Below are 72,089 nucleotides of genomic sequence, written 5' to 3' on the forward strand. Positions count from 1 at the left end.
TCAGTGGGTTCCCAGTCAGTGCATGATCAATAATCAGTGTGGGCCACTGGGCAAGGCCCTTAACTCCCAGAACACCTGTCTACCTGTCAGATGTACGTTGCTTTGGATAAAAGCATCTGCCAAATAATATTCTAACATTGTAAAAACTTACACAGTTGTGGCAGTGGACCCATCCACCCACTTCCAGGTCCCCTCTGTAACGCTGTCAGTCAGACCAATCCAGGCTTCCACTCCTGATTTCAGCAACCCGTTGACAAATGTCTGTTAATATGAACATAATGATAAAACTGAAACATGCAAAACTATCCTTGTCAAACTGATAATACATAACACTTATAAATCATAAATATGCTTCATATAGTTTCTTTTAAGTTAATTTGTATATAAGGGACTTTGTTTAACTTTGTTTTTTGAAAAGTACAATAAAATGATTGATTGATTATTTCATTTAGCAAAACCAGATTTAAGCACAAAAACCTTTGAATTTGTGATGTTTATGTGAATGTGGGTCTGTGCTTACCTGCTCCACCATTCATTTATAAATCACTCTGAAACTCTACTTAAAACTGCATATCAGACTCATCAGACCTGCTGTTTTGCACACTTAAATTAGTAACAGGCCTTTCATGCTCAGCTAAATAGTCACACATTGAGGACTCTTATGCTAAAGGTATTGCCCCAAAAATTGCAAATCATTTGTTCACTGCCTGCACCATCTCAAGGTCTAATTCACAAAGCCTCTAGTGCTGATGATATTCAGTCACATACACGCCCTGTTTTCTGTTTCTTGCATCTGAATGGGGAGGGAAGCTGTCTTCAGAGTTTTTGTGCAGAAATGAGCTCATATACTCATATGTCCATGGAAACATGAGCTATCAGGGTAGGAGAAGCTTTTCAAATTCATTCTGGTGCCAGATTTAAGAAATGTGAGTTTTGCTGTCTAAAACAGTGGTGTCCAAACTTTTTCCACTGACGGCACATTCAGAAAAATAAAAGGATGAATCTGCCACTTTGATATACCTCATCTTCACAGTTAGTAAAGCCAGTCTGGTGTATGTTAAGATATACTTAGTGAAAATGTTTACAGGTGTGTTAATGACAAGATAAATGGCCAACTATTTTAAAGATTTTTGGGTTACCAGATTTCACACAGGCCCTGGCACCCACTAACTCAGCTGGTGCAACACCTCAAGGCTCATTTATACTCCACATGTAAAACGCATATGTACAGACATTTCTGTCCATACTCTGCATTTATTTAGTCTGTTTTACCCCCTGTTCTTTACCTATATTTCTCTCTCTCTTGCTATACCACCAGCAATCCTGGAGGCTGTGCAAACAGCCAGCAGTTATTATACTTGGCACAAAAAGTATGGAAATTAGTGTTTGGGAGATTATTTCTTTTTTTTAAACAATCCACCCTCCATCCATTTTCTTCCACTTATCCAGGTACAGGTTGTGGTGGCAGTAGGATAAGCAAATCCATCCAGACATCCCATGCACAAGGAAACAAGCTTCCTCGTCAGATACCCAAACCACTTCAACTGGCTCCTTTCGTCTCTACTTTGAGATCTCTCCAAATGTGCGAGTTCTTCACCCTATCTCTAAGGCTGAGCCAGGCCACCCTCCTGATGAATCTCATGTCGACCACTTGAATCTGTGGTGTCTTTCTTTCAGTCATTACCCAAAGCTCTTGGCCATAGGTGAGGGTTCGAACGAAGATCGACTGGTAAATTGAGAGTTTTGTCTTGTAGCTCGGCTCCCTCTTCTACCCTCATTTGTGAACAAGACGCCGAGATACTTGAACTTCTTCACTTGGGCCACTTGTTTTAACAATTCTTACCTTGTTTACTTCCCTCTTAGTTGGTGCCACATTTGTAAGGAACATGCATTTGTGGGATGAGCAGCAGAGCTTAGTGTGTGGGTTGCGCTCATGAAAATGTTGCTCGATCTTCTCTGCCACTATATTAAGATTTACTGCCAAGATGCATTGTTACAACAGAGAAATAATCTACAAAACATACATTTTCTTTCCTTTTGTGACAAGTTTTTTTTTCTTCGTATTCTGGGAGCAGATAAAAAATGGACCAAATGTCACAGTAAGCTTTCGGACCAGTTTGGAAATCCCTGGTCTAAAGAAAACTCCCATTACAAAAAATAGCCAATTTGTCTAGATATAAAAGCATTCACAAATAACTGATTAAATGTATGACCTCAAGCATAAACATTTAACTTAGGAGAGGTTGTTTAAAATAAAAGAATTTTAAGCACAAAAGTTCAACATAATTACTCTATTCTCAGATGCATTTTTACTCTGTCTTGCTTTCTTTCTTACCATTTTGTCGTTGTTGTTTAAGATTGCCAGGTGACCTCCTTGTGATATACAGAAGTCTCTGCTTGAGGACCAGCTTCTTGATAGAGATGAAACATAGATACAGGTGCAGGTACCAAACTTGTTCCAGCCTGCCGGACAGGGCTTGTCTATAAATCAAGAAAACAAAGAGTCACAAACAGGCTATAAACACAAACCCACTATAAACTGAAATAATTAAATATTATTATGTGAAGCTATGACATAACTTACCTAGTGCATTGACTCTCTGCTGTAACTGATCTCTAACTTGAGTCAAACTGTTGTAGTTGGTCCTCAGCTGATCTTTCTCCCTCTGCAGAGTATTAAATTGGCTTTGCAAGCTGTCTTTGCTTCTTTGCAACTGGTCCTTTTCACTCTTAAGTGCAGCATTACTCCTCTGTAACTCGTCTCTGTTTGTTCTCATGGTGTTAAACTGAGTCTGTAAGTCATTCTTTTCTCTCTGCAGGTTGTTGAGATTGTTCTGAATGCTGTTAAAGTTTGTTTGTAGCTGATCTTTCTCCCTCTGCAGAGTATTGTACTGGCTTTGCAACTGGTCCTTTCCACTCTTCAGTGCAGCATTACTCCTCTGTAACTCGTCTCTGTTTGTTCTCATGGTGTTAAACTGAGTCTGTAAGTCATTCTTTTCTCTCTGAAGGTTGTTGAGATTGTTCTGAACGCTGTTAAAGTTTGTTTGTAGCTGATCTTTCTCTTGTTTTACGGCGTTGTAGCTTTGCTGCAGTTGGTCTTTCTCTTTAGTCAGGTCACCTCTTACTTTTTCAACCTTCTTCTCTAGCTGATCTTTCACTGTCGTTAAACTAGTGTAATCACTCCTGAGCTGATCTTTCTCCCTCTGCAGAGTATTAAATTGGCTTTGCAAGCTGTCTTTGCTTCTTTGCAACTGGTCCTTTTCACTCTTAAGTGCAGCATTACTCCTCTGTAACTCGTCTCTGTTTGTTCTCATGGTGTTAAACTGAGTCTGTAAGTCATTCTTTTCTCTCTGAAGGTTGTTCAGATTGCTATGAACGCTGTTATAGTTTGTTTGTAGCTGATCTTTCTCTTGATTAAGGGTGTTGTAGCTTTGCTGTAGTTGGTCTTTCTCTTTACTCAGGTCATCTCTCACTGTTTCTAAATCATTGTAGTTTGTCTGTAGCTGATCTTTCTCTTGTTTTACGGTGTTGTAGCTTTGCTGCAGTTGCTCTTTGTCTTTTGTCACGTTACGCAATGCGGCCTGGAACTGTTCTCCAGAGCTGTGAGCAGTCTGAATCAGGTCTTCTGACATGGGATTGATGAACATGTAATCTGTGAAAGAAAAAAAAAAACGTTCTTGAGATGACTGGATTTTAGAGTATTTCCCCTTTTTTGATTGAGTTTCCTCTCCTCTGCATGTTTTTTCATCTACACCTTTTTTCCACTGAGCCCCCTTCACATATCTAAGAAGAGCTGTGGCCCGCCATGGCACACACACAAAAAAGTGACATATTGCTGTCAAAAATACACATCAGTTTGAATTTTTTTCAGAATTTAAAGCCAAACAAAATTGCCAAAAACTCAAGTGTTATTACCAAAAGACTTTAGTAGGAACCATCCATGTGTTTTGTCATGATTTTAGATAGTCTGAATGACTGAATTTTAACAACCTCCGAGCAGACAGACCCCTAAAATCTCTGTTGTAGTACAGTTGTAGTTTTTCATGATGTTAAACATGAGCTTTATATGGAGTTTCTAATCCAAGGACATGGTGGGAATAGCTGCATTTAGAAGTGTAGTTTTCTAATTGACAACAGAAATACTTACAGTAGAGGAACTGTCCTATGTTTGCAGCAAAAAGGAGAGTGCACATTAATCCGAGACACACAGAGGCACATCTGGAGAGGGGCTTTCTTCCTTGAAGATCAACTGGAGGATAAGTAATTTGGTCATCACATTGAGACTGAGGTCAGAAATGAACACAAAAGATTTTTTTCAATGACATTAAATGGATGTTGTTTTGGCCTTATAGGTGACCCGTAGTTTTGCTATTGTTGTGGGCAGCTGCTGGATTCTACTCATGATAACATGTTTGCATATTCACATGTTGCTACCATCATTATTGATGTTATAGCCTTATTCTGCAATATGGCCGATATGTTTATGCTCATCGCAGCCATAAATTTTCCTTCTATTTTGTTGTTGCTCTTGTCCCGCTCTCTGGATCCCCCTTTTTGTGTCTCCTGCTTCTCCCCTACCCCCCTTACCCTTTTCAATCCCAGGGTGGTTTTGGCAGATTGCTGTCAACATGAGTCTGGTTCTGCTTGAGGTTCCAGCCTGTTAAAGGGGAGTTTTTCCTCACCACTGTAACAGGACTGAATACAGTTGGTGTTGAGCTCATGGTGATCAGTGTTGGTTTTTATAACAATAGGCTACATAAGAGAGTACGGTCTAGACCTGCCCTCTTTGTAAAGTGTCTTAAAATGTCTAACTTCAGTTATGAAATGGTAATATACAAAGAACCATTGATTGGTTTATAACATCTTCCTGCACTCACAGCATTGGAAATATCTTTCACAACCCACAGACAAACCTCTCAGTGGACAAGTCAAAAGTAATCTGAACCTTGTAACTCAAACATTTACCTTTTTTATTGTTGCCTTAGGCTTTTTTCATTTATTCTCTATTTGGTAAACTCTTTTTGTTCTTGGTATCACTGATGTATCTCTGTACATTAGAAGTTTCCTATTTTCTTTCAAAATAACATTTTTTTTTCCCAAAAAAAAAAAGGAAGCAAATTACCCTGTGCTGTAATGCACAGGGTACATAATAAAACACCCTTTAAAACCTAAGTACTGTTTTAACAACTTCCCTAACCCTGAGGGTTCTCTGAAAAAAAAAAACAGCATATAGTTTTAATATTAACTAAAATATTTTTCTCCAGCCTCTAAAATAGAAAACACTGCCTTTGCCTATAAGGCCACACTCAGCTGGTCAGCCATCATCGGTAACACTGCACAACTTAAAAAAAAACTTTTTAATTTCATTTCATTTTCATTTCATTTCCTCTTTGAGACGAGGCTAAAACAAGACTTTTAAAATCCTGTACAACTTCTATGGATAAGAGCAACAGCAAACAATGCCAGCTCGGCCCCTTCTGGGGGAAAACAGTCCATAAAAAATGAACGACAAAAATTGGGTCACAAGGGGTGTAAAAGCTTAAAATATGAAAACTGTACAGTTAAGAGGTTATTGGCAGCCAAAATCCAATGGCCAGTGAAATAAACATATAATTTAAGACATTTCTAAAAAAAAAAAAAAAAAGTACTTGCTTTGTAACAATATGAAATGAACAAAATTACATGAGGGTGTGTTCAGGCTTCCTCAAACTGGAAACCAGTCCTATTTTGTAACTGGAGATGTCATCAACCAACATCACATACCTTATGTGTGTTGGATTTTAACACTTAAAAATGGTTAACAAGTTAGTTAATGTGTGAAAAAGCTGTTAACAGGTAGACAAACTGCAGCCCCTGCTGTCACAGAGTGATCTCTAGCTTAAAGTCATAAAGAACACAGCACAGGTCCAACATTAGCCCACTTTAGTCCTCTCTAGTTTCAGCTGGAAGAGACAGAACCCTCTCTGACACTCTTTCTCATTCAAGAACAACAAAACATGCCTTAAATTATGTATTTTAATTGTTTAAGGCAAAAAAAACCTAAAATAAAATAAATCCAACCCCAACAAATTATACATCTACATACTGTCAGGAGCACTCATTATACATTCAACCATTTTACTGCAAAATGGATCTACAGTTCTACTTGGCAGAGAAGGCTCTGCTCTAAAGATGCTCCCTGGGTTAGTCAAGCAGAATGCTTTGACTTTCCAGGGAGTGCATAGCTAGACACCCCCATATGAATAGATACATTAATGACAAATGGAATTAGTGAGAAGTACATTATGTTTAAATACGCCACTGTGCTGAGAGAAAGAGCTGTGATTGGCTGAGGGAACTGGCAATAATTGGTATCAGCTGGCTATCAGCTGATCGTGGCTGGGGGTATGACTTCCATAAAGTAATGCTAAGCTTCATCAGTATTAGATAGAATGAACTAGGGCAGAATGATTGAAAAAATACATCTAATTGCAATTATTTTTGCTCATATTTCAAATTTGTTATCAATTGCTTTATTTGAAGGGGATTATCATTTTATGCCGTGTTTTCATTTAGAAAAACATGCAAAAACAAGAAAAGAAAGATTTTTTTGAACCATGCTAAAAAAATTGACATTTAAATGTACATAAAATCTCTGCTGCTGCAGAAAATGAGTTTATTAAGCTGGTATTTCGACATATTTCAAGTAGCAGAAATATTGAAACTTCTGCAATTTGTGAACTGCAGGAGTCTTTATTGTGATTTAATCTAATTTGGATTAATTTCCCAGGCCTAGTTTATAAACTTAGATCTCTAGACTTGAATTTAATAATTTCATTTTCACATATGAATTAAATCCCCTGTTTTTTAATGGTTTTAAATATTAATATTTTGGTAGCACAGATTTATATTTTATCTAGAATTTTGAAAAATTTGAAGATTTTTCTTAAGTTTATCCGTAGGTTTTTTTTATAGACATAACTGATACTTCAAAAGAAATTCTCACTCAATATTCTTATTTTTCCGTCTTGTTCTCAGATTCATACCTTTTGTGACAAGGAGGAGGTTCTTCCTCCTATGTATGCTGTCATCGATCTCCATCAGATCCATTCTGGTAATGGTCCTACTGAGAACAAAATGATGAAAACTTACTAACAAAGTAAAAAAAAATAGCTTTGAAATGATTCATTTTAATATTGAAAACACAAGAATTAGAACACTTTGGTTTTAAAGACATCTGTATTTGAATGTTTGATTAAAAGTCTTTTGTATGCCTCAGTTGTAACTTGAAAACATGGTCTTAATTAAGATTTAACTTTATACAAAAAAAAATCCAGAAAAATTAACAAATTTTACTGGTCAGTTAGCATGGTGCAGCCATAAAAATCAAGACAAAGTAAAAGTAAAAAAATGTGATTGGACACTGCAAAAAACCCCAGATAGTATTCTATCTAAAACTGGAATGAAACGAAACAAAGTTCTCGTTGAATATCTACGTTTCTAACTGTGCACTTACCTCGGAGTTGAAAGGATAGAAGGATAGAAAGAAATGAGTATCACTTTGACTGTGTTAAAATCACTGGTTACAATCTGCAGAGATATTTATTGTGCAGATAACAGGACACTCCTTTTGTCCATGTCATCAGATGTTTGTCTTAAACTGAACCCTGGCAGATCAAAACAAAAGTCCTTACAGATGTACTTTATTCACATGCTTAGTTTCAGATTTTCAAGTAATGTTTGGCCAAAGTTTATTTGAAGAACTGGGCGTTCACCAGTTATTACCAGACTTTCTGTCTGTACAGCTCCAGTCCTCCATCTTCTGCAGTTTCTCTTCCTTTTTTTCAGACAAATTACCCTCCTACTGAGGTCAAACAAAACTGTGACCAAATTATGGAAAAAAAAGAATAAGGTGTTAGTCAAGCTTAAACTATAAAAATGTATGTAGAAGTCATCGAGCATGTACTCAAACCATCCAACCCAGACTTTCTTCTAAGCTGTCTGCAAAATTAATGGTGATTTTCAATTTGTGCTACCTATCCTAATGTGCTACTTTGCATTTTGGCACATGCATTAATGGTAAAGCCGGTTACACACTGCCCCCCGATATCTCACCGCCTCTAGTCATTTTAATGAGGGAAGGGCGGCAGACAGCAAGCAGTTTTAACCGTGGCTGTGGGACCAGAAGCATTTGCTGTCCACGTGAACATGCACAGATTTTGCCCTGCCGCTCAGAGTTCAGCATGTTGAACTTTCTGGAGAAGGAGGGAGAGAACCCGGAAATAGCAGGCTTCGCAGGTCAAAGCAAACAATGGAGGAGCTCATAATGTTGGTGTCGGAATATCCTGAGCTCTACAATACGGCTCTACCTTCGTACAAAGACAACCAGAAGAAAAACTGGGCATGGGACAACATTTATATATATATATATATATATATATATATATATATATATATATATGTATATGTATATTCAATTCAACTTTAATGAAAAATTGTGGAACCAACCATTGAAACATATTTTCTAGGCGGAATTATTTTGATGACGGAACCGTATTTTTCCCTCCGTTTTAAAGTACATTATACATGTTAATATGCAGAGATTGTGAGGTATTCTATGTGTTTTTGGGGAAGGGGTGGTTGTGATGCACTTGTGGGCGAGCTGTGCTGTGACGTTCACCGAAGCACCTCTACGTCATTGCCACCTCGTACTGCAGTGGCAGCCGCTGCCTTAAAAAACGCTCGGCATTTCCGGGGACTCCTCCAGCAGGGAGGCGGTTTTCAGGGTAGTTATATTGCAGCGGTGTGTAACCGGCTTTAGGGTTAAGGTTAGACTCTGTTTTTGTTTAATGCAGCGGTAGAAATTTTATGGACAAAGCAGCAGATGTCGTCTGAACATCGTTAGTCTTCAAGAATTGCGACCCTTTAGAACACCGACGGACATTTGCTTTAGATAACCATATGTGACCTATAACCTGTTACCCTGTTATTACAGCCTGATTGATACTTATACCTGACAGGACCTTGGAAATGACTGTGGGCAAACATTCTTTTATTTGACTTTGTGAAAGTTGTCTAAACAAACATGATAAATGGACTTAAGCTTGTATAGCCCTTGTCTAATCATCATCAAAGTCATTTTTACACCGCAGGTCACACCTACCCATTTACACCCACTCACTCACTGATGACAGGGGTTGCTATGGAGAAATGGCCATTTAGCTAATCCCCTTTGTATGCTTCCATACCCATTTTCATGCCACTGATGCAGCAGTGGGAGCAAGCTGGGGTTAAGTATCTTCCCCAACGACACATCGACATGTGACTGCTGGAGACGGCTGGAATCAAACACACCTTATGATTTGTGAGACAAAGACCTACTGAGCTATAATCACCATTATAAAAACTGAGCTTTTCCCTACAACTGTGTATTACACCTACGTTTAACACATTAACAGTAACAGCACTTAGCTTCACATTAGCACCATTTATAAATAAGGCCATTAGCTTAGCAGCCTACAACAGCCAAATACCATCCTCCACTGAAAACACCAACGAATCATCCAAACAAAAAAATAACCAGTGCTAATTAGACATGATCTTAAAACTCCACATTTCAAATGAAAACTAAGCCTTACCATCACTGTCCCATATTAGTCCTCATTAACTGATGATCTCAACTGTAACCTCCACTAAAACAGTAAAATCCAAATATCTAGGTGTCTTTGGAGTACTTTTGATGAAAGACAAAAGCGTCCACTGTAGATAGTTCAGTACAGTCCTTCTCCTGATTCTTGCCTGCAGCTGAAAGCTTCTGCTGCTTCTTGGATTAGCCAGGAGGCGAGACTGAGACTTTCACCTGTCCTCATCCCAGCCACTGCATCTGTGTTTACTGCTCAGCTAACTACAGTTCCATTTGTTTCAGCATCTTTATTACCTGCAGTGAAGACAAACTGAAAACCCTTCCATACTGTCTATTTTGCTGCATAGTTTCAGTATCTCTAAAGTTCCCCAGAGATAGGCTTTGTTTGATGTTATCCATGCTGATCACATCATTATTCACCACATAAATTAGCCATCTGCTGTCTATGTATGTTAGTCATAGTAAAATGACTTCGAGTTTATATTAAAGGATTTGTGAAAACACATTCTCTTGGTAACACAATATTTAATCTGTAATTATTCACTATTTGGTGGCTGGCATATTTTTAAGCGGGACGGGTTGGCCGGCCAAAGACCAGTAAATACTGGCTAAGGAGGTACGACAGCTGACCAAGGCTTGACTATGACCTGACAACTTGCTCCCGACTGGTCAGGAGGATTTCTGGCATGTTTGATATTTTGGTCGCCGACTGCAGACACTTCACAGTGAAAGCAGAAAAGCGAGCAGAATAAACAACAAACAAGGATTGTTTTCCTTTGTAAACGGTCAGACAACGTCTTAAATTACCATGACTACAGCTGGAATGACTTTCTGATGCATCTTGCTTTGATAAAGGATATCAATGAGCAGGAAATATTCCTATCCGCGGACCTGCAGCTGACACAGAGCTGTTGCTGTTTGTGTGTGTGAGACAGAGAGAGATAGTGGGAGAGAGTGAGAGAGAGACAGGGTGGGAGAGAGAGAGAATGTGACTGGAGACAATTCACCCTGAGTGTGTGAGCCTTTTAAAAAGGAAACTCAGCAGGTTTCTGTCACTGTTCTGTTCCGTCCCAACTTCAGTCACAGAGTGTGAGCAATCAGGTCTTACACGTTGGTCGGATCATACAGTGTGAGCACACAACTTGTGCGCAACGGTTGTGTGTCGTGATTCAGTCGTACAGTATGAGATGACATTCTGCCATGACTGTCGTATGGTTGGCTTGAAATCACACCGTGTATACCCAGCTTGAACGAAGTCATTGTTTAAAACCTGCATTCTGTATTTACTCACAGCACTTTATGACTACAGTGAGCCAGTTTACAGCAACAACTACTGCTTTGTGACAGCTATGGTAACTCTCAAAGGTCAAATGTAAAATCCCTGTTAGCAGTTAACAAGCATTGTTTGCATTAATACCAGAGCAGAGAAGATCAGCCTGTTGATAAAGAAATTGGTGACTGGAGACATGCTCACATTGAATTTTGTAGATGGAGAAGGCTTCAGCTTGCTGATGGTGTTTGTCAAGCTGGAGTTACATCTAACTAAAGCTATGATAGTGGAACAGATGCATGAGGAAAGGGCAGCATGTTGATAAAAACTTCTGACGCATGGACTGTCTTGTTCATTCTATTCATGTTTCTTCATATTTATAAGGTCAATAAACCACAGTGACACTTTCATCTCTTATTTCATTCACAACTGGAATTTGAACTGAGCAGCACACCACAGAAAACATAGTGGGCCACCAACAGATCCATGAGTAATGGAATAGTTGTTTTTTATAAGAACATATTCAGAATGTTTTGTTAATACTTCAGTGCTGAAACTAGTATAAAACCCCATCTCTAATTTGAAGCATAAGTAACTCCTCATACCTTTTTTCTGTAGCCCTGTCAGCGTTTCTTTTGACCTCAGTAGAGAGGTGATTTGTGGAAAAGAGGAAGACAAACCACAGAGGATGGAGGACTGGAGCCGTATACAAAGAAACCTCTTTGTGATAACGGGTGAACTCCCCCCGTTCCTTTTTGAGAAGCGCTGTGGCCAAACCTTACCTGGAAATCTGACAGTAAGCATGTCAGTAAAGTACATCTATAAGGACTTTTGTTTTGACCAACCAGAGCTCAATTTAAGAGAAACATCTGATGACATAGGCAAAAGGAGCTTCCTGTTATCTGTACAATAAATATCTGCAGATTGTGATCAACCATTGCAGCACCATTATATGAATGCAGTCCAAGTGGCACTCACTTCTTCTTGACTCTGGGGTAAGTGCACATTTAGAGACTTTTTCAGACATTAATAACTAAATATTCAACCAAAGCTTTAGCTCATTTCAACTTAGTTTTAGCCATAATACTATCTGCAATATCACTGCTTCTTTTATACTTGGATGACTGTGAGAAAGCTTCTTTTCTGTGGTGTGCAAATCACCTGTGTGACTGTTGCAGTGGTCTTAATTTATGCAAATATCACTATTTTACCGGCATAGAAAGGTTAATTTTTCAGGACTTCTGAGTGAATGTTACAACTTACTTGACACAATGTTAAACTGAAGTATACAAAGGAAAGGTTGGATAAAACATCAAAATATATTAAAATTTCTGTTCTCACCTGTATAACAGAGGTACCATTATCAGAATGGATCTGATGGAGATCGATGACAGTGTACATATGAAGAAGAGCCTCACCAAGGATGGCCTTGTCACCAAAGGTAAAGTATGAGCCTGTAACACACTACAAGATAAAAGAATAAATATAATGATCATGGGTTTGAAAGGGTTTGGTGGGTAGGGGAAGCAGGAAGAGATAAGAGGGGGATGCAGAAAGAGGGACAAGAGAAACAACAAAACAACAAATGGAAGACAGATTTATGACAATCATGGCCAGAAACATGTCTCCCATACTGTAGAATAAGGCTATAACATCAATAATAATGGTAGCCACATGTGAATACGCTAATGTATTATGATGAGTAGAATCCAGCTGCTGCCCACAACTTTAGTAAAACTATGGTTCACCTATCAGGCCAAAACAGCATCCATTTAATGTGACTGAAAATATCTTTTGTGTTCATTTCTGACCTCAGTCACAATGTGATGACCACATTATTTTTTATCCTCCAGTTGATCTTCAAGGAAGAAAGCCCCCCTCTAGACGTGCCTTTGTGTGTCTCGGATTAATGTGCACGCTCCTTTTTGCTGCAAACGTAGGACAGTTCCTCTACTGTAAGTATTTCAGTTTTCACTTAAAAATACATTTCCAAAGCTAGCACTTCCCACCATGTCCTTTTATTAAAAAGTCCATATAGAGCTCATGTTTAAGATCATGAAAAACTACAACTATGCCTGGCAGTCACATGCTTTTGTGAGGTATGACATTTAAAGTTTATTGAAAGTACTGAGTTCACCAGTAAAGTGACGTTACGGTGGTGGTTAATGAGGAGGGCTGGGCTGGCTTTTCACCGTGAACTTGTACCTCAGTTTAACCTTGAATCAGAGTGGACATTTGTGAGAAGAAAATTCTTGAAAGCCTTCTTGAGACATCACATTCATACAGACAAGGATTAGGGACACTAGTGAATGAGTAAAAAAAAACTATGGGCAAGTGGAGAATAAAGTCGAAATTTTGAGAAAAAAGTTGAAACACAATTTCAAGACTGAAGTTGAAATGATGACATAAAAGTCAAAACTTGCTATTATAAACAGCAGCTCTTAGACACAGTGTGTTTATGTGCTAAAGAGAAAAAATCTCTTGGTTATTAAATCCAACAATGAGGTATAGTTTCATATAATCATTGTAAAGCATAAAGAAAACTTTTTCTTGTCATTTCAACTTTAAACTCGATTTGTCCAAAATTATTTTCTCCTTTGAAGGTGTCACTAATCCTCTTCTGTAACTTCACAACAGCCCAGATATACAGATGAAAAGACAGACATCCCCTAAACACAGTGTTTCCACTCCTCCTCTGCCTGGGGTGTGTGGATGCAAAAACATGAAGACAAGAGGAAACCCAATCAAAGACGAGGAAAACTCTAAAACCCAATCATCTCAAGAACATTTTTTTCTTTCACAGATTACATGTTCATCGGTCCCATGTCAGAAGACCTGATTCAGACTGCTAACAGCACTGCAGAACAGTTAAAGGCCACATTGAGTAACTTGACAAAAAACAAAGAGCAGCTTCAGAAAAGCTACAACATCTTAAAACAAGAGAAAGATCAGCTACAGACAAACTACAAGAATTTGACTCAGAGTAAAAATCAACTTGAGAACAGATACCAATCAATGTCCACTGACAACGATGCTTTGCAACTCTGTTGTAATACTCTGCAGAGAGACAAAGATCAGCTCAGGAGTGATTACACTAGTTTGGAAACAGTTAAAGATCAGCTAGAGAAGAGGGTTGAAAAAGTAAGAGGTGACCTGACAAGAGAGAAAGACCAACTGCAGCAGAGATACAACACCATGAAACAAGAGAAAGATCAGCTTCAAACAAACTATAACAGCATTCAGAACAATCTCAACAACGTGCAGAGAGAAAACAATGACTTGCAGACTCAGTTTAACACCATGAGAACAAACAGAGATGAGTTACAGAGGAGTAATGCTGCACTGAAGAATGAAAAGGACCAGTTACAAAGTCAGTACAATACTTTGCAGAGGGACAAAGATCAGCTCAGGAGTGATTACACTAGTTTGGAAACAGTTAAAGATCAGCTAGAGAAGAGGGTTGACAAAGTAAGAGGTGACCTGACAAGAGAGAAAGACCAACTGCAACAGAGATACAACACCATGAAACAAGAGAAAGATCAGCTTCAAACAAACTATAACAGCATTCAGAACAATCTCAACAACCTGCAGAGAGAAAAGAATGACTTGCAGACTCAGTTTAACACCATGAGAACAAACAGAGATGAGTTACAGAGGAGTAATGCTGCACTGAAGAATGAAAAGGACCAGTTGCAAAGAAACAAAGACAGCTTGCAAAGCCAATTTAATACTCTGCAGAGGGAGAAAGACCAGCTGAGGACCGACTACAACAGTTTGACTCAAGTTAGAGATCAGTTACAGCAGAAGGTCAATACACTAGGTAAGATGTACTGATAAAAAGTCTGTATATAGTAGGGTGGTGTTTATAAGCAGACAGTGATGATTGAGTCTCTCTTTTCTCTCATTATATAGTCAACCCTTGTCCAGGAGGCTGGAGCAAGTTTGGTTGCAGCAGTTGTTTCTATGTTTCAACTGAAAGACGTTCCTGGTCTTCAAGCAGAGACTACTGCGTCTCCCAAGGAGGTCGTCTGGCAATCTTAAACAATGAGGATAAAATGGTAAGGAGGAAGAAAATGTGTTGGATTGTAGAATTAATAAAGCAAAGATGGTTTTTCAGGATCCTTACAAAGCATCAATCAATCAAATTAATCAATCAAATATACTTTAATGTCCCACTCAGGGAAATTTGTCCTGGACTCAGGAGCTGCTCCATAGATGCCCCCACAGCCACAACGACACAACAACACATCATCAGGCACAACAACACATCATCAGGCACAACAATACCAGCAAACAAATAACAATATTATACAAAATTAATGCATTCAAAAAATTCATTATAATAAAAACACTATACATATTGCACAGTCTTCAGCCTCAAGAAGCATTGTTTAGAAGTTTGATGGAGGTTGGAACAAATGAATTCTTGAAACGGTTAAGTTTGCAGTGAGGGACTCTGTATCGTCTTCCTGAGGGCAGGAGGTCATCTTCTGAGTGGAGAACGTGGGATGAATCGGTCACTATCCTCTGAGCTTGCCTAAGAACGGTTTGTTCATAAATAGACTGCAGGGTCAGATACTCACTCTTCCCCATCACCCTCATGGCCGTGTGCACCAGACGAGCCAGTTTAGTTTTTAGTTTTGTAGTGAGGTTGCCATACCAAGATGACATCCAATATCTGACTAAGCTCTCTAGTACTGCCTGGTAAAAGCATGTACAGACTAGACTGTATGTGCAAATAAAACAACATACATTCAGGTTGTTTAACAGATTTCAAAGATCTTTTGCTTAATGAACCCATCAGTCAAACTTTATTAATATAGCATAATTAACACATAATTAATGCAGCACAAAGTCCCTTACACACAAAAAATGACACTATTTGTAATGTATGTGTGAATTTTCAAGGTTGCGTATTGGAGGTGGGAGAAAAAACTGATTCTTAGATGCATCGTGATGCAGAGGTGGAAGATTCTGAATCGATTTATAAATGTCCCACAATTGATAATTGATAATAATTAGACCTGTTGGTATAAATGCGTTAACGCTCATGATTAATCTGGAAAGCTTTACATGTTAAAAAAATAATAACACAATTTAATCATATAACTAAGTTTGACCACAACTCCCTCCTGTAGTCCTCCTGCCCAGATGTTTACGTTCCTGGGGTGAAAAGGTTTAAGGCGGGTCAAAAGCAGTCAGCAGTGATGAGTGAGGAGACAGACCCAGGTCTGCTTCATGGCAAATTTCGACTAAAAAGCTGCCTAATGGAAGTCTGGAGGAAACAAAAGTTGTGTGTACATACTGCGGTGATGAACTGTCTTCACACCGGGTCTGAAGTACCACCTCCGGGCAAAAGACATCTTTACTAGTGTTTTGCAAAGATGCTATCAACAGCACGGGTAAGCCATGATAGCTAACGTTGCTAATGTTAGCAAAGACATGGGATTAAGCCATACCATCAAGCCACACTGGCGCAGTCCAGCAGACCCAGATTTGTCCCTAAACAACAACATCTAAGCTGATTAATGTGACCGCTAGTGGGTCACCAGAGACTGCAGAACATCAACGTCATTTATGACAAGGGCTTCAAGACATCATCTGGGTCGCCTCGGATGACCCGTACCACAGAACACCTACGAGAACTACTGTCACAAGAATCTGTGAACTGTACGACAGCTAAAAAGCAACTAAAGTGGAGCAGCTGGCCCGAGCTACATTTATTACACTGACGAGAGACCACTGGACATCAGTCAGCAAATTCAGTTACCTCGGGGTAACAGAACACCTGATCATTCACTTTATGATGTGTTTGTCTGCTGGGCTCGTTTGCACTTTATAAATATTATTGCTCAGTGAATCAAGACACTCTGATTTACAGACCACAAATGAGTTAAATAAAACTCTGGTTTGCTTAATATTTCTTCACTTAAACACCATACTTGTGCTAATTTATCTCAACCAAAAATGCGAGCAATGGTAGTATTTGAAATAAAAAATGTATATAATAATAATAATAATAATAATAATAATATTAATAATTAAAATAGATTTTTTAGTAAAAAGCACTTTGAAAGGGCTGTACATAAAGTTAAAATAATGAAAAGCACTTGATAATAAGAATGTTTAAAAATCTAAAAATTACTAAAACTAAAGAAATGCTGTGATCAATCATGATTAATCACAGCATAGTGATGTGATTAACTTGATTAATTTTTTAACTCAATTTACAGCACTACTAATAATTTAAATATTTAGTACTGTGGAATCGCAGAAACAAAAATGTGGAACTCAGACATACAGCATGTAAAAGCAAGATTTCGATTACCAGTTATTCATCTGTGAAAAATGACATTTTAATGTCTGTAATTTCAGATATGTTACAAGGAAAGGATGCTGCTACCTTTGGTTTAGAGCAATTGTAAATTTCCAGTAAACACACATCTTCTTGTAGAGGATAGTGGAAATTTAATTTACCCCTTTTTCTAAACACAAATGTAATGTTTTATTGTTAAAAACAGTGAGAACAACTGAAATGTAAATAAAGTGCATCAAAATGCATCAATAATTGATTAAGAATCGAATCTTAGCCCTATGAATCTTAATGGAATCGAATTGCGAGGTGCCTAAAGATTCCCACATCTATTGTTTATATTTCAAACAGCAAAGATTTGACTCAAATCATTTTGCATGTTTTAGTTTTGTCATTCTTGTTAAATTAACAGGTGTTTGTCAAAGAGTTGATGGGATCAGTCGCTTATGCCTGGATCGGTCTGACTGACAGTGTTCGTGAGGGGACCTGGAAGTGGGTGGATGGGTCCACTGTCACAACTACGTAAGTTTTTACAGCCAAACCACACAAACTTACATCTTGTCAGATCAGGACACTTAGCAGAACATCTCAAGAGATTCCTGAACTCTTCATCATTAGATGTATATTGAAATGAATCATGTTACCTTGTAATTTCTTGTCTCTTCAGCTTCATTACATAGAAAAAGCACAGGAAGTAAAGATCGAATTCTATTTAAATCATAAAAATCTTATCAAATCTATGTTTATGGGCAAAGTAATATTTATCTACGTATATAAAATGATTTTAACATTTTTTATTGACAGGGCCACATGGCTGCACAGTTGTTTTCTACTATATTTTGTGCTGTGCACATGCTTTCATTGTACAGTACAGTTGTAGCAACATTTTAAACTGTGGTTCAGCATGACTATTTCAATTTGAACTAATCAACCAGGTCTGTTTAATCAGGAGGTGATGCACTTACAGACTCATTTTGTGCAGAGGCCAAGGATGTTATAGCTGACTAAAACTAACGTAGTTACTAAAAGTAAAATGTAAAAATCAATCCAATTAAGCGAAAATAAATAGGAACTAAGTTTTTATAAGGAGGAAGTAAATCTAACTCAAACTGTATTGTGTGCTTACAAACTAACCAAAATAAAATAAAAATAGAGGAGACATGTCCTTAGTTTTAGTCTTTGGCAGCAGCTGACTGAGTAACATGAACACCCATCATAGGGAGGATAAAATGCTCTGATTTAATTAGAAACACAGTGGTAGTTTTAGGTTTTGAGTTGTATTCAAACACCAGATTTGAATGCAACTGAAAAGTGTAGAGTGGCTTAATTAATGTGTTTTTAATACATACTGTTTACCTTTCCAGGCCCTTTGGGGTCTCGCCCTCGACAAGGATCTAAAAAAACTAAAACTAATGAAAATAAAACTACAATGAAGCCTTTTTGCAAAATAACAACTAAACATTAACTAACCACCGGTCTATAAACACAAAAAAGAAACTAAACTGAAATTGAAAACAAACAGTAAAAATAAAATGAATGAAAACCCCAAACTATCATGACCCTGGCAGAGAGGAGAGTCCTTATTTGTCAAACTTGTGTAGAAGCTGCACAGATTTGGATGTAGAAATAATCTTACAAAAAGGTACGTATGTGATTTATGAAGTAGGCCTGTCTGGCCAATCACGGTGTACACGGTGTTTATAAATATGGCGGCTGAATAGAATCATTTAAATAACACACTGCTAGATATTCACAGTTAAGCCGGCCTTTCCTCCAGAGTTAACAACATGGAGATATGAAATACAGCAAAAATACCTGCTCCTTTTTTATGGACTCAGGCTCCATGTCGGAGAAGGGAAATTAAATATTTGTTGTTTTCAGCCTCAAAAGTGACATCAAAGTCAGTTAAAAACATCTCCTGTGGAAGGAAATCACTGCTGTTGTTAACAGTGTTGTTGAGTATACCAAAGTCCAGCTAATATTTGAGAATTTGATTTAGACATCCATGATATCTAACTTGTGTATCATATTATTATAGGTCTTTACAGTTAACAGTGTAATGTGTGTAAAATGTATGTACACGGGCTCAGACCTGGTGTGGGATCTAAGCATATCGCTCACATACAGATTGATAAATGCAGATCTGCGACTGGAAATGACCGTACACCCAAATTCTGTGTTTGATAAATACAGACCATGGACGTTACCATTAGTGTTGTCCTGTTTGAAAATGGTTCATGGGGTTTTGAAAGCTTATAAAAGTAGCCTGAGGTCTCCACATAGCATTACTGTATTTGTATGCACATGATACTCTTGCACTTACCAGGGCTTCTGGTCACACTTGAAGTCAGGAACGTGTCTCACATAGGACTAGTTAATTTCTCTGATATCTTACTCATCAGATTCTGGGAGGCCGGGCAGCCCGACAGCCAGGGAGGAGACCAGGACTGTGGATCAATTTGGAAGGATGGCTGGCATGATGAAGAATGTCCTCATGCACAAATGTTTGTGTGTGAAAAAGCCCTGTAGTACTCAGTTAAGCTATTCTGCACTGACACATCTCTGTATATAAACATCACATTCTAGATTACAGATGGGTGAAAAAAACAAAAAAACAAAACATATGTTTACTTTCCTAATTCAAGACAAGGAAACCTTGATGCAGTGATCTGTTAAAAATTTAAATATTGTACATTTGGTTGATGAGTGGTGCTTGATGATTTAAAAAAAATCAGATTTTGCATTCATTAGCTGCGGTTACATGAGCATTTTTTCACAATCAGATTAAATTCATTTGGATCAGAGAGTAAAATGTCTGTGTTCACATGCATGCTGGAAGATACGATCTGATTCAGATTCAGTGTGCTCATGCATCTCAATGATTTGAATACAAATTTTATGACATGCGCCGTTGCGTTAACCTGACACGCCAGATGGATGTACATCCATCTGGCCAGATGGACATTAAAGTCAATTAAAAAACCTTCAATACTAAACGTTTGGGAAAAGGCAGAGGATTTGAAAAAAACTCAGAGTGTGATTGGATGAACATTCTGTCCGTCACATCTTTACGGGCCAATCAGAGCAACAAAACAAGTGATGTAGCTGCGATCGAGGTACACTCACTCAGCTACTGGCAGCTACCAAGGAATACGCGAACTACGGTGACTACAGACATGTCAGTATATGACTTTTGTCATTTTTGAAATGAATACTAACTGCTGTTTTTTGTTCTTCTGTTGACGAAGAAATGCCATCAAGTTCTGATAAAACTAACGCTATTGCAGCATCCATGATAATCTCTTCCACCTTGACTGCCCCGGCCTCTTGTCGCTGCTTGCCGATGTCAGGACTCCGCCGCGCCCGAAAGTACTGCCCCTGACAGTGATTGGTTCTGTCACTTTCTAACCAAATGACGGCCTGTGGGCCAGGTCCTGTGCCAGCATTTGAAATGTAGAGTTCTAACGCAGTGTCCAGTTAAGAGAGCACTTTTGTTATGTGTTTGGATGCTTTGTTGTTGTAGGTGGAGGATGGTATTTGGCTGTTGGAAGCTGCTAAGTTATAGTAGTGGCCAATGTGCTAACAGGCTAACAGTGCTAATTTGAAGCTAGCTGTTGTTGTTGATGAGTTTAACGTGGGCGTATATTGTGTAACTGACTGCGTGTGAAAGGAAAAATGCGCAGCTTTCATTTTGATACTTTAAACCACTTAAACAAAAAAATAAGAGAGAGATTTATGTGTTTTGCTGCTGTTAATGTAACAAAATAATGTTAAAGCAAATGTCCGGTAGTTGTTCTAAATGGCCGGAATTCTTGAGGACTGCCGGTCCGGGGACAACAAAGTCTAGCAGAAACACTGTTCGACTATTAGTCCACTAAAAGCAAAATCTGCCGAATCTGATTTGACTGTGAAAAAACTTCGTCGTTGACACCCCTAATTTCTACTTTATTGTACTTAGAGATAGACCTTCTGCTGCAGACAGTTTTGATGTTTCTGGTGCTTCCCCCTGTTAAAGCAGCAAGCTCAATGGTACAGTGCTTAATAAATTTGTTAAACCACCAAAAAAATAGTAAAGCACATTAATACTTCTTGATTAATATGTCAAGTTATAGTTATTTACTTGCATTCCTGAACAGAAAAATGAGTTTTAGTGGTTGAATGTTATGCTGGATTAATTTCTGACTTCTCAGAGAAGCCCAGTGAGCCAGCTCAAATTTGGGTGTATTCAGTTTGAAATTCCTCATTCCTGTTCATAATGGTAAAACATGGAGAGCTCACTGAAAATGAAAGAGTCCGCATTAAAGCAATTCATGATGCTGGTGGTGTTTTAGACAAATATGACAGGTGGTTTAATAAATTTGTTAAGCACTGTACATGCAGCTGCAGTCCATTCAGAGGGGGAGAATAAGGAAGCATGTCATCAGATCAAGTGTTTCCATGGACGCGGATCCAAATGAGGATTGTCATTAACCACCCCTCTCCTGAACGTGCTGGATTGGAAGATTTCATATCCAATGGAGTGTGTTTATGAAGCATTTTCATTCTGATCAGGCATTTATTCCGATTACAAGTGGTGCATGTAAACATACCTATTGACTGATACAGGACTACGCTGTGGCCTTTAGTGAAGCTTTATTTGACAAATTGCCTTCTTTTTTAATGAAACTGAATACATGTCAATGAGTGTGTATTAAAGATTAATCCTGATGATGTACACTATTAGGTATAAATGATTAAAATGTGCATATGTAAGTGCTTACTGTACGAACCTGTGATAACTGTCAAAGTGGTTTCAATAAAGATGTCTAATCTTTCATTGGGTGCAAAAGACTTTGTCTGTGTTAACATTTCACCACATTTACAATAAATCAATTAACAATACATGAATAATCTGAAACAAACCCTAAACCCTGTATTTTAGGTTAAAAAAAAGACATGGGGTCTTCAGTTATGTGTTAACTTCACAACTGATTTTTGTATCTTTTTTATAACATATAATGTACTACATGGACAAAAGTATTTAGCCACAGCCACTAACTTGAATTCAGGTGTTTCAATCAGCCACAGGTGTATAAAAATTAAGCACCTAGCCATGCAGTCCCCATTTATAAACATTTGTGATCCTAAATGGGTTGTTGTGAAGATCTCAGTGACTTCAAGCTGTGATGGATGCCACCTTTGCTGAAAGACAGTTTGTAAAATCTTCTCCCTGTTGGATATTCTATTGTCAACTTTTAGTGATTTTACCACAAAGTAGAAGCATTTAGGAACAACAGCAGCTCAGCCAAGAAGCAGAAGACTGGGTCAGCAACTGTTAAGGCACATGGTGTATGAAGGTCGCCAGTGCTCTGCTGATCCCATACCTAAGAGTTCTGTACCCCATAGAGTTCAGCACTTCCACTGGCATTAATTTAAGCACAAAAACTGTCCGGTGAGAGCTTCTGGGAATGGGTTTCCATGGCTGAGTAGCCGGAGTGCTGTAAAACACACTGACTCCAGACTGTGGAGCAGTGGAAACATGTTCTGTGGAGTGACAAATCACACTTCTTTTCTATTTCAACATGGCTGTCGAAGCCAACTCCATATTAAAGTGCACGTGTTTGAATACAATGTTACTACAGTCCTTGTTGGTGCAATGGTCAGAAATCTGAATACTTTTGTCCATAGCCTCCTGAATACCAAGAAAAAACATATTCTGCAATCACAATTTTTTGAAATTCCACAATCACTGTAAGGTACTTAGAAAACTGAAAACGCCATACATGTGAAACTGAACCTTGATGGTAATTAGTTAGTCCCAAAGAAAATACCAAAAAGTCAACATAAGAGTGAGTTTGACATCCACATAGCTGTCCATCATCGCTTTTATTTCGTTTTGTTTTGCTTTGTTGTGCTTATTTGGAATGATACTTCAAAAAGCAATTCCCCTTCTTGGAAACACAAAGGAATACCTTGCACTTCATGCACATCACATACTCTTGCAGGCAGATCTGCTACACCTTGGTGCATGAGTTTTATCCACCTGGCTCAAACACTGCATCTTGATCTTCTTCATTAGACAACTCAATATCTGAGATTCCATCAACAATTTGCAGTAAAATTTCATCTGCTTCTGAGAATGACTCCCTTTCTTGTCATCTGAAAAAACAGAACAAAATGGAGGAAATAACTACAAATGTCCACTACGGAGGACATTTTTTAAACACAATACTATGCTAAAACACAGTTAAAATAATTCAGACAATGTTTTGATGTGTTGTTAAGAGACTTATATAAAATATGCCAACATTTCAAGCCAAAATTTGCTAAAAAAAAAACAAAACAAAAACAAAAACAAAAAAAAAGTATTATGCACTAACTTTTCCTCTTCCCATAAAATGCGCTTGCACTGATGGACACCATTTTCCTTAATGAGAAAGAGAAAGGTACCAAAGCCCCACCCCTTTACATCTGGCATCATTGAAAAGCCCTAAATGTCCTCTGTAGATGGCAAAAGGAGTTAATTCAGTAGTATGCAGTGGGTGGGAGATATTCAGGTTTACATATGTCCTCCACAGAGGACAAATTTGAACTACTGGTAGTCAGGAGGATAGTGTACCAGGCAACTTCCTAAAGGGAAATGCAATTAAAATCTGTTCTCTAAGTAGCATGGATCACAACAGAAATAGGACTGTCCACCTTAGTCCTGGCCCCCATGAAACTTTGCATGAAATGTGGGCGCAACCTCCAGACCCTCCTGTTACTCTGGGACTTGGCAGTGCAACAAAACAAAGATCAAATTATTTGAGCGATTTGGAGATTAAAAAATGTCAACATCATTGTTACACCTAATACAGGATAATATTATTCCTCCACCTTATGCTGGAGAGGACAAAATAAACAAATTGCATCCAGTAAGGTAAATTTAGCTAACTTTTTTAGCTTCATATTGGTGATGCATAGTAATAAGAATGATCAGGTTTTGTTTAAGTAGCTGGGATGTAACCCTGTATATACTACACAGCGGATGTAGAGTCCAGTAAGAGCTTGTGGGTTTTCTGAAATCCTTGTTTCCAACTAGTCCCCTGTTTTGCACCATTAATGAAGTTTTTCACTCAATTAGTGTCTTCCTGTCTATGGAAATGACTGAGGTGGATTTGTTAATGAAGCAGTGATCCTCATCAAAGAGGATTTCTATAGTTTAGTTTGTCTTTCTGCCTCATCCTGGCATGAGGATTGACATGCTTGCCAAATTAGCTTTTCTTCTTAAAGAGGACCTGAGGCTTTCAGGGTACGGGTTGCCAAGGGGCTTGAGGTGCAGCCCATGTGTGCGGTCAGCCCAGGTTGAGTCCAGCCTGAGGCACTTCGCCATATGTCTTTACCAGTTCTCTCATCTCTGTTTCTAAATCTATCCACTGTCCTCCTCTGTAAAGGAGTGTAAATGCATGATGGGTATGAAAGTGTATGAGGGTCAGCGACAAAAAAGGGTTGGCAAGATGAAAAAAATTAAATTTCCCAAAACTTTTTCAACCATGCATTTGGTTTGTTAGAATGTAAATTTTGTATTTGTTGGATTCAGGTTCTTTAAAATACAATTTTTACATTTTTGTCAAAAAGTTAGACTAAAATTAGCTTAAAATATCAAATTGTGCAACCATTAAAAGAATTGCAATTATTTCATATTTTATATACCTAAGTTATATTCAGATGTACTCATGTAAACTCAAGTAACTGACCTTTAAATATCACATGAAAATAGATTTTATTCAAGAATCTTTCATTTAAATTAAATGCATTTTCATAATACTGAGCTGGGGACACATGCTTAAAAACTCAATATTTTCTAAACAACTGGTGGCAAATTTTGCCAAAAAAAAAAAAAAAAGGTTAAAACCATTTGATCTCCTTGTGATAGAATAGTTCTTTCTATGCCATGTTCATTTTTCTGTATACTTTAATATTTTGATGAAAAATAATGGTTACACTAATTGACACAGAAGGGTTACACAACTTGACCATGTTGTTCTTATATGGTTAAAGACCATGTTTTACTTAAATTGAACCCTGGTTGGTCAAAACAAACTCCATATGGATGTACTATATTCACATGCTTAGTTTCAGATTTTCAGGTAATGTTTGGCCAAAGTTTTTTCCAAGAACTGGACGTTCACCAGTTATTACTGGACTTTCTGTCTATACAGCTCCAGTCTTCCAATCTTCTGCAGTTTCTCTTCCCTTTTTTACACAAATTACCCTCCTACTGAGGTCAAAGAAAACAGTTACCAAATTATGGAAAAAAAAGAATAAGGTGTTAGTCAAGCTCAAATTATGAAAATGTATGTAGAAGTCATCAAGCATGTACTCAGAACAAGCAACCCAGAGTTTCTTCTAGGCTGTCTCCAAAAATTAATGATTTTTGTTGATTTATGCTACCTATCCCAATGTCCTAATTTGAGTTTTGGCACATACATTCATGGTTAGGGTTGATGCTGGACTGCTATTGTTTAATGCAGCGGTAGAAATTTTATAGACAAAGTGGCAGAAATCGTCAGAACACCGTCAATCTTCAAGAATTGCGGCCCTTTAGAACACCAACCGGACATTTGCTTCAGACAACCATATGTGACCTATAACCTGTTTCCCTGTTATTACAGCCTGATTGATACATTTTACACTTGACAACACCTTGGAAATGAATGCAGGCAGACACTCTGTTATTTGACTTTGTGAAAGTTGTCTAAACAAACATGGTAAATGGACTTGAGCTTGTGTAGCGCCTGTCTAGCCATCATTCAAGTCATTTTTTTTGGGCAGGTCACACCTACCCATTCACACCCATTCACTCACTGATGACAGAGGTTGCAGAGAAATGGCCATTTAGCCAATCCCATTCATATGTTTCCATACCCATTTTCACGTCACTGATGCAGCAGTGGGAGCAAGCTGGGGTTAAATATCTTGCCCAAGGGCACATCGACATGTGACTGCTGGAATCGACCACACAACCTTCCGATTTGTGAGATAAAGACTCTACCTACTGTGCCACAGTCACCATAATAAAAACCATGAGCTTTTCCTTACACATGTGTATAATGCCTAAGTTTATCACATTGACAGTAACAGCACTTAGCTTCACATTAGCACCATTTATGAATTAGCTTAGCAGCTTACAACAGCCAAATACTATCATCCACTAAAAACACCAACGCATCATCCAAACAAGAAACTAACCAGTGCTAATTAGACATGACCTTAAAACTCCACATTTCAAATGAAAACTCATAAACTGATGATCTCAACAGTCCTTCTCCTGATTCTTGCCTGCAGCTGAAGACTTCTTCTGCTTCTTGGATTAGCCAGGAGGCGAGACTGAGACTTTCACCTGTCCTAATCCCAGCCACTGCATCTGTGTTTACTGCTCAGCTAACTACAGTTCCATTTGTTTCAGCATCTTTATTACCTGCAGTAAAGACAAACTGAAAACCCTTCTGTACTGTCTATTTTGCTACATAGTTTCAGTATCTCTAGTCCCCCAGAGATAGGCTTTGTTTGATGTTATCCATGCTGATCACATCATTATTCACCACCTAAATTAGCCATGTGTTGTCTATGTATGTAGGTCATAGTTAAATGACTGAGTTTATATTAAAGGATTGTGAAAACATATTTTCTTGGTAACACAATATGTAATCTGTAAATATTCTCTATTTACATTTTTGGTAGCTGGAATGTTTTTAAGCCGGGCAGGTTGGCTGGCCAAAGACCAGTAAATACTGGCTAACAGAAACTCTGCTCCAGTCCTTATCTACAATGCTGATTCTGTTTGGAGTTGTGGGAGGTTGGAGACAATAGCAGCTGCCATTTGACGATAGGCAAAGTACACTGTAGACTGGATCAAACAATGGCATATAGAGACAGACAAGAAGCCACACTCACAGCTATGGGCAATTTAGAGAAACACCTGTTTACAGTTGTTGCTGCCAAGAGTGGCACAACCAGTCAGTAGGTTGAAGGGCTATTACTTATTAACATAGAGCCAGGTAGGTTTGGATGACTTTTTCCTCCTTCTTTTTATGAAGTCATCATTTAAAACCTGCATTCTGTCTTTACTTACAACACTTGATTACTACAGTGAGCCAGTTTACAGCAATAACTACTGCTTTGTGACAGCTATGGTAACTCTCAAAGGTCAAATGTAAAATCCCTGTTAGCAGTTAGCAAACATTGTTTGCATTAAAACCCGAGCAGAGAAGATGAGCCTGTTAATAAAGAAACTGGTGACTGGAGACATGCTCACGTTGAATTTTTTAGATGGAGAAGGCTTCAGCAAGCTGATGGTTTTTGTCAAGCTGGAGTTAAAGCAGAGCAGTTAGCCAGTTAACTAGAGCCATGATAGAGGAACAGATGTATGAAGAAAGAGCAGCTTGTGCATAAAAACTGCACTCATGGACTGTCTTGTTCATACTATTCATGTTTCTTCATATTTATAAGGTCAATAAACCTCAGTTACACTTTCATCTCTTATTTCATTCACAACTAGAATTTGAACTGAGCAGCACACCACAGAAAACATAGTGGGCCACCAACAGATCCATGAGAAATGAAATAGTTGTTTTTCATGGTAAATAGGATTCACAAGGACATGTTCAGAAGGTTGTGTTAATACTTGAGTGCTGAAACTAGTATAAAATCCCATCTCTAATTTAAAGCATAAGTAACACCTCTCTTTTGACCTCAGTAGAGAGGTGATTTGTGGAAAAGAAGAAGAGAAACCACAGAGGATGGAGGACTGGAGCTGTACACATAGAAACCTCTTTTTGATAACTGGTGAACTCCCAGTTCGAATAGTTTTGGCCAAACATTGCCTGAAAATCTCTGAGTAAGCATGTGAATAAAGTTCATCTGTAAGGACTTCTGTTTAGACCAACCAGAGTTCAGTTTAAGAGAAACATCTGATGACATGGGCTAAAGGAGCTTCCTGTTATCTGTACAATAAAAATCTGCAGATTGTGATCAATCATTGTAGCACCATTATATGAACACAGTCAAAGTGATACTCATTTCTTCTCGACTCTGAGGTAAGTGCACATTAAGAGACTTTTTCCTTCATAGATAACTAAGTATTCAACCAAAGCTTTAGCTCATTACAATCCAGTATTAGTCAGAATACTATCTGCAGTTTTCATCAATATCACTGGTTCTTTTATACTTGGATGACTCTGAGAAAGCTTTTTTGTTTGTTTGTTTGTTTTTTACAAATGTGTAAGGGATAATGCCTGACAAGGGGTCCAATTTTCAGGGATTAATGGATGACGTGGAAGCCTAAACTGTCCGGCCCACAGCGGAAGATGGTTGCCTCCAGAAAGAGGAGGCAACTTGTCAAAGAAATGAATTATTAAAACTACTAATTTATCATTTTCTATGTTTTGTGATCAAAATAGACTGTTCTACGAAAGCAACGATTTCTTTCCCTTGCAACACCTGAAGGCTTGATTAAAAACTGGAATAGTCATTCCAATCCTATATCGTTCTTAGGGAATTTAACCTTAGTTCAGTACTCCAGTAAATAGGATGGGCCATAGATAGGAATCACCAAACAACTAGTGCAATTTCTGAAGAGAATTATCACTGAAAAGGGATAAAGACCAGAGAGAAACCTGTAAGTTATCATGGACAGTCATCTGATAGATAGCTTGGTTGTAGCAGACCAGCTGTTTGAAGAAACATAATAATATCATCATCTGCACTACGAGGTCCCAGAGGAGAGATGGAGCTGTCCACGCCTTGCAGGTTCTGATTCTCTGTTAGAGACACGTCAATATTTATCAGATATTATCAGAAGTGTTTCCTTCGGCTCTACAAAAAAACAATGTCTTCTATTCTTTTGTTTTATGCTATTTAAATCTTCTGACCATAGTTTATAGCAGTTAGAACAGGAAGGAAGTGACTTTTTTGCGACACTCACCGCTCAGTGTTCAAGTGAGCCTGGAAATAAGTCGTATGTCGGATATAGGAGGTAAGGCCATGTTGCATCACTGGAGTCTGTCATTATATTGATGTCAGTTAAGTGACGGCTGATGCCAGTCTGCAGGCTCCTTAGGCTGGTAATGCTGTACTCCCTGCTCAGAAAGTATGACCGCCTCAGGTTGCTATAGTTACTCCTGTCATCTAACTGCATTAATTTGGAACTGTGTAAAACATTTTTGAACTGAAATACTTGAGAAGTTCCATAGGTGTCCATATACAAGAAGGTAATGAACACCAAGAGAACTTCTAAAGCCAATCAGAATCGAGTATTCACCAAGACTATGGTATAAGCCTCATTAAAACATGGTCTTGGTGAATACTGGAGGTCTGAACCGTCCAATGGCATTTACTTTTGCAGGACTTCTGAGTAACTGTTCCACACTGTTTTCAAGTTCAAACTGAAGTATACAAAAGAAAGGCTGGATCAAACATCAAAATACTTTAAAGTTAAAGCATCTGTTCTCACCTGTAAAACAGAGGGACTATTATCAGAATGGATCTGATGGAGATCGATGAGAGTGTACATATGAAGAGGAGCCTCACCAAGGATGGCCTTGTCACCAAAGGTAAAGTATGTGCTTTTAAACACACTTCAAGATAGAAGAGTGAAAATAATGATCATGGGTTGGAAAGGGTCTGGGGAGTAGGAGTTGGGGAGAAGCAGGAAGAGAGAAGAGGGGGATGCAGAAAGAGAGACATGAGAAATAACAAAAGGAAGACAACTTTATGACAATCATGGCCAGAAATGTATCTCTCATATTGTAGGATAAGACTGCGTATAGCATCAATAACCTATAAGCCCAAAATAGCATCAGTTCCATGTGATTGAAAAAATCTTCCGTGTTAATTTCTGACCTTCATCTCAATGTGATTAAAGGTCACATATTATTGTGCAAAATACACTTTTTCAGGCTTTTCTAGCAAAAATATGTGCCCCTGATCCCCCCAAGAATCAGAACAGCCCCCTTGCCTCCACATTGTGGAAACAAGCCATCTGAAATTTTCCCCATATGATATCATGTGGGGAGTTAGCACCGCCCCCAGGTTCGGTTGGCCCTCCCTGCTTGGAAGAAAGTTCTGCCCTCCTCTCTTGATCCTCCTCTCAGCTGCCAGCTGGATCAGGAGAGCCACATCCATTAAGCCACATCCATTTCCTGAGAGAGGTGAAGTCAGACAGCTTCTTAAAATTTAAAGAGACAGCTACAGAAACAGCTCGGTCTGAGCAAGGCTGAAACAGAGTGTTTTTTAGACATGCAGAAATCAAACACTGGAGTGTTTTTTCAACACTCTGAGACCAGTGTAAACTTGTTGTAAAAGGATAAAATATGTTACCTTTAACATGTTATTATTATTTATCCTCCAGTTGATCTTCAAGAGAGAAAGCCCCCCTCCAGATGTTCCCCTGTGTGTCTCGGATTAATGTGCATGCTCTTTTTTGCTGCAAACTTAGGACAGTTTCTCTACTGTAAGTATTTCAGTTGTCACTTAACACAATGGCCCAGACATACGGATGAAAGACAGACAACCTCAAAACGTAATGCTTCTGTTCTGTAGCTACTGCCTGGGATGTACAGATGAAAAACATGTAGAGGACAGGAAACTCTTAAATCCAATCATCTCAACAACACTTTTGGCTGACTGCTGGGGGCAGCCCTACAGATGGCTCTGTCCGTATACTGACTGAGTAACTGAGTGAGTGACGCTTTTGTATGAGCCATATACTACAGAGTTGTGTTTGCTTGTATTGAATGCTGGCAGTGATGGCTGCCTCCACTGTGAACTAGGCTGTCTTTAACATCATGTATGTATGGCTCATTCAGACAGAGTTGCTCTATGGGCGGGGTTTACTCATGCTGAAAGCCCTCTAATGGCTGAGCTGCTTTGGCATGACTATGTGATAGTTGAGGGGGAAAAGGGAACTTGTTGTGTGTTTGTGGACTAGCGGAACGTTAGCTCGGCCTTAGCCAGAACAACAAATTTTCTTCATCATAGTTAGCACTGAGAGCCACACGGAAAACTTTCTGTGATAGAAAATGAAGATGCTGCTCTTCTGCCCCCCGCTTTGGCATGATTATGTGATAGTTACAGGGAAAGAATTAGTTGTTGTATACAGATACTGAGTTGTTGTGTCCCAGCTAGTGACTCTAGCAGGCCTGTCATTAGTAGGGCTGAGCCGCAGCAGAGCTTCTGTCTCAATGTTCTGTCTCAATGTGTCTAAATCCAAAAAAGCACAGAGAGCAACACTAAAAGCTTTCTGTGACAGAAAAAAAATTCTCTCTCCACTCCTGGTCTGTTTCGGCATGTTTTTCCGATCATGGCAGTGAGCTTGTCCCGTTTTACTCCAGCGTTAGCTGTTAGCTTGTACGTCGCAGTAGGACCTCTGCTGTTTACTCTGACCTAGGCGCAGTTCTTGTTGAAATCAAGACACAAAGCCACACCGACAGCATGTCTTGTGCAGAGGAGGGCTTTTTGCTCTGTTCCTGTAGCATTGTCTTTCATTCATGCAGTAAAAGCAAAGAATACAGAGAATGTCTTTTCTCTTCTGTTCTCTACCTGCAGCTAAATCGATGTGTATCTGTGTTTGTGTTTAACCAATCAGATGCGGTAGAAGAAAGCAGGATGGGGGGGGGGGGGGGGGCTGCTCAGGTTTCATCTCCACCCACACAGAAGGAGCCAGACAGAGAGGGCAACCTGTAGCTTTTTACATTGTAGGGACCACTAACTATACCTCTGGCTGAAAATAATAATAAACTACGAACAATCATGACAACATCACTCTGCCAGAACACGCATTTCAGTCAGGCATTTCAACAGGCATCCCAGATAGTTGCGGTCAGCCATATACTAGGTTTTACCTATTCTTGTTTTTCTTTCACAGATTACATGGCCATCAATCCCTTGTCAGAGGACCTTATTCGTACTGCTTACAGCACTAGAGGACACTTAGAGGCCACATTGAGTAGCGTGACAGACGAGAAAGAGCCGCTGCAGAAAAGCTGCAACACCTTAAAACAAGAGAGAGATCAGCTAGCGACAAACTACAGTAGTTTGGAAACAGTGAGAGATGACCTGACTAGAGAGAGAGACCAACTGCAGCAAAGCTACAACAGCCTAAATCAAGAGAGAGATCAGCTACAAACAAACTATACCAGCATTCAGAACAATCTCAACAACCTGCAGAGAGAAAACAATGACTTACAGACTCAGTTTAATACCATGAGAACAAACAGAGATGAGTTACAGAGGAGTAATGCTGCACTGATGAGTGAAAAGGACCAGTTGCAAAGAAGCAAAAACAGCTTGCAAAGCCAATTTAATACTCTGCAGAGGGAGAAAGATCAGCTGAGGACCGACTACAACAGTTTGACTCATGTTAGAGATCAGTTACAGCAGAAGGTCAACAAAACAGGTAAGATGTACTGATAATAATGTCTCTTTTGAGTAGGCTGATGTTTATAAGCAGACATTGATGATTTGAGTCTCTCTTTTCTCTCATTATATAGACAAACCTTGTCCAGTGGGCTGGAGAAAGTTTGGTTGCAACAAGTGTTTCTATGTTTCAACTCAAGCACGTTCCTGGTCTTCAAGCAGAGACTTCTGCATTTACCAAGGAGGTCATCTGGCAATCTTAAACAACAGGGATAAAATGGTATGGAGGGGGGACCAGGTGACCTCGTGGTTAAAAGTGCCCCCCATGTACGCGGGCGGCCCGGGCTCGAGTCCGGCCCGAGGCCCTCTGCCGCATGTCTCTCCCCCACTTTTGACCCTGTTTCTGACTCTATCCACTGTCCTCCTCTATCTAATAAAGGCACAAAAATGCCCAAAAATAAATCTTAAAAAAAAAATGTTAAGGAGGAAGAAAATGTTTTGTATCGTAGAATTAATAAAGCAAAGATGGTTTTGCAGGATGCTTACCACAGACTACACTGTATTTGCAAGAAAAGTAATAGACTTTAAGGTTTTTAAGCAGATTTTAACAATCTTTTGCTTAATTAACCAATCATTCAAACTTTATGAATATAGTATGACACATAATTTATCTGGCACAGAGTGCCTTACACACAAAAAATATTATAATATATAATATATTTGCAATGTGTGTGTGAATTTTCAAGGTTGCACAATTTTCAAACAGAGAAGATATGACTCAGATAACTTTGCATTTTTCAGTTTTGTCATTATTGTTACATTTACAGATGTTTGTCAACGGGTTGCTGAGACCACGTGTTAATGCCTGGATCGGTCTGACTGACATTGCTAGTGAGGGGACCTGGAAGTGGGTGGATGGGACCAACGCCACAACTACGTAAGTTAGGGTGACCGTATTTTCAATCTTCCAAATAGGGACACTTAAATTTTACCCCAAACCCACATGTATGAGCTCATGGTACAATGGGATTTTTTTGTCAGCACACTTTCTGGAACTAAAGAAAGTGCCTCAGCAGATAAAATAGCATCTCTCATGATCAACCAAAGTGAAAATTCCAAAACTAACATCAGTAGACAATACAAAAGGATTGCATTGGAGAGGTTGGTGACCTGTATTGTGACACATTTTTCAGGCACATTAGCTTTTCAAATTTGTTATCATTACTACAACTAATAATTTTTTATTATTATTATTATCATTATTGTTATTATTATTATTATAAACATTAATGATAAATATTATTATTGTTGTTGTTTTACAAAAGCAAGGTAGCCTAAGAACAGACTGTGGCCATAACGACTTAAATTGAAATATAAAAACACAAAATATATGTATATATATGTTTTTCATTACCTGAAGAAAGTTTTGAGAGATTGATTGACACATGTGCCGATGAATCAAGAGTGAGCTTAGACGTGCAGTTTGTTAGTTATGTTTTTCTGTTGGTTGAATAGCTGCTGTCTTGGCAAAGACAATGATTGACATATACACACTAATACAGAGAAAGTGTTGCAGGCATGGTGCATGTTGCAATGTTATGGTATTTCCCTATTTCCGTTGGCTAAAATCGGGATAGGGTTGTTCAAAGAGGGGACATACTGGCTGTTTATTGATTTCTGTTGGGACATGGCACACAAAGCCTGAAAATGGGATTGTCCCGTGTAAATCAGGATGACTACAGAAAATAACATCTTTTTAGATCAGGGCACTTAATATCAGAATATTTCAACAGATTCCTGAACTCCTCATCATCAGATGTGTATTCAAATGAACTGTATAACCTAATCTTGTCTTTGTAGCTGCATTATATGGTAAAGACACACAAAGGTAAGCATTAAATTCTATAGAAATAATCAAAATCTTATAAATCCATGTTTATGGGCTAAGTAATGTTTATCTATATGAAGTGATTTTAACATTTTTATTGACAGGGCCGCATGGCTGTACAGTACATTTGGTTCTGTGCACGTGCTTTCATTGTACATTTCATTGGTAGCAAAATTTTACTGTGTGGTTTCACCATGAGTATTTCACACTAAACTATTCAACCTGAAAATAAAATACAAACTAAAATGTAAAAATCATTCCAATTAAGTGAAACTATATTTTTAAAAGACTGAAAGAAACCTAACTAAAACTATATTGTCTGCTTAGAAAGCTGACTAAAATAAAGTAAAATTAGCAGAAACATGTCCTTAGTTTTAGTCTTTGGCAGCAGCTGACTGAGCAATTTGAACACCAAAGCCTGGGGAGGATAAAATGCTCTGATTTGATTGGAGACACAGTGGTAGTTTTAGGTCTTGAGTTGTATTCAGACACCATCTCTGAATGCATCTATAAGGGTAGAGTGGCCTAATTAATGTGCTTTTAATAATATGTTGTCTATATTTTCAGGTCCTTTTGGGTATCGCCCCCAACAAGTATCTAAAAAAACCTAAAACTAATAAAACGAAACTTAAATGAAGCATTTTTTGCAAAATAACAACTAAACTACACTAACAACCAAGAAAAAAACAAGAAAAGACTAAACTGAAATTGAAAACAAAAGGTAAAAATGAGAACTAATGAAAAATCCAAAACTATTGTCACCCTGGCAGAGAGGAGAGTCCTTATTTATCAAACTTGTGTAGCAACTGGCACAGATTTGTGTGTAGAATTAATATATCTAAAAGGTATGTATGTGATTCATGAAATGTGCGTATCCGGCAAATCACGGTGTACAATTTAACAGTTGTTCATAAATACGGTGGCTGAATAGAATCATTTAAATAACACACCGCTAGATCCTCACGGATAAGCCGGCCTTTCCTCCAGAGTTAACAACATGGAGATACGGAATACAGCAAAAATACCTGCTCCTTTTTTATGGATTCAGGCTCCATGTCAGAGAAGTAAGGGAAATTAAATATTTGTTGTTATCAGCCTCAAAAGGCTGAAACATCTCGTGTGGAAGGAAATCACTGCTGTTGTTAACAGTGTTGTTGAGTATACCAAAGTTCAGCTGATAGTTGAATATTTAATTTAGATATCCACAATATCTAACTTGTATATCATATTATTATAGTTTTTAACTGTCTACAGTGTAATATGTGTTAAACGTATGTACATGGGCTCAGACCTGGCGTGAGATTTAAGCGTTCCTCACATACAGATTGATGAATGCAGATCTGTGCCTGAAAATGATGGTACACCCAAATTCTGTGTTTGATAAATGCGAGCCATGGACGTTACCATTAGTTTTGTCCTGTTTGAACACGGTTCATGGGGTTTTTAGAGTTTATTAAAGTCACCTGAGGTCTCCACAGAGCATTACTGTATTTGTATGCACATGACACTCTTACACTAACCAGGGCTTCTGGTCACACTTGAAGTCAGGAACAACATGTCTCACATAAGACTAGTTAATTTCTCTGATATCTTACTCATCAGATTCTGGAAGCCTGGGCAGCCCGACAGCTACGGAGGAGACCAGGACTGTGTACAAATTGTGCAGGGTGGAGAAGCTGGAGACTGGAATGACAAAGGGTGTCATTTTCCAAATGTGTGTGTGTGTGAAAAAGCCCTGTAATACACAGATAAGCTATTCTGTAAATTATGAGATAAAAAGTCTTGTTTATGAGATAAAAAGTCTTAATAATGAGATAAAAAGTCTTGATTATGAGATAAAAAGTCTTAATTATGAGATAAAAAGTCAAAGTTATGAGATAATGAAGTCATTGTAACTAACTTATCTCATAATTTTGACTTTTTATCTCATAATTAAGACTTTTTATCTCATAATTTTGACTTTTTATCTCATTATTAAGACTTTTTATCTCATAAACAAGACTTTTTATCTCATAAACAAGACTTTTTATCTCATCATTATGACTACATTATTTCATAATTATGACTTTTTATCTCATAATTTCGACTTTTTATCTGATAATTATAACTTTATTATCTCATAATTATGACTTAGGATTGTTCTTTTTTTTAATTCCCTAACTTTATTTTTTATTTTTTTATTTTTTTAAATGGTGGAAATGGGCTTCCATAGGTTGACGAGTGGTGCTCAGTAAGAAAGAATTAGATTTTGCATTCATTGACTGATACTGGACTATGCTGTGGCTTTTGGTAAAGCTTTATTTGACAAATTGCCTTCATTATTATAAAACTGAATACATGTCAATGAGTGTGTGTTAAAGATGAATCCTGATGATGTACGCTATTAGGTATAAATGATTAAAAATTGCATATGTGTGAATGCTTACTGTACAAACCTGTGATAACTGTGTCAAAGTGGTACAACAAAATGTCTGTTGTGTTTCAATAAAGATGTCTAATCTCTCATTGTGTGACTTTGTCTGTGTTCACATTTTACCACATTTACAATTAATCAGTTAACAATACATGAATACAAATCTGAAACAAACTCTAAACCCTGTATCTTAGGTTAAAAAAAAAGACATGGGGTCTTCAGTTATGTGTTTACTTCACAACTGATTTTTAGATCTTTTTTATAGCATTATATAATGCACTATATGGACAAAAGTATTTGGCCACACCTGTTAATTTTTTAACTCAGGTGTTTCAATCAGACCTGTTGCCACAGGTGTATAAAATTAAGCACCTAGCCATGCAGTCTCCATTTGTAAACATCTGTGATCCTAAATGAGTCGTTCTGAAGATCTCAGTGACTTTAAGCTGTGATGGATGCCACTTTTGCTGAAAGACAGTTTGTAAAATTTCCTCCCATTCAGTCAACAGTCAACTTTTAGTGATTTTACCACAAAGTGGAAGCATTTAGGAACAACAACAACTCGGCCAAGAAGCAGAAGACCGGGTCAGCAACTGCTAAGGAGCATGGTGTATAAAGGTCACCAATGCTCCGCTGACCCCATAGTTAAGAGTTCTGTACTAATCTGTAACCTACAAAATTAGAATAATATGTAATGTATAAGCCAGGACACCTTACCACCTCACAAATTATTCAACACCAATGCCATTATATTGCCTGTTCTTGTTTTTATTTACTCATTTCTTCTTTTTCCGTTTGTTTATTTGTTTGTTTGTTGGTTGGTTTGTATATTTGTTTTGTTGATTTGATTGATTTTTGGTTGTCTGTTTTTGTTCTGTTTTCTTGTTACTGTATGTAAATATTATATATTACTGTATGTACATATTATGACATATTATGCAACAATCACTTTTTCAGGCTTTTCCAACAAAAATTTGTGCTCCTGGCCTGTCCACAATCCCCTCAAGTACCAGAAACCCCCCCCCACCACCTTTCAGAAAATGTGTGCTATAAGCTGTTCTCGGATTTTGCCCTCATGACCTCAAGTGGGGAGTTAGCCCCAGGTTTGGTTGCCCCTCCTCTCCTGATCTTCCTCTCAGCTGCCAGCTGAGATGCTGGATGGGTCAGTGGGTTACCCTGCTGACTTTGGTTAAGAAGATTTATGGTTCAAATCCCAGTCAGGTCCTCAACTTTGGATAAAAACATCTGTAACACTAGAACATCAGGAGTGCCACATCCTTTTCCTGGGGGGGGGGAAAGTCATACAGATTAGTGGCATTTAAAGTCACAGACACAGAAACAGTTCGTTCTGAGCAGGGCTGAAACAGAGGGCTTTTTAGACATGCAAAAAATCTATACTAGAGTATTTTTCAGCAACAAACTTGACAGACATGTTTTGGGGACCTCTGAGAAAAATATAAACTTGTCTTGGGTAAGATATGTCCCCTCTAAGCACAAAACAAAAGCCAGTGCTGTAAAACACACTGACACTGGGCTGTGGAGCAGTAGAAACATTTTTCTGTGGAGTGACAAATCACACTTCTTTTCTATTTCAACATGACTGTCGAGGCCAACTCCATATTAAAGTGCATGTATTTGAATACAACATTATTAAAAGTCCTTGTTGGTGTAATGGTCAGAAATCTGAATACTTTGTCCACAGTGTACCAGGCAAATTCCTAAAGGGAATTCAATTAAAATCTTTTCTCTAAATAGCATGTATCCCAACAGAAATAGGACTATCCACCTTATTCCTGGCCCCCATGAAACTTTGCATGAAATAAGGGTGCAACCTCCAGACCCTCCTGTTACACTGGGACTTGGCAATGCAACAAAACAAAGATCAAATTATTTGAGTGATTTGGAGATTAAAAAATATCAACATCATTGTTACACCTAAAACAGGATAATATTACTATTCCTCCACCTTATGCTGGAGAGGACAAAATAAACAAATTGCATCCAGTAAGGTAAATTTAGCTAACTTTTTTAGCTTCATATTGGTGATGCATAGTAATAAGAATGATCAGGTTTTGTTTAAGTACCTGGGATGTAACCCTGTATATGCTACACAAGTGTAGAGTCCAGTAAGAGCTTGTAGGTTTTCTGAAATCCTTGTTTCCAACTAGTCCCCTGTTTTGCTCCATTAATGAAGTTTTCCACTCAATTAGTGTCTTCCTGTCTATGGAAATGTCTGAGGTTAATGCAGCAGTGATCCTCATCAAAGAGGATTTCTATAGTTTAGTTTGTCTTTCTGCTGCATCTTGGCATGAGGATTGACATGCTTGCCAAATTAGCTTTTCTTCTTAAAGAGTAACTGAGGCTTTCAGGGCACGGGTTGCCAAGGGGTTTGAGGCGCACACCATGTGTGCGGTCAGCCCAGGTTGAGTCCAGCCGATTCTACTGTTCTCCTCTGTGGAGAATTGGCATGTAAATGCATAATGGGTATGAAAGTGTATGAGAGTCAGTGACAAACAAGGGTTGGCATGATGAAAAAAAATATAATTTCCCAAAACTTGTTCTAAGATAAGATAAGATATTCGTTTATTAGTCCCACAAAGGGAAATTCCAATTTACAGCAGCGACAAAGTGTCTTAGACAAAGCAGGCCAATGGCAACAAAAATACAATGGAAATAGAGGACAAATAAAAGTAGTTTTCAAGAGCACTTATAAATACAAAATATGTAATGTAAAAAACATCAACTTACAAAATATAAATAGTATTTCCAAACAGTTATGTACAGGTTGGATATATTACAACCAGCTCCTTGGTTTTTCCAGCATTAATCTGGAGGTGGTTCCACTAGCACCAGTCCACAAAGTCCTGGATGCATCCTCTGTACGACCAGTCGTCCCTATCTGTGATGAGGCCGACGATGGCAGAGAAAAGTCAGCAGTGTAGTGGGTGAAGAGCAAGGGTGCCAGCACCATTCCAAGGGGGGCCCTACACTGCAAAGCATGCATTTGGTTTGTTAGAATGTGAATTTTGTATTTTGGTTAGTTTCAGGTACTTTAACATATAGTTTTTATATTTTTTGTAAAAAAAAAAATGAGCTGAAAATGTCAAATGTCATAACCATAGAAACAATTGCAATTATTTCACATTTTACATATTAGTATCTTCTAAGGTACTAAAGTAAACAAATAACTCACCCTCAAATATCAGATGAAAACAGATTTTATCCAAGAACCTTTCATTTAAATTAAATGCATTTTCGTAAAACTGAGCTGGGGACACATGCCTAAAAGATCTCCATTTTCTAAATAACAGATGGCACATTTTTTAAGAAAAGGTTAAAACTATTTGATTTCCTTGTGATGGTATAGGTCTTTCCATGCAATGTCTTTTTTTTTTTTTTTTTTTTTTTTTTTTGATGAAAAATAGTGGTTACACCAATTGACACAGAAGGGTTACACAATTAGACCATGTTGTTCTTATATGGCTAAAAGGCCATGTTTGTCTTAAATTAAACCCTGGTCGGTCAAAACAAACTCTTTATGGATGTACTATATTCACATGCTTAGTTTCAGATTTTTAGGGAATGTTTGGCCAGTGTTTTTTTAAAGAACTTGACGTTCACCAGTTATTACTGGACTTTCTGTCTATACAGCTCCAGTCCTCCATCTTCTGCGGTTTCTCTTCCTCTTTTCAGACAAATTACCCTCCTACTGAGGTCAAAGAAAACTGTGACCAAAATATGAGCAAAAAAGTATAAGGTGTTAGTCAAGATAAAATTATGAAAACGTATGTAGAAGTCATGAAACATGTACTAAGACCAAGCAACCCAGAGTTTCTTCTAGGCTGTCTCCAAAATGTATGTTTTTTGTTGATTTATGCTACCTATCCCAATGTGCTACTTTGAGTTTTAGCACACGTGTTCATGGTTAGGGTTAAGGTTGGACTCTGCTATTGTTTAACAAAGCAATAGAAATTTTGTGGACAAAGCAGCAGAAATCGTCAGAACACCATCAGTCTTCAAAAATTCTGGCCCTTTAAAAACACCAGCCAGACATTTGCTTTAGACAACCATATGTGACCTATAACCTGTTTCTCTGTTATTACAGCCTGATTGATACATTTTACACTTGACAAGAAATTACTGGAAATGACATGACTGCGGGCAGACATTATGTTATTTAACACTGTGAAAGTTGTTTAAACAAACATGGTAAATGGACTTGAGCTTGTATAGAGCGTGTCATCATCAAAGTCGTTTTTACACCGCAGGTCACACCTACCCATTCACACCCATTCACTCACTGATGACAGAGGTTGCTATGGTGAAATGGCCATGTAGCTAATCCTATTCATATGCTTCCATACCCATTTTCACACCACTGATGCAGCAGGTGGAGCAAATTGGAGTAAAGTATCTTGCCCAAGGACAGATTGACATGTGACTGCTGGAGACGGCTGGAATCAAACACACAACCTTCCGATTTGTGAGACAAAGACTCTCCCTACTGAGCCACAGTCACCATTATGACTGTGGCTATGACCACTCAGACAAAACTCTGAGCTTTTCCTTATAACACCTAAGTTAAACACATTAACAGTAACAGCACTTAGCTTCACATTAGCACCATTTATAAATTAGGCCATTGGCTTAGCAGCCTACAACAGCCAAATACCATCCTCCACTGAAAACACCAACGAATCATCCAAACAAAAAACTAAACTAACTAGACATGACCTTAAAACTCCACATTTCAAATGAAAATCGAGACTTACCATTACTGTCCCATATTAGTCCTCATTAACTGATGATCTCAACTGTAACCTCCACTAAAACAGTAAAATCCAACTATCTAGGAGTCTTTGGAGTAGTTTTGACGAAAGACAAAAGTGTCCACAGAGGATAGTTCAGCACAGTCCTTCTCCTGGTTCTTGCCTGCAGCTGAAGACTTCTGCTGCTTCTTGGATTAGCCAGGAGGCGAGACTGAGACTCTAGCCTGTCCTCATCCCAGCCACTGCATCTGTGTTTACTGCTCAGCTAACTACAGTTCTATTTGTTTCAGCATTTTCATTACCTGCAGTGAAGACAAACTGAAAACCCTCCCATCCTGTCCATTTTGCTGCATAGTTTCAGTATCTCTAAAGTCCTCCAGAGATAGGCTTTGTTTGATGTTATCCATGCTGATCACATCATTATTCACCACCTAAATTAACCATGTGCTGTCTATGTATGTAGGTCCCAGTAAAATGACTTTGAGTTTATATTAAAGGATTGTGAAAACATATTTACTTGGTAACACAATATGTAATCTGTAATTACTCACTATTTACATTTTTGGTGGCTGGCAAATTTTTAAGCCGGACAGGTTGGCCGGCCAAGGACCAATACTGGCTAATGGAAACTCTGATCCAGTCCTTATCTACAATACTGATTCTGTTTGGTGTTGCAGGAGGTTGGAGACAATAGCAGCTGCCATTTGACGATAGGCAAAGTACACTGTAGACCAGATCAAACAATGACATATAGAGACAGACAAGAAGCCATACTCACAACTACGGGCAATTTAGAGAAACACCTGATTACAGCTGTTGCTGCCAAGAGTAGCACAACCAGTCATTAGATTTAGGGGCTATTATGTATTCACATAGGGCCAGGTAGGTTTGGATGACTTTTTTCTCCTCCTATTCATGAAGTCATCATTTAAAACCTGCATTCTGTATTTACTCACGGCACTTTATTACTACAGTGAGCCAGTTTACAGCAACAAATACTGCTTTGTGTCAGCTATGGTAACTCTCAAAGGTCAAATGTAAAATCCCTGTTAGCAGTTGGCAAACATTGTTTGCATTAAAACCCGAGCAGAGAAGATGAGCCTGTTAATAAAGAAACTGGTGACTGGAGACATGCTCACGTTGAATTTTGTAGATGGAGAAGGCTTCAGCGAGCTGATGGTGTTTGTCAAGCTGGAGTCACATCTAACTAGAGCTATGATAGTGAAACAGATGCATGAGGAAAGAGCAGCATGGTGATAAAAACTACTGACTCATGGATCGTTTTATGCACACTTTTGATGTTTCTTCATATTTATAAGGTCAATAAACCTCAGTTACACTTTCATCTCTTATTTAATTTACAACTTAAATTGGAAATGTGCAGCACATCACAGAAAACATAGTGGGCCACCAACAGATCCATGAGTAATGGAATAGTTGTTTTTCATGGTAAATAGGATTCACAAGGACATATTCAGAAGATTCTGTTAATACTTGAGTGTTGAAACTAGTATAAAATCCTGTCTCTAACTTAAAGCACAAGTTTCACTTCATACCTTTTTTCTGTAGCCCTGTCAGTGTTTCTTTTGACCTTAGTAGGGAGGTGATTTGTGGACAAGAAGAGAAACCCCAGAGGATGGAGGATTGGAGGCGTACACACAGAAACATCTTTTTGATAACTGGTGAACTCCTAGTTCCTCTTTTAGAATAGTTTTGGCCAAACATTGCCTGAAAATCTCTGAGTGAGCATGTGAATAAAGTACATCTGTAAGGACTTCTGTTTTGACCAACCAGAGTTCAGTTTAAGAGAAACACCTGATGACATGTAGAAAAAGGAGCTTCCTGTTATCTGTACGATAAATATCTGCAGATTGTGATCAATCATTGCAGCACCATTATATGAACACAGTCAAAGTGACACTCACTTCTTCTTGACTCTGGGGTAAGTGCACATTTAGAGACTTTTTCAGTCATTAATAACTAAATATTCAACCAAAGCTTTAGCTCATTTTAACTCAGTTTTAGCCATAATACTATCTGCAATATCACTGCTTCTTTTAAACTTGGATGACTGTGAGAAAGCTTCTTTTCTGTGGTGTGCAAATCACCTGTGTGACTGTTGCAGTGGTCTTAATTTTTGCAAATATGCCTCACTATTTTACTGGCATAGAAGAGTTAATTTTGCAGGACTTCTGAGTGAATGATACAACTTACTTGACACAATGTTAAACTGAAGTATACAAAAGAAAGACTGGATCAAACATCAAAATACTTTAAAGTTAAAGTTTCTGTTCTCACCTGTAAAATAGAGGGACCATTATCAGAATGGATCCAATGGAGATCGATGACAGTGTACATATGGAGAGGAGCCTCATCAAGGATGGCCTTGATACCAAAGGTAAAGTATGAGCCTGTAACACACTATAAGATAAAAGAATAAATATAATGATCATGGGTTTGAAAGGGTTTGGTGGGTAGGGGAAGCAGGAAGAGATAAGAGGGGGATGCAGAAAGAGGGACAAGAGAAACAACAAAACAACAAATGGAATACAAATTTATGTCAATCATGGACAGAAACATATCTCCCATACTGTAGAATAAGGCTATAACATCAATAATGATGGTAGCCACATGTAAATATGCTAATGTATTATGATGAGTAGAATCCAGCTGCTGCCAACAACAGTAGTAAAACTATGGTTCACCTATCAAGCCAAAATAGCATCCATTTAATGTGACTGAAAATATCTTATGTGTTACTTTCTGACCTCAGTCTCAATGTGATGACCACATTATTATTTATCCTCCAGTTGATCTTCAAGGAAGAAAGCCCCCCTCTAGACGTGCCTTTGTGTGTCTTGGATTAATGTGCACGTTCCTTTTTGCTGCAATTGTAGGACAGTTCCTCTACTGTAAGTAATTCAGTTGTCATTTAAAAAATACATTTCTAAAGCTAGCACTTCCCACCATGTCCTTGTATTAAAAGTCCATATAGAGCTCATGTTTAAGATCATGAAAAACCACAACTATGCCTGGCAGTCACATGCTTTTGTGAGATATGACATATAAATTTTATTGGAAGTACTGAGTTCACCAGTAAAATGATGTTTCAATTGTGGCTAATGAGGAGGGCTGGGCTGGCTTTACAACGTGAACTTGTACGTGAGTTTAACCTTGGTTGTTAAATCCAATAATGAGGTATAGTTTCACATAATCAATATAAAGCATAAGGTATTTTGTAGGAACAGTCACGATCTGTTGTTTGCTATTGTCTTAAATACTCATACATCAACAGGCAGGGACGTAACAGCTCTAGGGTCTCTCTTCCTCTTCCTTCCCGTCTGATCACCTGTAGAGACGCACAGGTGATAGAGTCAACCCTGATACGTAATTGGAGAGTGAAAGGATATTGGTCACTTGTTTATTGATCATGGACAGTTTGCTGCAAATGATAAAATGTTTAGAAAAAAAGCGAAAAAGGAACACTCTGACACATGTTGTCCATTGGAAACTCTAGTTAACAGTATTGTGTATGGTACATAAAGAAAATGAACCTGCAAAACACTATGTACACGATGTACATTACATTTTTGTATGGAATTCAGAAATAAAAATCACTGTATGTTTTCATTGCTGCTTCCTTTCAGAAATGTCAGTGTCAAATGTAAATTTGTCAACACTGACGTTGTTTATCCTACCATAATAATAACTGATCAATAAACAAGTGATCAATCTCCCTTCGATCTCCCGTTAGCGAGGTTGAGCGTGTCACCTGTTTGTCTCTACAGGTGATCAGAGAGAGAGGAAGAGGACAATGTATGAGTATTTAAGACAACAACAGAGAATCATGACTGTCTCTACTAAATGCCTTATTAGGCGGCTGCAGATATGAAAAAAAAAAAAACACCTAACCCTAAAAAAAGATTTCTCAGCTGTTTTTTTGCAGTATTAGGTGTCCTTAATAACATACTAAACATTAACCAAAGTTTGACCACTAGAAGGATTTAATTTTCAAGATGGCGTCCAAGATGGGCAGGAAACCTTTAAAATTGCTTAATGCAGGAGCCCTTAAAATATCCTAACTCCTTCATTATTTGACCTAGCCAATCTTGGTGTCTAACCCCATGTTTTCTGGGTCTATGAATCCATTGGACTTGTTTTAATTGCACTGACATGATTGCATACTTATAGAATACATGATTTTGTGAGATTTCTGTAAGGTTTTATCTTTGTTTGGGGTAACCCAGAGATGTAAATGATTTAGCCATGTCATGTAATACTCAGTACGTGTTTTTGGACACATACCCTTTTTTTGCTGAAACACAGACTTGACATTTAATGTAAAAGTTATTGCACCCAAAAGTAACTTAAATTGGAGTTGTATAACTTTTGCTCTTAAACAACTCTGAATTAGCCCGAACAGAGGCCTGTTTGTGAACCCTCTAAAATGGTCACTAATTTCAATTTGAATAAGGTGATACATATGTAATGCATCCTCTACAGATGTTTTTGAGTATAAAGGTGGCATTATACTAAACCCAGCAAAACTAAATTCACAATTTTCAGCAATTCAGAAGATGGTGGAAGAGAATACTGACATTTGAAATTGCTTGCCTCATTGAAATGTTGTTGGCAGCACAGTGTATACCACTTTGCTCAAACAAAATTCATCCTTGACTACTGAAACCCCCCCCCCAATCCACCCTTCCTCCCTGGGAACAGTTATTTTCCCACCTTCTGGCAACATGAGGGGCCTGTCTCCATGGTAACTCCCTAACTGTCAGAACTCCTATATTACAGCACAAATGTCTTATTCTTGGACAAATGCTTAGTTTCATTTTATGGGGGTGTCAGAAGAACATTAGACACATGAAAAAGGTCAACAGAGTGAGTGTGTTAAGAGAGGATGACACTGTTGAATTAGCTTGAGGAAAAAATGACTCTCCAAATGCAATTTTGACCATGAGGCATGTTGTTGTAGACCAAGAAACTTTCCCCATTTGCTGTAAAAACTTAAGAGATGGCTCTGATGTGGTTGAGGTTCGTCAGAAGAGAGCTGATGGAATCAACAATGCAAGTGTGCAAAGTGGCGAAAATGTACACATTTCCGCTGGTGAAATAGTACACTCAAAATGTCGACAGAAGTGCATAAATAAAAAAGGCATGAAAACCCAACAAGAGAATAAAGCTGAGCCACCAAAAAGAAGTGCCAGAGTAGCAACTGGTCTTTTGAACAGCCAAACCGATTGTCTTTTCTGTGGGACTACAACATGGAAGTAAAGACACAAGTAGTGTTAAGACTGATACACTAGCAGAGTCCATTCTTGAGTGTTGTGACAATCGTGCACAAGTGGGCTTTCACTGTGAAAGGCAGGATCGAGTATTATGGCTGTGACCTACATGCTGCGCTACAACCTTTTTAGCAAGAAAATTGTTACCGCCGAACCATTTGTTACCCCAGAATGTCTGCCTCCAACTGAGTCCTCAACCAAATACCACTGCCAAAGAGTTTACTTCCAGATCACGGTGTGGATTGGAAAGGAAGGTGACATGAACACAGTGGATTGGGGATGGAAACTGGTGGACAACTGGTTCCTGCCAGTTATGACCAGTAAGACTGCTGCCCCAGAAAGCCTCCTGCAGATGATCCACTGTAACTGCACAACTGCCTGCTGAACACAATGGTGCAGTTGCAGGGCATGCAGACTACCATGCATGCCTGTTTGTGGACCATGTCAATATGGGAATTGTGAGAATCACCATAATCAACCTCTATGGGAGGAAGAGTGTGACAACTAATGGCAAATCTCGTGAGGGTCACAGTGCAAAAAAGTATAAAAAACAATTCAGAATAAGAGGAAACAACTGAAGAAGATAGAAAAAGATATGTATAAATAAGAAAAGCGTTTAAAAAAATATAAAAAACAAAAAGCAAAAAAAGAACACATTATAAAAAATGTAAAATATACAGTGCTTAACAAATTTATTAGACCACCTGTCATATTTGTCTCAGAGACCATCCAGCATCATGAAGTGCTTCAATGTGGACACTTTCATTTTCAGTGAGCTCTCCAAGTTTCACCATTTTGAACAGGAATGAGGAATTTCAAACTAAATTCACCCAAATTTGAGCCGGCTCACTGGGCTTCTCTGAGAAGTCAGAAATTAATCAAGCATAACATTCAACCACTAAAACTCATTTTTCTCTTCAGAAATGCAAGTAAATAACTACAATTTGACATATTAATCAAGAAATATTAATGTGCTTTACTATATTTTCAGTGGTTTTGTAAATCAGTAAATTTGAAAATTCATGGATAACAATAATAATTATATTTTAGCATTAAAAATATCATTTGCATTAAAGAGCTTCTACATATTGGTGTATTAACCATTGCAGAAACATAAAAAATGATTTTGGTAATTACCAATGCTGTTAATTTAGGGCAGCTGTGGCATAAACCTTAATTTGGGTGGTGGTCTAATAAATTTGTGAAGCACTGTATATATAAAAAAAATAAAACACAAAAAATAAAAGGGGTTAGCTGCACTGAGCCTTCATGTTGTAGCCCTGTTTTGACTAATTTTACAGTACCACACAGTTCTAATGAATTTATTCTTTACTGGAATCAAAAGAGTGGTTATGAACCACAGAAACCACAAACACTCGGCAAGACGATATGAAAAAGTTAAAATGTGCAATTACTTATTTTTCGCATAAATATGCTTGAAACCAATTGCTTATATATATAATTCTACTTGTAATCACTTATCTATCATGCAAGTATGGTAATTAGAATATTACATGAACAAAAAAATTAATCAGGCACCAGTATTCCTGGTCTAGGAGGAATACAAAGGAGTAATGGTCATTTTAGGGACCTGACAGCCACCATTTTGAAAATGGTGTCTTTTTTGGAGTCAAACTTTGGTAAACTTTAAGTATGTTTTTAAGTATATCTGACACTACTATAAACCACTGAGAACCTTTTGTTAGAATCTTTTGGGGGTCAAGCCATATATGCAGCCGCTTATATGCCTGATATCGATGAATATGTGAAACTATAGCTCAGTGTTGGATTTAACAACAAAGGTTCTTTCTCTTTAGCAGTTAAACACACAGTATCTAAGGCTATGTTCACACTGGAGGCCTTAATGCTCAATTCTGATCTTTTCTCAGATCTAATTTTTTTTTGTTTACCTGTTCACACTGCAGTCAGCTTCCAAAAGATCAGATACATATCTGATTCATAACCACACACGAAAGTGGCCTGAATCTGATTCGAAAAGGTCAGATTCAATGTGGCTTGTGCTGTTCACACTGTCAGGAACAATCAGATATGAGTCATATTTGAGCAAAAAAAATTAGATTCAGGCCACTTTTAACTGCAGTGTGAACGTAGCCTAAGATCCACTGTTGGTAAAAGCAAGTTTCAACTGTTTTCTTCTCATTTCGACTTTAATCTCCACTTGCCCAAAATTATTTTCTCCTTTGAAGGTGTCACTAATCCTCTTCTGTAAATTCACAAGAGCCCAGACATACAGATGACAGACAGACAACCCCAAAACACAATGCTTCTGCTCCTCCTCTGCCTGGGGTGTGTAGATGCAAAAACATGAAGACAAGAGGAAACCCAATTAAAGACCAGGAATACTCTAAAATCCAATCATCTCAAGAACATTTTTTTCTTTCACAGATCACACGTTCACCAAGCCCACATCAGAAGACCTGATTCAGACTGCTAACAGCACTGGAGAACAGTTAAAGGCCGTATGGCGTAACGTGACTAAAGAGAAAGACCAACTGCAGCAAAGCTACAACACCCTGAAACAACAGAAAGATCAGCTTCAAACAAACTATAACAGCATTCAGAGGAATCTGAACAACCTGCAGAGAGAAAGGAATGACTTACAGACTCAGTTTAACACCATGAGAACAAACAGAGATGAGTTACAGAGGAGTAATGCTGCACTGAAGAGTGCAAAGGACCAGTTGCAAAGAAACAAAGACAGCTTGCAAAGCCAACTTAATACTCTGCAGAGGGAGAAAGATCAGCTGAGGGCCGACTACAACAATTTGACTCAAGTTAGAGATCAGTTGCAACAGAGAGTCAGTGTACTAGGTAAGATGTACTGATAAGAAGTCTGTATAGAGTAGGGTGGTGTTTATAAGCAGTCAGTGATGATTGGAGTCTCTCTTTTCTCTCATTATATAGACAAACCTTGTCCAGGAGCATGGAGCAAGTTTGGTTGCAGTTGTTTCTATGTTTCCACTCAAATAAGTACCTGGTCTTCAAGCAGTGACTACTGCATCTCCCAAGGAGGTCGTCTGGCAATCTTAAACAACAAGGAAAAAATGGTAAGGAAGAAGAAAATGTGTTGGCATGGAGAATTAATAAAGCAAAGATGGTTTTGCAGGATCCTTACAAAGCATGCACAGACTACAGTGTATGTGCAAATAAAACAACAAACATTCAGGATTTTGAGCAGGTTTCAAAGATCTTTAGCTTAATGAACCCATCAGTCAAACTTGATTAATATAGCATAATTAACACATAATTAATGCAGCACAGAGTTCCTTACACACAAAAAAATGACACTATTTGTAATGTACTGTTTGTGTGAATTTGTGTGTGGGGGGGGGGGTTCTTAGATACATTGTGATGTAGAGGTGGAAGATTCTGAATCAATTTATAAATGTCCAATAATCGATAATCACTAATAATTTAAATATTTAGTACTGTGGAATCACAGGAACGAAAAGGTGGAACTCTGACACACAGCACGTAACAGCAAGATTTGGATTACCAGTTATTCTTCTGTGAAAAAGGACATTTTAATGTCTGTAATTTCAGATGTGTTACAGGGAAAGGATGCTGCTACCTTTGGTTCAAAGCAATTGTAAATTTTCAGTTTCCACACAACTTCCTGTAGAGGATAGTGGAAATTTAATTTATCCCTTTTTCTATACACAAATGTAATGTTTTTATAGTTAAACACAGTGAGAACAACAGAAATGTAAATAAAGTGCATCAAAATGCATCAATAATTGATTAAGAATCGAATCGCAGCCCTATGAATCTTAATGGAATCAAATCATGAGGTGCCTAAAGATTCCCACCTCTACTGTTTATATTTCAAACAGTGAAGATTTGACTGAAATCATTTTGCATGTTTTAGTTTTTTCATTCTTGTTACATTAATAGATGTTTATCAACAAGTTGCTGGGATCACGTACAGACGTCTGGATCGGTCTGACTGACAGTGGTAGTGAGGGGACCTGGAAGTGGGTGGATGGGTCCACCGTCACAACTACGTAAGTTTTTACAGCCAAACCACACAAACTTACATCTTGTTGGATCAGGGCACCTAGCAGAACATCTCAAGAGATTTCTGAACTCTTCATCATTAGATGTATATTTAAATGAATCATGTTACCTTGTAATATCTTGTCTCTGAAGCTTCATTACATAGAAAAAGCACAGGAAGTAAAGATCACATTCTATTTAAATCATAAAAATCTTATCAAATCTATGATAATGGACAAAGTAATATTTATCTACGTATATAAAATGATTTTAACATTTTTTATTGACAGGGCCACATGGCTGCACAGTTGTTTTCTACTATATTTTGTGCTGTGCACATGCTTTCATTGTACAGTACAGTTGTAGCAACATTTTAAACTGTGGTTTCAGCATGACTATTTCAATTTGAACTAATCAACCAGGTCTGTTTAATCAGGAGGTGATGCACTTACAGACTCATTTTGTGCAGAGGCCAAGGTTGTTAAAGCTGACTAAAACTAATGTAGTTACTAAAAGTAAAATGTAAAAATCACCCCAATTAACTGAAAATAATAGAAAGTAAGTTTTTAAAGGAGGAAGTAACTCTAACTAAAACTGTATTGTGTGCTTACAAAACTGAAATAAAATAAAAATAGAGGAAACATGTCCTTAGTTTTAGTCTTTGGCAGCAGCTGACTGAGAAACACCAAAGCCTGGGGAGGATAAAATGCTCTGATTTGATTGGAGACACAGTGGTAGTTTTAGGTCTTGAGTTGTATTCAAAAATCAGCTTTGAATGCAACTAAAAGTGTAGAGTGGCCTAATTAATGCGTTTTTAATACACATGCTGTTTACCTTTCCAGGCCTTTTGGGTCTCGCCCTGACAAGAATCTAAAAAAATAAAACTAATAAAAAGTAAACAAAAATGAAGCATTTTTGCAAAATAAGAACTAAACTAACAACCAATCAGTAAAAACAAACAAACAAACAAACAAACAAAAAACTAAACTGAAAACAGTAAAAATAAAATGAATGAAAATCCAAATCCATCATGACCCTGGCAGAGAAGAGAGCCCTTATTTATCAAACTTGTGTAGCAACTGGAACAGATTTGGATGTAGAAATAATCTTACGAAAAGGTACGTTTGTGATTTATGAAATGTGCGTGTCTGGCCAATCACGAATATCATGAATAGAATCATTTAAATAACACACTGCTAGGTATTCACCAGAGCTGTTTCTTGCTATAAATTTGGACTACGCAAAATGCATAGCGCCCCAAGACTCAATAGGGGGCCCCAAAGCTGAATGGTCAGCCTCTTCTGAGAAGAATAAAAATGACCTGTCTTTAATCCTTCTATCAGTGACACTGAACCCGAGCCACCTGTGGCTCTTTAGTGTCCAGTTGTGGCTCTTTTAAGTCTTCCTTGAAAAAACACTCCCAAAAACCTTAAAGTAAACAGTGTCATGAGTGGAGATTAATTGTAGGTCACAACAATAAATCTGTTACCCACACAAAGAAGACGGGCTTTAACTACCAAATTTAAACTTTTATGTTTTTTAAATCCATATATTATTACCGTTGGATGCGCTCGACGGAGCAGTGTGTGTAAGAAAAGAGAGGAGAGAAAGTCAGCTGGTGGTGCGTCTCTTCAGTAAGCTCATTCATTGAGGTGTGCTGTCTTGTGTTCAAATTAAAGCTTCCCATTTCCTCGTTTTACCTTTTTCTCCATCCACTTCCTGCCGATGCTCTCTCACACTCATATCTTAAGACGATTATGCCAATGTGTGTCATCATCAACGAGCATAACACACACAGATCACATGTTGAGATAACGTAATATTTAATATGTAGTGAAATTTGTCCAAATGTGGGTATTTTATTTGATCTTTAATGCACTAATGATCATAAATATTGTCAAAAGAGCAGAAATATAAAACCAAAGCTACAGAATGAGGCAGGGCTGAATGATGTTTCTGGGAGAGCTGCAGGCATGAGGCAGGGTCGGTTTTAGTCATTTGGGGACCCAGGGCAAAGACCAATATGAGGCCCCTCCCCCTTTAACTAGAAAATTAATAATGAGTGTAAAAAAATTAGAAAACATCTCTTTTATGTTAATAAAGCCACAGAACTGCAGTAAATGCCCCAATGTGAGATATAAATACCCAAATAGCCAACCATAATTCATCAGCTCTTTGAAAAACATCTCAGAGCTCAAACTCAGCACGTTCTAAGATCTTAAAAAATCTTTAGGCCAGGTGGAACTCATAAAGCTGGTGTCGCGCCAAAGACTTCCAAATCACCGCTTTTCAGGGAATTAAAAAAAAACCACACGTTTTGACATGATTGATTTAAAATGGGTTAAAATCCACTGACAGATGTAAATGTTGACCAATAGCACTAATTTATAAAAACAAATTAAAATCATGAAAAGTTGAGGTACAAGGTTTTGGCCTGACGTCAGCAAATAAAATAAATAAATGTGCATTATCAGAGACATATGGTTTCTTCTGACACTATATGACATCTTGATGAAGCTTATTGCATCTCACTTAACCTCACAATTACCCACCAATCCACTGTTTCATTTCATTTCAACAATGGATAAAGTGACCTATAATCTACCTTACATCCCCGGTTTGGATTGTGGCTCTCGCTAAAGTATTTTCAAGACGATGTGGCTCTTTGGTAGAATAAGGTTGAGTACCAGCCTTTTATGCTTAAAAAATAAATGTAAGACACAAGAATACAATAAGCTGCAGTGTATTTTGACTTGATTATTTGATTATTTTGGACAATTGTGACAGTTGATTGTTGCACTGAGTGAATTATTGCTAACTCTGAGTAAGCTGCAGTCTCCATTGGCCCATTTTTTAGAATATTTTGTTGTGACAATACAGTTTCCTAATTAGAACAATCGTGCCACCATTCCTACGGCTGTGTTAAGTTTTTTAAAGTAGTGTCTTGTTTTATTCAAAAGAAGCATAATATCACAAACTGAAGTGTCATCTTCTATATATGACTGTAAGCTCCGCCCTCAGAAAAAGATATAGAGGTGCAGACCATAAGTCATTTAATATGAGAGGTTATCATGACTGTGGCCTGTTTGCTTATGACGTCTAATAGATTGTGGTTTGTTCAAGGATCATCTAAAGGATTAGGAATACCTCTATTGGTTTAGCAAACTAGTCCAGCTGATATTTGAATATTTAATTTAGACATCCATGATATCTAACTTGTATATCATATTATAGTTCTTTACAGTTTACAATGTAACGTGTTAAACGTATGTACACGGGCTCAGACCTGGCGTGGGATTTAAGCGTATCGCTCACATACAGATTGATAAATGCAGATCTGTGCCTGGAAATGACGGTACACCCAAATTCCGTGTTTGATAAATACAGACCATGGGCGTCACCATTAGTGTTGTCCTGTTTGAACATGGTTCATGGGGTTTTGAAAGCTTATAAAAGTAGCCTGAGGTCTCCACAGAGCATTGCTGTATTTGTATGCACATGATACTCTTACACTTACCAGAGTTTCTGGTCACACTTTATGTCAGGAACAATGTGTCTCACATAGGACGAGTTAATTTCTCTGATATCTTACTCATCAGATTCTGGAAGCCTGGGCAGCCCAACAGCAAAGACATAGACCAGGACTGTGGAGAATTTTGGCAGGGGGGAAAAGTTGGATCGTGGAATGATGAAAATTGTGCAACTGAAAGTATAAGTGTGTGTGAAAAACCCCTTTAACATACAGTTAACCTGTTCTGTATTTACACATCTCTGTATATAAACATCACATTCTACATCACAGATGTAAAATATCCTGTTTGTTTGCTCTCTTGATTCAAAACAAGGAAATCTTAACGCAGTGCTCTGTTATAAATTTCAAATATTGTACACTTGGTTGATGAGTGGTGCTTGATGATTAAAAAAAATCTGATTTTGTATTCATTGACTGATGCCAGACTCTGCTGTGGCTTTTGGTAAAGCTTTATTTGACAAATTGCCTTCTTTATAATGAAATTAAATACATGTTATTGAGTGCGTATTAAAAATAATCCTATTTGCTATGAGGTATAAACATTCAATATTTACAAAAGTATTAATACTGTACAAAACTGTTATAACTATGTCAGAGTGGTACAACAAAATGCCTGTTATGTTTCAATAAAAATGTCCAATGCTAAGGACTGTCTGTGTCAACATTTTCACCACATTTACAATTAATTAACAATACATGAATACAAATCTGAAACAAACCCTAAACCCTGTATCTTAGGTTAAAAAAAGACATGATGTCTTCAAGTATGTGTTTACTTCACAACTGATTTTTAGATCTTTTTTATAGCATTGAATAATGCACTATATGGACAAAAGTATTTGGCCACACCTGTTAACTTTTGAGTTCAGGTGTTTCAATCAGACCTGTTGCCACAGGTTTATAAAATCAAGCACCTAGCCATGCAGTCTCCATTTGTAAACATCTGTGATCCTAAATGGGTCGTTCTGAAGATCTCAGTGACTTCAAGCTGTGATGGATGCCACCTTTGATGAAAGACAGTTTGTAAAATCTTCTCCCTGTTGGATACTCCATAGTCAACTTTAAGTGATTTTACCATAAAATGGAAGCATTTAGGAACAACAGCAACTTAGCCAAGACGCAGAGGACCGGGTCAGCAACTGCTAAGGTGCATGGTGTATAAAGGTCACCAATGCTCCACTGATCCCATAGCTAAAGGCCCAAACATACTCAGTCGGAACGTACAAGAACGGACTCAATGTGGACTCAAAGCCGACATCCGCAAGGCCCGTACGTGCAAAGCTAAAATTTTGTGACCGCGCAGACTCCACTCCGCGTACTGTTGTCACACAAAACACTGCTCAACATGTATTTTTCACATCGACCTGTATTAAATGTAACACCGACCTGCATTTTGTTCCTCTGTGCAGTGTTGACGGGTAAGCGGTGACTCCCAGAGTGGAGAGGGAGTGGGGCTAGGTGCCCAACTAGATCAAAGTTTTCATACGTCATTTTGAAGTATTGAAAATGTTTTTCCACGTCAATACTTTGCATGTCCTTCACCAACATGGCGTACTCCCCTTCCTCTTTTTTTGTGGCATTTAATGGCCGTACATACCACCGTCATTTAATTTTATTGCTTTGCAAAGCCAGCAGGCTTCGTCAGTGTGGGACGCCATGACAGAAAAATGTAAACAATGCACAAGGATTGTGGGAAATGTAGGATTTCACAGAAATTTCACAGGCAACTACTGCATGGAAGTGCGCTCGACTATGGAAGCTCTGATGACTGCGGACATTCCGCGTGGAGTCTGCTCCGCTCACAGTACACTCCAGTATGTTCAGGCCTTTAGAGTTCTGTACCCCATAGAGGTTTTGAATGTAAACACAAATTAAAATTATTGGAAAAGAAAACAAATCTAAATACATTAAATACTGGCAAAATGAAATAAAATCCTGGAATAAATTAGAATATTATTGTCCACTGAGAAGAGAGTACTTTTTAGTTTAGACCATAGATTAGAAATCAAAACAGGCCATAAAAAAATGTTGTGCTCTTGTAATGTTGTATGAATGGGGAAAAACTGAAGATGAAATACATTTTTTCTTAATTTGTCTAATGTATGAAGCTGTAAGAAAGTTATTTTTGAGCTGAATTACAGCAATCACATGGAGAACTAATGAGACTATGTCTAGCAGAAGACTTTCAAGATATACACTTAGCTGCACATTTTGCTTTTGAATGTCATGACATTAGAGATAACTTTGTGTTTTAAGTATTTTATTATTATCAGTATTATTATTGTGACTGTCATTATTAGTGTTTGTTTTTGATGCACTCTGATTTGGTAACAAAGGTGTCAACAATTAAAAGGATACTTCAACATTTTGGCAAATTCGTCCATTGCCATAATTCCTATAGTCTTAGTAATAGGTTCGTTACCTTTAGTTGTCGGTGCAAGCTATTTTTAGGTCTCGTAATGTTCCATGATTATTTCATAGCGTGGTGAATGTACAGGTCACAACCTGTCCACGAGAGCGTTTTGGAGTTGTTGGATTGTGTATTTGATGAGTTTGATGAGGGAAAGCCGGAACACCGTCTGCTTACATTGAGTTGGCACAGGAGGTCCGAACTCAGCAGCAGCGATCTAAAACTAGCTTGCACCGACAACTGAAGGTAACAAACCTATTACTGAGACTATAGGGATTATGGCAATAGACGAATTTGCCAAAATGCTGAAGTATCTCTTTAATGACATTAACCCATGGGAGCTTGAAAACACAAATTATTGCCAGAAACTTCTAATTCTTGGAACTGAAATGCTGAAATTTTTATTTGTCTATCCACTGAAATTCAAAAGATCCTAAGTTCCATAAAATCCAGGTTTTTGGTGACTGATAATCCACCTGAGGGCAAGTCTATCATTAATAGATTATATACAGGAGTTTTTAGTAACTTACTGATCATGTTGATTAGATAGAGGTGCCATAAAAGTATGTATGAAAGATGATTTAACAGGCTTTCAGGGGTTGAAGCATATTTTCAAATTGAACTTGAACTTTGACATTAGGGCCACATTATATTAGTTACATGAGACATCAGAGTAGACCTGGAAAATGGAGCGCTACAGACATTGGCATACATAATGGACAGTGTGGTCTAAGGGGGACTATATTCTGTTTGGCTTTGATAGGAGAATAATACAAAGCTTAAAAAAAGAATGACTAGGCCTGGCCCTTGAAGGCCTGAATTTTATTGATGTAGTTGGTGTACCTAGGGGTGTGTCAGACCACTTTAAATTATCTGACCAAATTTCTGGTGGTTTTGAATCAATTTTCCTTTGGATCACTCAACAAAAACATAGCTCCCACAAATTACATTCACAATAACGTTCAGCATATGACCAGTCTGATCAGAGATGCCATTTCTGGCTTATCAGAACAACTAGCTGCCACATCCCTAATGAGTCTGCAAATTAGAATGGCCTTAGACGTGTTATGGGGTAAAGACGGGGAGTTTGTGCTATGTTACAGACTAATGCTGTATCTAAATTGTTAACAGTACAGCCGCAGATGAATCAATCACCAAAGCCTTGTATGATCTAAAGCAGTGGTTTTCAAACTTTTTTCACCCAAGGCGCACCTAAGGTTAAGCCAGAATCTCAAGGCACACCATATTTAAATTGATACAAAATTGACTTCTGAATAATGTTACAGTCAAGACGGCCTATAAGGAGAGATAAAGGGGGGAGCTTTCTGTGGCCCAGACAACTGGGGGTTCATGGAGATGGCAAGAGTGGGCAAAAGGTGGCAAAAATGGGTTAAAGGTGATGGAAAAACACAGCAAAATTAGGCAAAAAGTGGCTAAACAAAGTCAGAAATGGGTGAAAATTGGTAAAAAAAAAAAAAAAAAAGGGGGCCAACCAATGGATTGAAATTGGCAAAACTTGTTGAAAGTGTCAAAATAGTGGCAAAAATGGGTTATAACTGACCTAAAAGGATTAACTGTGTAAAAGGGTGGTAAAAATGGGATAAAAGTGATAAGAAAAAAGGGCAAAAGTGGGCTAAAAGTGACAAAAAGGTGGCAAAATATATCCCAAGTGGCACAAAAGTGGCAATAAGGCTTAAAGTTACTACAAGGTGGTAAGAAGGGGTTAAAAGTGATGGGAGAAAATGGCAAAAAATGGCCAAACAACAGCAAAATTGTGCGAAAGTGGCAAAAAGGTAGCAAAAATGGGTTAAATGTGCTAAAAAGTTCAAAAAAAAAGTTGCAAAAATGGGTCAAAAGTAGTAATAAGAAGTGGCAAAAAAGCAGTCAAAATAAGTTGCAAAAATGGGTCAAAAGTAGTAATATGAAGTGGCAAAAAAGCAGTCAAAATAAGTTGCAAAAATGGGTAACAAAAAAAAAAAATTGTTTAACTTGATTAAAAATAGCACAAATTAATCACTTTAACACCAATTCAACCCAATAATGGCTTGCCATGCTTTTCAACTCTTAACGAGGTAACTGTTAGCCAGGATGCTAGCACCAATGCTACTGATCCAACACACATGCACTGATATCATCAATAAATCCCAACTGGGGAGGGCCCATTCTCTGGGGTTTTTCAGGGGTCCAGCCAGATCTGTGGGCAGGCCTTGTTACAGGTCTTGCCATAAAGTTGAAGTAATAATGTATTGTACAAATTTCCACGGCACACCTAGACTTGCCTTAAGGCACACTAGTGTTTCTTTGGCGCACCATTTGAGAACCACTGATCTAAAGTCTCTCTCAAACAAAATGGCTGAAGACTTAGGCATAGGAACCCCGTTTAATGATTGGCTGAACTCCCAATTTGGACAGTGGAAAGGATCGATCACCTCCATATTCATTTCCCTAATCACAGAAGTTGCCTTTTTATGCAGGTGCTGTTGTATTCTGTGTGCTCACACACTTGCTGAGAGGTGTATCACCACTGCCCTGCCTCAGGCTTACCAGATGGCCACAATGGCCTCTGAGACCATTCCGCTAACATCTACTTTCACAGGTTCACCTTTGGACGATGAAGAAGAAGATGACTGCGAGGAAGATAATGAAGATCGTTTAGTCATTACCCTGTAGATATATGTTCCTCTATGCTAAGGCTACAACATGCTTACATATAGTTTATGCATAAACATAAAGGGTGTGATACTTGTATTGCTCATTGCAGACATGTTTACCAGTAGGGTATTTGAGGGACAACAGATTTCTAGTACAAATGAATGTACTCCTGGTAGTGAAAAGGATAGCTTATGCTTTTATTCAATCATATGTTAAATGTGAATGTTATTATTTCCACTGCTCTGTGCAATGAAGAACCGCTTGCTGCTATTAATGCAATGAAGAAACTGCTTACACATGTTGCATACATGTAGGTTATTGTTGATATAATAAAATTATATCAAAAGGGGGAATTTGTGAAGTATTACAAGACAACACATTGTATTTTCCACATACAGTTAACATTTTCCTCTGCTAAGATTAGAGTTTCAAGCGAGTGGCTCTTTTTGTATACAGTGATGATGACAGCTAAGGTTAATGTTAGTGAGACCACTCTCTGTTACACACTGAGGAGGCCACACTGGACTGGGAAGTGTCGTAATTCACAGGACTCCTCCTCACTAGTAAGTGTAGGAGGATCCTCCCCTGGAGATTAAAAGAGAGACACTTATCGGGAGCTTTCTGCTCTGAGAGCTCACCCTTTTTCCTATCTCTGCACAGAGCGAGGGTGAAGACACACAGATGGGTGATATTTGTGACAACTGTAACTTTATATGTAATCTTTAATAAACTTTGAGTCAATGACCATTTAAGCCAAACTAATCTCCTTCTGTCCTTCTGCCAATAAAAGAACAGTGCAAAAGTCTGACGCTTTTGTCCATAGTGTAACAGGCAACCTTACTAAAGAGAAATGCAATTAAAATCTTTTCTCTAAATAGCATGGATCGCAACAGAAATAGGACTGTCCACCTTATTCCTGGTCCCCCTGAAACTTTACTTGAAATGTGGGCGCAACTTCCAGACTCCTCTGTGGAGGAGGGTAAATGCATAATGAGTATGAAAGTGTATGAATAGGATTAATCAGTACTAATGGACAATTCTCCATATCAGATTCTGTCATCAGTGAATGAATGGGTAGGTGTGACCTGAGGTGTAAGTGTTCTCTGAGTAGTCCAATGACTAGAAAAGCTCATGTCTAAGAAAAGTTAACCTCCCTGCCCCCCCAGAGCAGACAGGTCCCACGTCCCTCTCAAGAGCTTTTTGCCCCCCCACCCCAAGGGGTGCCCAGACCCTTGGTTGGGAATAACTGTTCTAGATACTTTTGTGACTAAGTTGGTTTATAAGTATTAACCAAAATAAGTCATTAATTCATAAAGAGACATATTCTTTTCAGTGTTTGATGCTTTTGGAATTCAACATCAGGTGACAGGAAGTACATGGAGATGTAATTTTAATCAGAAAAAAATTCACAATATTTAGAATTTTTCAGAAGGTAAATTACAGTCATAGTTTGTTAAATAATCAGAGCAAAGAGCATTATACAATCTAATTTTTAATCAGCACATCACAGATGTTAACCTTCTGAACAAAGCCAGCTCAGACACTACAAGTAGAGCTGACTCACATTAAATGTTAATACTGGTCATTCAGTCTGGTTCTATGTTGCTGTGTACTGAAGTACAGTAGGTCACATGCAAACCCCTTTTTTTATCTTCTCTAACCAGACCAAGCAGTCTATTTGAGGCGCCTTGATCTTTTATTTTTAGTCAAGCAGCTTAAAGCGTAACCTCACCACCCGCCTCCATCGCGGGGGGAGTCCCACCTCACCACCCCACCACAGAGGTTTGGATCAGACTCATCTTTGGAGGGAATGAAAAGGCTCAGTGCAATTAATGGGCATGATGCCCCCTTCAAGAGCAGCCGCACTTTTTGTAACCGCCACCCAGAATGATCTGCATGCCAGAGCGTGGCGTCTCTGCCTGCTAAATACATCTGCTTTGAACACTGCTCACATGTCACTGATTGTAAAACGTGCCCTGTCTTCTGCTACGTTATGTAACATGCAGCATAGCAGGGCTGCAGAGAGCCTTGTAAGCACTTGGTATTTGTCAGTGCTGTGTCATCTCTTCAGGGTGCAACAAGGTGATAGATGGAGGTGGACACTGTAGAAGTAACACCTGTGTGAAATGATGCAAGCTAAGGAAACAGCTCTGTAGGAAATGCTAACCATGCGACTTTGCTGTGTTTCTGCTTCTCCTCATCAAAAAGCAACAATGATTTAGTCCTTTTGGAAGATGAGCTAGTTCTGTAGGTAGTTTCTGTTGTAATAGGTTGTCTAATAGAGTTATGTAATTTCAATGTTTTCTATAGCTAGAGGATTTTAATCATGCTGTGGTGGATCATCAGAAACTGATGTGCAAAAAGTATTCACCCCCTTGGATGTGTTACCCTTAACTAATTTGATAAATCAATCATGGTAAGTATAATTTGACTTTTTTGACTGAAAAATTCCAAAAAATAACCTATATTATCAAAGTAAATACAATTTTCTGCAAAGTAATGTCAATTCAATGATAAAATGTCATGTAAAATAAGTGACTGCATAAATATTCACCCCCTCCAGGTCAGTATTTAATAGATGTGCCATCAGCTGCAATCACAGCACTGAGTCTGTGTAAATAGGTCTCAATCAGGCTTACACATCTGGACACTGCAGACCAAATTGGATTGAGCATTCACCTTGCAGACTGAATAAAATTGCCCTTCAGATTTTTTTTTTTTTTTTTTTTTTTTTTTTTGCTGCATTCATTTTACCCTGTACCTCAGGGGTACTCAGACTTTTCAGGGCTAGGGACCCCTTAAAAGGCAGAAAATTTTCCAAGGACCCCCACATAACCCTCACACTGATTTGAAATTTATTAACTGCCGTTTGTATTTAGGTTGGAGAGTATTGTAAACTCTTCAACCTAAATACAAGCTCTTTTCCAGTTGAGTGTGGTGTCTTACTTTTTGCGATCCTTTGAGCTTGGTTTGCTTCAGGATACCAAGAGATTTTGGACAATTCAATGCTCCCAACTTTGTGGGTACAGTTTGGGGATGGCCCCTTCCTGTTCCAACATGACTGTGCACCAGTGCACAAAGCAAGGTCCATAAAGACATGGATGAGAGAGTTTGGGGTGGATGAACTTGACTGGCCTGCACAGAGTCCTGACCTCAACTTAACAAAACACCTTTGGGATGAATTGGAGCAGAGACTGAGAGCCAGGCCTTCTCGTTCAACATCAGTGTGTGACCTCACAAATGAGCTTCTGGAAGAATGGTCAAAAATTCTCATAAATACACTCCTAAACCTTGTGGAAAGCCTTCCCAGGAGAGTTGATGCAAAGGGTGGACCAACGTCATATTAAACCCTATGGATTAAGAATGGGATGTCACTTAAGTTCACATGCAAGTCAAGGCAGGTGAGCGAATACTTTTGGCAATATAGTGTATATGAGGTGGAATGATGACTTAAGCTTTGTATCACCATTGTGGGAGATCAACAGGTCTAATGCTCTCCTCTCTACTCTCAGCTTTAGGGATTCCAGAACGTCAACTGGTTGGCAGAAATTGACAAAGGATTCATCCAATGACGTACAGTGAAAGGTGACAACATGTGCCCGTTTCTCTCTTATTGGCCCTGTAACTCTGGCTGTGAATCACATGGGATGTCAAGTGAGGGGGAAGAGAAAGATGAGAGTCTCCTGTTGTTTTTGAATCACATTTCCGAGACGTAAAAATGACAAAGATGTTGATAAAAAACAGTGTGAACAAATGACTGTAGGTGATTAAAGAACAACATCAGGAAAACAGCAGCAAGTCACCTGCAATTTCCACATGCAGTGGCTTTTCTGAGATCCACCTGCGAACCATATTGCAGAACAACCCGCTCCCTATCTAGTCTACCAGAGCAGTTCCACTGCCCGTGCTCCAGTGCGGCACCAGCACGTCCCTGACGTGCCACTCTGCTGCGTTTAATGTTTGACAATTCTCTCACCATTCACTGTAATGCCCCTTTCCTTCTCGAAGTTCTCCCACAAACCTGAAGCAGGTCCTATCCAAACTGCCAATGATGCACTTTGTCCAGAAAATATTCCTCATGAGAGTTCAGTTGCTTATTCTTGTCCCCACAGTCAGGACTTGTCGAAGCGAGTTAGTAACTTCATGCATGGTGCAAAAGTATCCAATGTGCAAAGGCATCCTGGGAAAACTGCAGATTAAGGGATGATTGTAAAATAATATGAGTACGTTTACAAAAAAACTAAGAATGAGTGAGTACTGATTAATTTGAACTGAAACACTTACTGTGTACACTGCGCCAACAAATGTGAGCATCAACATCAACAATTATTTTCCCCAGTCAAAATTGAGTTCAAGATCAGTTCTTAAGGGGGGGGGGGGGCAATAATTCAGACCTTGGTAATTTTTGCTTTATGTAAATGTCAATTTCGTCCTCATCTGTATTTACTTTAACTTTTGGTTTTACTTTGTGGTTTTGTTTCTTTATTTTAGTTGATTTAATCTCTGCTTTTTATGTGCATCATCTCTGTCATGGGACTTCATAAAGTAGCTTTAAGTGCTGTTTTTGTTTTTACTCACTGCAAAAGGAAGACAATCCAGCTCAGTGATTATGCTGTTTGATGGTTTGCTGTGCAGCAGCTCCGTGGCGCTGCTCACCCTCTCATGACCTCTGAATGGAGAAACTGCTGATTTTCCTCTGCGTGTTTGAACATTCAGCTCTCTGCTTTCCTGTGTGCTCTTGCCAGTTTCCTTTTCCTGCTGTTTTTTCTGTACATCTGCCGAGCACTGCAGCTTCTGCATCAGTAAACACAACAGGAAACAACTTTAGCTTTTGAGATGTAAATGCTGAAATATAACAGTCACTATGTACACATGTGGACAAAATTGTTGGTTAACCTCTGTTAATGAAAGAAAAACCCACAATGGTCACAGAAATAACTTGAATCTGACAAAAGTAATAATAAATAAAAATTCCATGAAAACTTACCAATGAAAATCAGACATTGCTTTTGAACTTTGGTTCATCAGAATTTTTTAAAAAACAAACTCCTGAAACAGGCCTGGACAAAAATGATGGTACCCCGAGAAAAGATTGAAAATAATGTGACCATGGGGACATGTTCAACCAAGGTGCATCCTCTAATTAGCATCACAGGTGTCTACAAACTTGTAATCAGTCAGTCGCCAACCTCCCTGGATGTGGCCACAGGAGGAAAATTGATGACAAATCGAAGAGACAGATAATACGAGTGGTAACAAAAGAGCCCAGAACAACCTCCAAAGACATTAAAGGTGAACTCCAAGGTCAAGGTACATCAGTGTCAGATCGCACCATCCGTTTGAGGCAAAGTGGACTTCATGGGAGACGACCAAGGAGGACACCACTGTTGAAAACAAATCATAAAAAAGCCAGACTGGAATTTGCCAAACTGCATGTTGACAAGCCACAAAGCTTCTGGGAGAATGTCCTATGGACAGACGAGACAAAACTGGAACTTTTTGGAAAGGCACATCAGCTCTATGTTCACAGACGCAAAAATGAAGCATACCAAGAAAAGAACATTGTCCCTACTGTGAAACATGGAGGAAGCTCTGTTATGTTCTGGGGTTGCTTTGCTGCATCTGGCACAGGGTGTCTTGAATCTGTGCAGGGTACAATGAAATCTCAAGACTATCAAGGTATTCTAGAGAGAAATGTGCACCCCAGTGTCAGAAAGCTTGGTCTCAGTCGCAGGTCATGGGTCTTGCAACAGGATAATGACCCAAAACACACAGCTAAAAACACCCAAGAATGGCTAAGAGCAAAACATTGGACTATTCTGAAGTGGCCTTCTATGAGCCCTGATCTAAATCCTATTTCTAAACATCTGTGGAAGGAGCTGAAACATGCCGTCTGGAGAGGGCACCCTTCAAACCTGAGACAACCGGAGCAGTTTGCTCATGAGGAGTGGACCAAAATACCTGTTGAGAGGTGCAGAAGTCTCATTGAAAGTTACAGAAATCGTTTGCAGTGATTGCCTCAAAAGGTTGTGCAACAAAATATTAAGTTAAGGGTACCATCATTTTTGTCCAGGCCTGTTTCATGAGTTTGTTTTTTAAAATAATTATGTTGAACCACAATTCAAAAGCAATGTCTGATTTTCATTGGTAATTTTCATTGAATTTTTATTTATTATTACTTTTGTCAGATTCAAGTTATTTCTGTGACCATTGTGGGTTTTCTTTCATTAACAGAGGTTTAGCATCAATTTTGTCCACATGTGTAGCTGTATTTGTAAAATTCCTTCTTTAGCAACCGATAAACTGGGTGCCAAATGTGACAATTATTTAAGGTTTTAATGTTAAGGGGTCTAATGTTACCGAAAAATGTTGTTTAAATACGTACCTTGGATTTGAAGTCACGGTTTGGTGCATTTTTGGTGTGGAAAAGAATGTAGAATTTATTTTTCTTCATTTTTAAACTTTTACATTTAAATATATATTAGAATAATGGCTAAAATATATTACAATCAAATTAGGAATAATGCTGCAACATCCGTCCAAAAGGACTTTACTGAATAAAAAAACTTTTCAAAGACTAGGTAAGTGGTTCTCAAACTGGGGTCCGGGGATCCCTGTGGGTCCGTTGGCCACAGCTTGGGGGTCCACAAAATAATTTAAAATAAATTATTAAAGTTATGCTATGTAATTGAAAAGCAAATAAATACACATAGGGACCACAGCACAGTTCAAAGGGCCTTATCCTTGCTTGTTATTTTTTAGGATATGAGGTGTAGGTGTGCATGGATTTGCTCACTACAGCGTACGAGCACAACATGCATGTGAAATTATACATAGGAACCAATTACAGCTCTGCCCGCTGACAAGCTGACAAACATGTCAATCAATTAGCACTTATAGCCTCAGTCAATCCTGCCCAGCCTCAACTCTGACTGGCCAATGACAGCCCGGTTTAGCAACTCAAACTTACCCGTAAATGTTGACAAAGTTAGCTGGTACAGCTGCATGTCCAAACGACTGAAAATATCTGGATGCAAACACAAAAACCCCACGGCTGCAGACGCTAGCAGGTGCTACCTAGCCACTGGGCAGGTGCCGCTGTCACAACCATGTCAGCGCCCCGCTCCGTCATTTTACGCGACCTACCACTTCGTGGCTGTGTTGCTGTTGTTCCCAATCGCTTCCACTTTGTTATAATACCACTGACAGTTGACTGTGCAATATTTTGGAGGAAGGAAATGTCACAACTGGAGTAGCTGCACAGATGGCATCCTATCACAGTACTACACTGGAATTCCCTGAGCTCCTGAGAGCAACCCATTCTTTCACAAATGTTTGTAGAAACAGTCTGCATGCCTAGGTGCTTGATTTTATACACCTGTGGCCATGGAAGTGATTGGAACACCTGATTTCAATTATTTGGATGGGTGAGTGAATGTATTTGGCAATATAGTGTATCTTATATTTGAGACATTTGGTGAAAATAGAATGACAGACAACATTTCTGCTCTAAAAACAATATGTCAACATTTAATTTCAGTGCGTTTTTTTTTTTTTTTTTTTTTTTTTTGCATAAACCTATTGTTTTATTCAAAAACTCACTACTTCTGTAAGGCAACGACTTTAGTACAGCTGTTTCAAGAACCGGAACAATTCGTCCATGAGACACGAAAATTTTCAAAGATCGGATTACTAAATTCTGCATTTGGGCTAAAATAAATCTTTACACAGTCCTCTTGGACAAAATGGGCATCAGTAGCCAAAAAGCCTTACAAGTTTGATATTAAACACTTGATGATTGTGTTACTTGCTAGTTACCTTTGGACAAGATGGTTAAAATAAAACTTTTTCAACGATGATGACAATTGGAGTCTTAAATTGTGACAGAGCCGGCAGGAATAGAAAAGATGTATCATTGAATTCTTTATTGGTATTTACTATCACAATTCTTACAGACAGGAGGGATTGAACTGTTGCTGCTTTGAGAGAGACAAAGCCACAGTTCGCCTATTTTTATCCTCCAGGACTTAAACAAGTAACATTTGGATTAAAATACACCTTTCCCAGATAAAGATGTTTCTTTCTGATGCAGCAGGTTAAAGTGAAAAATAGACAAGTATTCCATACTCCTGCATTGATATTTTTAATATTAGTTTCCTTATATAATCTCTAACATGTACTCTCTAAAAGTACTTAAAAAAGTCTTACGATCCTGATAACTCCGGATAGTGATTTAGCATAACTAATCCAAGCAAGCTATCCTGTCCTTCACTGATGATATGAATTTAAGACCCTGTGATATGAACCCCTAGGTCAAATTTCAGTCAAAACATCTCTAAGTTTATAAATTAAGCTTCAAAATCATGAAAAATGAGGCAGTAAAATCTGCTCCAGGATGGTGTAGTCATGTCTGTTGAATGAGCTGAAGCCATGCCCACTCAGGGGAAATACGATCCTCTCAAATTAAAAAAATGTCTGAAGGAGGAGAAGGAGAAGATCACAGAAAACTGATACAAACTTTCTTCTGGCTGCCCTTCTGGTTGTTCTCCGCAATGGATTTAAGAACATATGGTTTATGCGTTTCGCGGTGGTAGTAAAGGAGCATCAGATTTTTTCTGTAAAAGCCATAACAAGCTCAGCATGAACACAACCCTGTAGTCCGCCATTATTGTTTTGGCCAGACTTGCGCAGGCGTCTTAAGAGAGCTACGCTGTGTGATGTAATCGTTTCAAGAAAGACGGGATAGTCATCCACAAGGAAACGAAACGGTAGTCATTTATGGATTTATGCACTCTGGGACCTGTTTTCAAAAAGTATCTTTTACAGTCACCCAAAATGCAGTTTCCGGGTGGATGAAACAACAATAAGAACTTTTGTGAATACACCTGAATTTGTTTCCATGTGGACAGGGCCTAAATGATCTGTAGGCCACTGTAGCTGATAGATTTGGCAAATTTCCCCCACAGTGAGCGAAAAACAGCATTTAACTGACTGTTAACTTTCTATAAAGGTGGTGACATCAGCTAACAACAGATTGTACTGATTTGGTTTAGCCCAAATTAAACCAAGCCAGGAAAAAGGTGTAAAACTTTCTGATGGTCTCAATCCAAAAGTTGGTCACACCTAGATATCAGTGTTTTCACTTGTTAACAGTAACCATATTCCAACATATCTAGAGTGTTCAGACAAAAACTTTGGATTTCACTTTACAGGGTCTTTAAGATATATTTGCACCTCGTAATAGTACATCATTAGTCTAAAATTTGCTGATAAAGCAGGTGAAAATGAACCGGAGGATTTAAGTGGATCTAGTTGTGTCGGATCAGTTTCCTGTCTGCAGAAATAGCGGCTCGTGAAAAAAAAAAAAAAAAATCTCTCAGGGTAGACAAATGAAAGTGCTTGAGTGGAACCTGACACTGAAGAAAGCTGCACTGTAAGACGACTGAACAATAACTTCTGCTCACAGCGCCTGCAGGCAGGAGGAGCTGGCGTACGATTTCACCTCTTAAAAGAAAAACACAAAGCAGAGGCAGAGATATGGGTGTATTTCTGTCCCACTCACCTGCAGGTGTTCCTGAACTGCAGCGAGCGGCTGATCTTCTGATTCAGCCACATTTGGCTCTGGGTCTGTGGGACCACACAGCTTTGTTTACCACATTCCTCTGGCAGTCGGGGCGAGTTTGATTGACATCTGTGGCCAGTGAGTCACCGGTACAGGCCCAGTCTCACCTCCGACGACGATTACCACCAGCAACCCTTCGCCCTCACAAAGAAACCTCTGAGGGTAGAAAGACAATCCCATAGCTCCAGTCTTTCAACCTTAACTCCTCTGTTCTCCTTCCTTTGCACTCATCTCCTCCTTCACTTTTCTTATTCCTTATCTCAGTTTTGTTATATCTTTTGTCTTCCACCTTTCCTCTCCTCTTCACCTTACCCCCCCAACTCCCTCTCCTCTCCAGTTTTCACTGTCCTCATCCATTTCCCGCCTCTATCTCATCCCTGTGATCAATAATGACATTTTTTCCTCCTCATTTATAGAGGTGACAACAAGCCGAGTCCTAATCTTTCATGGTCTTTAATTTGACATACATATCATATTTAGGTGAAATGTTTCCCTCCTGAACTGTGATGGTCCACTTATAACCTCCACAAATCGATCTGATGGTAAAATGCTTCTGTCAAGCCCTGTTGTGTTATGATTAAGAGGCATCCAAGGCTCTGTAAAAGGTATGATACTTTATTGTGTTGTTTTTATAGCTTTAAAATAAACTTTAAATAAACAGAAAAAAATAGAAGGGGAAAATTCTGCATTTTTTGCCACTCTTATCTATGCAAACAATAGCAGGCCTGTTTGACTACTTTAATAGAGGCCTGGCCTTATTTACAAGACCATAGCGTAGATTCATTGTACTTATTTGAACACACTACAATAGTGCTAAGTTAACAAACAAAGGATTCCAAGAGAAATAAACCACTCTGACAGATAAATCAAAGCTAATCAATAAATCATTCGGTTACCAGCACTAAGAAATAATTATACAAAGGTCAAGGTTCCCCCTTAAGCTACCACCGTTAGATTAAAGCCCAGTTCAGACCAAAGACTCGCAGCAAGACGAGTTGAAACTTGCAACTGCCCGTGGGGCCGGTTGGGATCTGAACGTGATGGGGTTCCATCTGTTGCCACGGTTACGTCACCTCAGCATTTAAATTGCTGCACACTTCTGCTGCAGCCTATCATCATTCGGCACGAGATCTGGATCAGCCAATCAGCCGCAGGCAGCGACCCACTTAGTTAAGCCCAAACAGGAAAAACACCACACTTTGAAACCTTTTCATCTATAGTCTGCCATTTTTCTCAAGACCTCTTTTTGTCTGAAGACTTTTTATCTGGAGTATAACAGTTCTTTCCTGTGACCGTTTTGTCTGAAGCCCGTTCTTGAGACCTTTTCATCTTTTTGTCTGAGACCTCTTTTTCTCTGAATTCTGATGTCTTTCTGTCTGAAGGCTTTTTATTCTTCTGATAGCCAATAGTTATTTTCTGAGTCCTTTTCTTATGAAGTCTGACAGTTTTCTTCCTGAGACCTTTTCATCTGTAGTCTCATGCCTTTTTTGATACCATTTTGTCTACCTTTTTCCTAAATTCTTTGTTTGTCTGAAGTCTGTTGTATTTTGTTTCTGACACCTGCTCATCAATAGTATGAGAACTCTTTCCTGAGACATTTTCGTCTGACATCGATACTGTTTTTCAGTACCCTTTTTGATGTCCAGTGTCTTTTTGTCTGAGACCATTTCATCTGATATCTTAATCTTTTTTTACATGAGCTTTCTTTGTCAGAACCCTGATGTCTAATTTTTTAGTCTTTTTGTCTGAAGTCTTATGTCTGTTTTCTAAAGACTTTTCCCCTGAAGTTTCTCAGTATTTTCCTCAGATCTCTTCCTCTAAGGTCTGATGCCTTTCTTCCTGAGATACAGTGCTTAACAAATTTATTAGACCACCACCCAAAGCAAGGTTTATGCCACAGCTGCCCTAAATTAACAGCATTGTTAAAAAATGGTAAAACCAAAATCATTGTTTATGTTTCTACAATGGTTAATACACCAATATGTAGAAGCTTTTTAACCTAAATTATATTTTTAATGCTAGAATAGATTTATTATTGTTATCCATTTTCAAATTTACTGATTTACAAAAAAATGAGAAAAAAGTAAAGCAAATTATTATTTCTTGATTAATATGTCAGATTATAGTTATTTACTTGCATTCCTGAACAGAAAAATTACTTTTAGTGGTTCATGTCATGCTTGATTAATTTCTGACTTCTCAGAGAAGCCCAGTGAGCCGGCTCAAATTTGGGTCTAAAAAGGTGAATTCAGTTTGAAATCCCTCATTCCTTTTCAAAATGGTAAAATGTGGAGAGCTCACTGAAAATGAAAGAGTCCACATTAAAGCACTTCATGATGCTGGATGGTCTCTGAGACAGGTGGTCTAATAAATTTGTTAAGCACTGTATTTTCATCTGAAGTCAGACGTTTTTTAATGAGACCTTTTCTTGTCTGAAGTCTGATGTCTTATTTTTCGGAGACCTTTTCGCCTGAGGCTTAATACCTTTCTTCTTGAGACCTTTTCGTCTATAGTCTGCTGCTTTTATTCCTGAGACCTCTTTTTTCTGAAGCCATTTTATCTGAAGTATGACCGTTTCATCAGAAGTCTGATGCCCTCTATTGGGACCTCTTTGTCTCTGAGGTCCAATGCCTTTTTTTCAGAGACCTTTTTGTCTGAATTCTATTATTTTTATTCCAGAACTTTTCATCTGATGTCTGATGCCTTTTTTCCAAGACCTTTTACATCTGAAGTCTGATGTCTTTTTACCTGCGACCTTTTTCATCTATACTATAGGTACAAAGGTATAAGGCTACCTGACCATTACACAACCAGGGACTGTAAGAAAGTATTTAAATACATGTACTTTAATATGGAGTAGGCCTCCTTTTTGCAGTCGTAACAGCCTCCACTCCTCTGAGCTGTTTTATATTTCT

General features: G+C 38.3%; 4 protein-coding genes across 5 annotated transcripts in view; 3 read left to right on the forward strand and 1 right to left on the reverse strand.

Moving 5' to 3' along the window:
* Window positions 1-7,567, reverse strand: part of LOC121515866 (CD209 antigen-like) — a 14,542-nt gene extending 6,975 nt beyond the window's left edge. The window contains exons 1-6 of the mRNA XM_041796802.1: window positions 7,496-7,567; window positions 7,026-7,102; window positions 4,148-4,249; window positions 2,585-3,652; window positions 2,336-2,481; window positions 152-261 (exon numbers count right to left, since the gene is read on the reverse strand). Of these exons, the coding sequence (XP_041652736.1) occupies window positions 152-261; window positions 2,336-2,481; window positions 2,585-3,652; window positions 4,148-4,249; window positions 7,026-7,089 (1,490 nt within the window). The 5' untranslated portion in view covers window positions 7,090-7,102; window positions 7,496-7,567. The remainder of the gene's footprint in view (window positions 1-151; window positions 262-2,335; window positions 2,482-2,584; window positions 3,653-4,147; window positions 4,250-7,025; window positions 7,103-7,495) is intronic.
* Window positions 7,568-12,260: 4,693 nt separating this feature from the next.
* Window positions 12,261-19,734, forward strand: LOC121516150 (CD209 antigen-like). Its single transcript, XM_041797248.1, has 6 exons — window positions 12,261-12,333; window positions 12,746-12,847; window positions 13,696-14,712; window positions 14,805-14,950; window positions 17,618-17,727; window positions 19,608-19,734. Exons 1-6 carry the CDS (start codon window positions 12,261-12,263, stop codon window positions 19,732-19,734), a joined length of 1,575 nt encoding a protein of 524 aa, XP_041653182.1.
* An 8,405-nt stretch (window positions 19,735-28,139) lies between these two features.
* LOC121516031 (asialoglycoprotein receptor 2-like) lies at window positions 28,140-36,228 on the forward strand. Of its 2 annotated transcripts, XM_041797061.1 has the most exons (7): window positions 28,142-28,262; window positions 29,689-29,777; window positions 30,575-30,676; window positions 32,090-32,620; window positions 32,715-32,860; window positions 33,408-33,517; window positions 36,071-36,228. In XM_041797061.1, exons 2-7 carry the CDS (start codon window positions 29,705-29,707, stop codon window positions 36,207-36,209), a joined length of 1,101 nt encoding a protein of 366 aa, XP_041652995.1. In that variant the 5' UTR covers window positions 28,142-28,262; window positions 29,689-29,704; the 3' UTR covers window positions 36,210-36,228. The 2 variants fall into 2 exon arrangements, with proteins under 2 accessions (XP_041652996.1, XP_041652995.1); XM_041797062.1 differs by lacking the exon at window positions 30,575-30,676 and having other exon boundaries at window positions 28,140-28,262.
* A 7,264-nt stretch (window positions 36,229-43,492) lies between these two features.
* On the forward strand, window positions 43,493-55,100 carry LOC121516712 (CD209 antigen-like). Its single transcript, XM_041798112.1, has 7 exons — window positions 43,493-43,592; window positions 43,960-44,048; window positions 44,461-44,562; window positions 49,348-49,773; window positions 49,867-50,009; window positions 50,857-50,966; window positions 54,558-55,100. Exons 2-7 carry the CDS (start codon window positions 43,976-43,978, stop codon window positions 54,694-54,696), a joined length of 993 nt encoding a protein of 330 aa, XP_041654046.1. The 5' UTR covers window positions 43,493-43,592; window positions 43,960-43,975; the 3' UTR covers window positions 54,697-55,100.
* Window positions 55,101-72,089: the final 16,989 nt, after the last annotated feature.

Source organism: Cheilinus undulatus, linkage group 10 (genome assembly GCF_018320785.1).
Source record: "Cheilinus undulatus linkage group 10, ASM1832078v1, whole genome shotgun sequence".
NCBI classification, from domain to species: domain Eukaryota; kingdom Metazoa; phylum Chordata; class Actinopteri; order Labriformes; family Labridae; genus Cheilinus; species Cheilinus undulatus.

Coding starts and splice junctions, on each gene's coding strand:
- LOC121516150 (XM_041797248.1), top strand. CDS start 12,261: ATGGATCTGATGGAGATCGATGACAGTGTACATATGAAGAAGAGCCTC. Junction 12,334..12,745: donor GGATGGCCTTGTCACCAAAG/GTAAAGTATGAG, acceptor TTTATCCTCCAG/TTGATCTTCAAGGAAGAAAG. Junction 14,951..17,617: donor TAAACAATGAGGATAAAATG/GTAAGGAGGAAG, acceptor TTAAATTAACAG/GTGTTTGTCAAAGAGTTGAT.
- LOC121516031 (XM_041797061.1), top strand. CDS start 29,705: ATGGATCTGATGGAGATCGATGAGAGTGTACATATGAAGAGGAGCCTC. Junction 29,778..30,574: donor GGATGGCCTTGTCACCAAAG/GTAAAGTATGTG, acceptor TTTATCCTCCAG/TTGATCTTCAAGAGAGAAAG. Junction 30,677..32,089: donor CTTAGGACAGTTTCTCTACT/GTAAGTATTTCA, acceptor TTTCTTTCACAG/ATTACATGGCCATCAATCCC.
- LOC121516712 (XM_041798112.1), top strand. CDS start 43,976: ATGGATCCAATGGAGATCGATGACAGTGTACATATGGAGAGGAGCCTC. Junction 50,010..50,856: donor TAAACAACAAGGAAAAAATG/GTAAGGAAGAAG, acceptor TTACATTAATAG/ATGTTTATCAACAAGTTGCT. Junction 50,967..54,557: donor GGGTCCACCGTCACAACTAC/GTAAGTTTTTAC, acceptor CTTACTCATCAG/ATTCTGGAAGCCTGGGCAGC.